This window comes from Delphinapterus leucas, chromosome 11 (assembly GCF_059928025.1).
Source record: "Delphinapterus leucas isolate spDelLeu-1000000601 "Yukka" chromosome 11, BTC_Dleu_Yukka2, whole genome shotgun sequence".
NCBI classification, from domain to species: Eukaryota; Metazoa; Chordata; class Mammalia; order Artiodactyla; family Monodontidae; genus Delphinapterus; species Delphinapterus leucas.
In genome coordinates this window covers 101,597,912-101,669,031 of record NC_143139.1, presented here as the reverse complement: position 1 = coordinate 101,669,031, position 71,120 = coordinate 101,597,912, and positions in this window count along the sequence as shown.

The following is a 71,120-nucleotide window of genomic DNA, read 5'->3' as shown; positions in this document are numbered from 1 at the left end:
ACCCAGATCCCCAACAGGCACACAGCCGCGCCAGCCGCCCTGGGCTTGGGGTGGGTCACTTCCCTGTGACGCCCTCAGAACATCAGCACGCCCCCCAAGTTCTGGGTTCCTCACTGTCGAGGTTTCAGGAAAATAACTGCATCAGTCTAGGCCTTGTGGTTCCTCATGGGGGGTTTCCTTCAACACGGATCACTGAGTTGGACCCAGACATCCACCTGCCCGTGGCCTCGTTACAGACCAGGCCGGGAACAGCTGGTCCAGGGGACAGCGTTCCCCCTCGCCTCTTGTGGGTCAGCAGAACTGGGTTTTGAGCTGTTCCTTGGCCAGTTGAGGGGCTGAATGATTTGAGCCCACACTGGGAATTCCCACCAGGCTCAGGGCCCCCTGATGGACTTGGAGCCCACGTGCATCTGTGAACTTTGGGCACAGCTGCACCTCCCTCTCCAGGGAGCCAGGCGGGCAGAGCCTGCAGGAGGCCACTGTGACAGGTCACAGCTGGGACCAGGGGTCTGGGAAGTGATGCTTGTTTCTAATTCTTTCCCACTTATAAATAGTTCTCTGTATAAGGTGGTTTCCACTTCTTTTTTTAAAGGAATGTGGTCTTAAGATGTGATGGCAAGACAAGGTTTCTTGATATATCTTGGAAAATTGCTTTCCGAAAAGATGGGTTTTATCCCCTAGGGTTCTGTATTGTGGAGCTTGTGGTTATGATTTAAAAAACGACAACCCTGGGGACTTCCCTGATGGTTAAGACTCTGTGCTTCCATTGCAGGTGACGTGGGTTTGATCCCTGGTCAGGGAACTAAGATCCCACAAGTTGTGCAGCGTGGCCAAAGAATAAATAAGTAAATAAAAATAGTTATAACATAAAAAACAACAGGGACTTCCCTGGTGGCGTAGTGGTTAAGAATCTGCCCTGCTGGGCTTCCCTGGTGGCGCAGTGGTTAAGAATCCGCCTGCCAATGCAGGGGACACGGGTTTGAGCCCTGGTCCGGGAAGATCCCACATGCCGTGGAGCAGCAAGCACGTGCACCACAACTACTGAGCCTGTACTCTAGAGCCCGTGAGCCACAACTACTGAGCCCACGTGCCACAACTACTGAAGCCCGCACGCCTAGAGCCCGTGCTCTGCAACAAGAGAAGCCACTGCAATGAGAAGCCCGTGCACTGCCACGAAGAGTAGCCCCCGTTCACCGCAACTAGAGAAAGCCCGTGCACAGCAACGAAGACCCAACACAGCCAAAAATAAATAAATAAAATAAATACATTTATATAAAAAAAAGAGTCTGCCTGCCAATGCAAAAGACACGGGTTTGATCCCTGGTCTGGGAAGATTCCACGTGCCGTGGGGCAACTAAGCCCACGTGACACAACTACTGAGCTGATGTGCTATAACTACTGAAGCCCCAGCGCCTAGAGCCCATGCTCTGCAACAAGATAAGCCACTGCAATGAGAAGCCCGCACACCGCAATGAAGAGTAGCCCCCACTCACCACAGCTAGAGAAAGCCCACAAGCAGTGACGAGGACCCAACGCAGCCAAAAAAACAAACCACCCCCAAAACAACAATAACCCTGTATCATTTGCATTTTAATATGCCTTGTCTGATTATTAGTGAGCTGTGACAAAGCGAGAGAGAGGCATGGACATATATACACTAACAAACGTAAGGTAGATAGCTAGTGGGAAGCAGCCGCATAGCACAGGGAGGTCAGCTCGGTGCTTTGTGACCACCTAGAGGGGCGGGATAGGGAGGGTGGGAGGGAGGGAGATGCAAGAGGGAAGAGATATGGGAACATATGTATATGTATAACTGATTCACTTTGTTATAAAGCAGAAACTAACACACCATTGTAAAGCAATTATACTCCAATAAAGATGTTAAAAAAAAATTAAAAACTCAGAGAAGGAAATGTGCAGAAGGTAGCATGCTTCCTATTTGCTTAAGGTCCCCTTCCCACCCTTTTTCAGGAAACGTATATTACAGACCGCGGGTTCCTTTTGGAACCAGGCCCCGCTCCCATTCGGGGTGTCCAGGACCACAACTCTGGTTTCCACCCACACCATACATACCGCCAAAATGCTGTGTCCTCCTTGCACGTACGCTATTTTAATATTTATGACATGCGGTCACAACCTGCTGTTTTGTGTTTTGCAGAAGCGTTTTTCTTTGGTTTGTGTAGGCTTGGTTCATCCATTGAACTACAGCTTCTCTTTCCATAAATGAGCGCCTGGCATTCATTTTTTTTTTTTTTTTTTTTTGCACTGGACATTGAGGAGTTTTCAATTTTTCTCGATTACAAACAAAATCGAAATAAATGTCATGAGACTCACATGCAGGGTCCCTGGGCTTTTGAGCCGTCACACACACACACACACACACACACACACACACACACACGAGTGGCTGGGGGGGTTCTGTTAAAATGCAGATTCTGCTGCAGCAGGTCTGGGGTGGGGCCCGAGACCCTGCATTTCCCCAGCAATGCTGATGCCGGTCCAAGACTACACTCTGTCCGGCAAAGCTCCAGGACATCTGTCTGTCCAGGAGCAACGTGACCGGGCTGGAGGCTGCACTTCCCACCAGTGTTGACAGTTACCCAGGAGATCTAGCAGAGTTTCCCAGTTAATGAGTGTTGAACATTGTTTATGCCCTTTTTAAAAAAAAAACTGTTGACAAGACGGTTCAGACCCTCTCTTTCAGTCTATAAATGTGGTGAATTAGACAGATTTTCTGATGTGGCACCATTCCATACTTCTTGGGACAAAGCTTCCGTGGTTGTGATGAATAGATTGAAAGAAATACTAACTTTCAGTATTTACATATGCTTATATTTGTGAATTATTCAATTTGCTAATAATTTATTTATTAAATAAATTATTCCCCAGTTTTGGGTTTCCTTCATTCCTGATGAGAACCTCCTGTTAGTTTTTTCGTTGTTTGTTGTATTTCACATGTTTTTCTCTGGCTTCCTTCAGGACTGTCTTTTTACCTTTGACTTTTAGAACTTTGCCGCCCGTGATGTGTCTAAGGCCGGTTGTATTTTTGTTTATCCCGTTTGGGGTTTTTGGAACTTCTTGCATCTGTGAGTTAACGTTTTCCACCAAGTTTCTGGCCATTATGTGTATTTGGCAAACGTCTGTTATTTTCCCCTTTTTTCTTCTCTCTTCTCCTGGTATTCCAGTTATGCACGTGTCACTCGTCTCTGAGGTTCTGTTCAGCTTTCCTCGATCTCTTTCACTCTCTTGGATCAGACAGTTTCTGTTGTTGTGTCCTCAAGCTTACAATTCTTTCTTTGGCCACCTCGAAAGTGACGTCAAGGCTACCTAGTAAATTTATCTTTCAGTTATTGTAGTTACCTGTTCTAGAATTTCCATTTTCTACAGTGTCCGTTTGTCTATGGAGATTTCTCATCTGTTCACTCACTGATATAATATTTTCCTGTACTTCTTTATATACATTATTTTTATTCTTTGAATATATCTTTATTTTTTGAACACATTTATAACAGTGGCTTTGATGTCTTTTTCCGCTAAATCCAATATTTGGGTCCATTTGGATTCAATTTATATTGATGGCTTTTTTTCCTGACTGTGGGTCAAAAGGTCCTATTTTTTGTCCATCTAACAATAGGCTAAAAACTGGACATTGGAGGTAATACATTTTAGTGACTCTGGATTTCTTCGTATTCTTCTTAGATTATTTTTCCTCCTTGTCCCAGTAGGTGTGAGCTTTTCTGAGCAGACACTGCACACCTTGCTTCCCTGGCATTATGTTTCTGTTCTGTTTTCATGGTTTCCCACGATGGCTGTTTTCAGCCTGGCCCCTTGAGGGTCTCCCCACACCTTTCTAATTTGGTGATCAGCCTGGGGTTTGGGGCCTCCTTATTTCTAGAGATGCCCCCTCCCTGGAGCAGTGTAGCTGTGGCTCCGGGGCATCACGCACGCAGCGTTCAGCTTTCCGCTGAAACCTGCTCGGGACCTCCCGGCTGGGGATGCTCTCGGGGGCCTGTCTTTCGAGAGCAGACTTCTCTCTGGCGTCTGCCTGCTCTTCCTCCCCTGGAGTCTTCCCCGTGGTTCTGTGTTGCCACCGTCAGCCGCAGATTTGGACGGTTTATACTCAGAGTTCAGATCTTGCTGTTCCCCCAAGGGCCAGCGTTTCCCTGTTTCCAGCTTCTGACGGCCCTGTGTGCTGGTCCCCGGGACTTTCAACCAAGTAGGCTGTGCTTTTCCTCCTTCGCTTCCTGCAGACCGAGCCATGGTCCGGGAAGACACGAGTCCCGATTCTTACTCCTTCGAGTTACCGTTTTCCAAGACTGACCCACCAGTAACTTCTGTCTGCTTTGGGGAGCTTCCCAGTGTCTTTATGTAGTTTTGGGTCGTTTTACCAGTGTTTATGACCGTCATGTCCGAGAAGGGTCCTGCGTCCACGATACCTCCCTGCTGCTCTTTCGTGTGGTCCCAATGTCGTGTTTGATTTCGGCAGGGCAAGTCCTTTCCCATTAATCTTTTCCAAAGTGTTCTCAACTATTTTAATATTTCTTTCAGATTCAAATCCACCACTTTAGAGTGGAGACGTTAATGTCCACCTTACTATTCCCAGAAGTTTCCTTGTACAACAGGCTTACGGATTTCCCTTTGAATCCTGAGCAGAGCCGCTGGGTCTCTGAGGAGGGAGAGGAGTTGGTAGTGCTTTAAAGCAGCTCAGTAGGGAAAAGACGATTTGCATTGGGTTTTGTTTAATTTCCCCTGAGCCAAGAGTACCGAGTCCATTTCCCGTCACATTACCTAACACAGCTCGAAAGATCCTCATTCCAGGATCAATTCTATCCCGGAGTGACATCCACTTAACGCCCAGAGCCCTGTGCTTTCAGCTGAATAAAGGTCAGACAATCAGGCATCTGGGCGGCCGCCCATTATCGCGCTGGATGAGAGGCCGCCCGGGAGAGGTTAATGCATCTAAAGCACTGGATTTACCTCAGCAAGCAGGTAATGACGCCTTGGAGAAGACATTTCCGTTTCTATTCGATGTAGTGGATGGATATTTGTGACTTTCAGTTCTAACTGCTCCATTCAGGGAGTTCGCTTGGGAAACACTGTCTTGCAGCGGATAGAGGCTGGCCTTTGCCAGAAGTCTCTGCTCAGATTATCTGCAGCAATATGAACACTGCGCCCAGTGGAAGCAGAGATGATAAATGAATAGATCACAGGCCCCTTTCCAATGACTCCCCGGGAACCACGTGCCTTTTAATTAGTCCCCGTCTATGGAAGGTGGGGGGGTGACAAGGAACCCTCCCGGCAGCTCTCTCTGCGGGATGGAGGGCGTCTCTGGCTCTCCCTGGGGTAGGAGCCAACCTAACTCATCTGGTTAGTTGTACGTCCTGAGGGAGTAGCTGGTGGTCCAGGACTGTGGCCGCCTGGGCTGGGAGCAGGCTACTGCACCTGCTGAGCTGATGGGGGGGGGCAGGTTTCTGGGCATGGGAGGGGCCGTCCAGCTGCAGGGTGGGCTCCGAGGGGGATGGCGCTGTGTCCAGAGTGAGGGGAGGCCGACCTCGTGCTGGTGGGTGTGCCCTTGCCCTGCAGGCCTGAGCCCACGTGGAAGCCTGTTGCCCCACGAGGGGGCCAACCCCACAGACTCCTGGTTGTTGGCAGGACCCTCCCCTACCCCAGGAGTGCCTGGGGCAGTGAGCCCCTTTTGGATGACACAAGCCAGGGGTCTTCTGAGACTCTCCAGGATGGAGCCCGGAGAGGACCTTGCTTTGCTGCCCCAAGTTCCCAATCTGGAAAATAGCCTTGGCCTTCAAATGGTCAGTGGCCACTCCTGGCACGGGGGGCCATCCAGGACCACTGGAGTCAGCAGTCAGGGCTGGGGCCAGGGCAGGCTTTCGGGGTGTACGGCTGAGTGAGCAGGGCCCGCCGAGGAAGCAGGCCCTGGAAGAGGCCTCTGAGTTGACCAGGAGGCCCCTGGGGCCGAGCGCGCTTGTGACGATGACCCCGGCAGCCAAGGCCGGCAGCTGGCTCACTCCGAGCCGCCGATGAGGGCATGTGGATGAGCCAGCAGATGCCACCGCTGTGCATCCCACCCCATCTTCTCTTGATGCTGGGGACCAAATGAAATCATTTCCATTTCTCTGGTTTTTCTTTTCCTTTTTTTTAAAGAAAGAAAAACTAGATTAATTACTAGTTTTATTGGATATTGAATAAATATCAAACAGATGTTAGCAGCATGTGGAAGACAAACAGCTCTTGTGTAGAAAATAAATTTATTCTCGTTATCATGGTGACTATTGAAGTTTTATAAACACACTGATAAGATGAGCCTCAAATGCACAGTGTGTCTGGAGCTTCTCTGGGAACCTGGCATGGCTGAGCTCTCTGCAGACACTGACTGCACTGGCTTCATCCTCTCCATCCACAGACGAGTGTCATTCTGATCCACCCACAGTCGGCTGTTCCAGGCGGTGGCCAGGCTCAGAATCTCCACAGACTTGCTCAGGCTGCAGGCCCTGTCCAGAGCTCTGCCCCAGCGTCCAGGGCTGTGCGTGGTGTTTCTGTGTTTTGCATGTGACTGTGTGTCCTTAGGAGGGCTGAGAGAGACCCCTCTGCAGGTGCTGCATTTTCCTTCCCGGAGTTCATTCCTGAGCTGACTTCCCTTTTCTGCACTGACTGTAACGTGGGCTACTGTCTCTCAGGATGTCTTCTAACTTGTGACCATCTGTAATGAAATTATTTTCATGTATTTTCTTTACTTTCATGTTTTAATTCTATACCCTGACCACGTACTTGGTGATTTTCATGGTGGTTTTTCTCATTAGATTCTCGTGGGTTTCCCAGAAGCAGGAGGATGTCAACATACATCACACATCGCCATAGTTTCCCTCCTTCTTCCCAGTTTTAACCCTTTAATTCTTCCTCGCAGACAGTTGAACAGGGCGATACCTCCAGTGAGATGTTAATAGTCGAGTGACAGTGGCACAGGCTCAAGACCGCAGGGCCTCCTGGGCAGATCCCTGAGGAGGTGGCACCTGCCCCTTGTCTCCTGGGAGAGTGTGTATCTAAGGCAGAAATGTCCACAGAGATGGTGACGTGAGTTTTTTCTCCTTATGTTTACTGGATTGATGAATTAAAAAAAATTTTTTTAATACGATTTTTAAAGGTTCCACTTCATTTACAGTTATTACAAAATACTGGCTATATTCCCCGTGTTGTACGATACGTCCTTGTGCCTAACTTGCACCCAATAGTTTGTACCTCCCACTCCCCCCACCCCTATATAGCCCTTCCCCCACTCCTGGTAACCACTGGTTTGTTCTCTATATCTGTGAGTCTTCTTCTTTTTTTTGCTATATTCATTAGTGTGTTGTATTTTTTACATTCCACATATAAGTGAGATCATACAGTATTTGTCTTTCTCCGTCTGACTTATTTCACTTAGCATAGCGTGCTGCAAGTCCATCCACGTTGCTGCGAATGGCATTATCTCGTTCTTTTATATGGCTGAGTAATATTCCATTGTATATATGTACCACATCTTATTTATTTATTTATATTTGGCTGCGTTGGGTCTTTTGTTGCTGCGCGCGGACTTTCTCTAGCTGCGGCGAGCGGGGGCTACTCTGTTGTGGTGCGTCGGGCTTCTCATTGCGGTGGCTTCTCTTGTTGTGGAGCACGGGCTCTAGGCACACAGGCTTCAGTAGTTGCAGCACGCAGGCTCAGTAGTTGTGGCTCGTGGGCCCTAGAGTGCGTGGGCTTCAGTAGTTGCTGTACCACATCTTTTTTTTTTTTTTTTGTGGTACGCAGGCCTCTCACTGTTGTGGCCTCTCCCATTGCGGAGCACAGGCTCCGCATGCGCAGGCTCAGCGGCCATGGCTCACGGGCCCAGCCGCTCTGTGGCATGTGGGATCTTCCCGGACCAGGGCACAAACCCGCGTCCCCTGCATCGGCAGGTGGGCTCTCAACCACTGCGCCACCAGGGAAGCCCTGTACCACATCTTCTTTATCCACTCATCTGCTGATGGCCATTTAGGTTACCTCCATGTGTTGGCTATTGTAAATAGTGCTGCTAGGAACACTGAGGTGCATGTAGGTTTTTGAATTAGTGTTTTTGTTGGATATACGCCCAAGAGTGGAATTGCTGGGTCGTGTGGTAGTTCTGTTTTTAGTTTCTTGAGGAACCTGCATACTGTTCTCCATAGTGGCTGCACCAATTTACCTTCCCACTGGCAGTGTACAGGCATTCCCTTTTCTTTTGCCGTACACGGGCCTCTCACTGTTGTGGCCTCGCCCGTTGCGGAGCACAGGCTCCGGATGCACAGGCTCAGAGGCCATGGCTCACGGGCCCAGCCGCTCCGCAGCATGTGGGATCTTCCCGGACCGGGGCACGAACCCGTGTCCCCTGCATCGGCAGGCGGACTCTCAACCACTGTGTCACCAGGGAAGCCCAAGCATTCTCTTTTCTTCATATCCTCACCAATATTTGTTATCTGTGGTCTTTTCTGATGATGGCCATTCTGACAGGTGTGAGGTGACATCTCATTGTGGTTTTGATTTACATTTCCCTAATAATTAGTAATACTGAACATCTTTTCATGTACCTGTTGGCCATCTGTATGTCTTCTTTGGAGAAATGTCTATTTAGGTCTTCTGCCCATTTATCGATTGGGTCGTTTGTGTTTTGTTACTGAGTTGTACGAGCTGTTTGTGTATTTTGGAAATGAAGCCCTTATCGGTCGCATAATTTGCCAATATTCTCCCAGTGCACAGCTTGTCTTTCCTCTTGTTGGTGGTTTCCCTTGTTATGCAAAAGCTTATAAGTTTGATTCGGTCCCATCTGTTTCTTTTTGCTTTTATTTCTATTGCCTTGGGAGGCTGACCTAAGAAGACATTGATATGATTTGTGTCAGAGGATGTTCTGCCTATGTTCTCTTCTAGGAGTTTTACGGCGTCATGTCTTATATTTCAGTCTTTAAGCCATTTTGAGTTTATTTTTGAGTATGGTGTGAGGGTGTGTTCTAAGTTCACTGATTTACGTGTTCGAGCCACATTTTGTATGTGTGAATTTTCGTCGTCTCCGGGCCCTTTGCCGCTATTTTTCGCAGTCTTTCTGATGGTGTTTTGTGTGGACGCTTCTCCTCTTCCTGTGCCGCTCTCCTGTTTGGATGCGTCTGATTTCCCTGACCTCCGTGGCGGGTGGTTCTGGGCAGGTGGGGAGGGCGCACTGGGGTTTCTAGGTCTCTCCGTCCTGCAGGGATGGACTGGTCCTTAAGATGCTTCTGGCAGCCGGGAGTCGCTCCTACGGACAAGCTGCACCACCCCCTTGGGAAGCCGTCTTGCTCTGTCCCGACCTGCAGACTGTAAACCCAGCTGGCCGGGCACCTCCTAAGGCTGTGACTGTTCCATCCTCAAGGGAAAAAATGTGTGGGTTCTTTTTCCCGAAAAAATTCCCTTTTGCTCATTGAGTTTCTCCTGTTATTGAGAAATGTCATGATTTCTTTTTCCTTTAACTGGAAGACTACCTGTTGGGTAAAGTTTACCGTAAGCGCATTTATCTGGTCTCCAGACCTGGCTCAGCTCCGTCTCCACCCCGTCCCTGTCCCCTGGGTTGGAAGGCAGCCCTCTCCGCCACGCAGAGCGGTATTTACTGCGTGCTGCATGCAGCCGGCACCTGTGTTCCCTCTGTTTGCTCTGATGAGCTCAACTGCTGGGGTCGGGGAGGGGCGGGAATCCACTGCCTTCTTGGGGCCGTGACTGTCACAGCCCCACCTTGGGGGCACTGGGACTGGAGCCTGGGCGTTTCCAAGAGAGACCCTAGTCCTACTCAGGCTCCACTGGTGTCTCCCTCGGGCCTGGGCCAGCAGGAGGCGGTGACCCGGCCCTGCTGGCCGGAGGGTGTGGCTGGACCAGAGCCTTGCTCCCTACCCCATTCGGGGCAGGAGATGCGACGTGTGGCCACGTGACCAGCGCTGGCCGAGGCCCCAAGGGCACAGGCGTCGTCCCCCCAGAGAAGGGCACGTGGTTCTGTCCAGTCTAACCTCGGTTGGTCCCTTCCCTGTCCGAGTTTTCTTGGTTCATCTAAAGCTCCTCTTGCTGCTCTGGTGCTTGTTTCCATGGCTTGTCTCTGTGCCGAGCTGGCTTCCGCCCGCCCCCTGGGGTCCTTGCTGCCTCAGGAGGAAACGCCCTGTGGTTGCACCTGCCATGCCCACGCCTCACTTCTGTAGGAGCTGGACGGCGGCGGGGCTCTCCAAAGCCACGCCAGACGTTCCACCTGCGATTAGAGTCCGTGTCTTTGCAGAAGCCACGTTTTTCAGACACCAGGACACACTTGATCGGATGTTCTCTGCGCAGCTGGCAGGAAGTTTCTCGAGCTGGAGGCGGGCTTCTGGGGGCCAGGAGCAGCCTCTCCTGGGCCGGACGCTGGCCTTGCGGAGGCCCGGCCCACCCAGCTGTGGGCTGGATCCTTCCTTTCTCAAGCCATCCTCTGGACGCAGTGTAGAACTCTGGGCGCTCGGGTCCCAGCGCGGTGTCTGGGGGTTGGTGAAGATCAAGGCCATCCTTGGAACCGGCCTCTGAGAATGTCAGGGAGAGTTTGGGGAAGGAGTCTGTCATTCTCAGGTAAAGTGTCAAATCTGGTTAGCCAGCGCTCGACATTAGGGTGCTGTCACAGCAGCCAGCATGTGCGATGGGGCTGTCCTGTCCCCGAGGAAGCGGGCGGCCCCGGGGCTTGGAGGGACCCGGCAGTGAGGACATGGTAACCTAGGAATCTGGCCTGAGGCCAGGATGGGGGTCCACTCTCAGGGTCTCCTGTCCAGTCGCTCCAGGTCATGGAGGGGAGCCTGGCAAGGTGCTGACTGTCCAGCAGTGGGCCATGGGCACCCGAGGGGCCTCAGGCAGAGCCGGGGTCCTGCTCCCTCTGGGAGGGACCCAGAGAGTCAGCTCAGCAGCTTGCTCCCAGCTCTGATGCTCTGGGGCAGGAAACCGGGTTTTCTCTCATGTTGCCGGGTGAACCCTCCATCTGAGGTCTCTGTGAGGGTTCTGGACCACGTGTGGGGCACGGCACCCTGGACAGTGTCCTCCCTGGGTCCATCGTGTCCTCCCTGGGTCCATCGTGTCCTCCCTGGGTCCATCACACCCTCCCTGGGCCCACAGCATCGTTCCTGGGTCCAGAGCATCCTCTGGGGAGACTGCTTCTTTCAGTTCCCCTGTTTCTCTCATCAGAGTCAGAGCGCGTACAGTTTTCTTGGTCAATAGGGTTGCATTGAAGGTGTCAGGGATGAATAGATGGGGATTTAGTGTATAATCAATAGTGCATTTTGAATGAGGGGACACAGTGGATTGTTTAATACACGGTTCGGGTCTGTTGGACCTGTGATTAGAGAATAAACGTCAAGTCTCGGGTCTTAGCCCAGCCCACCTTGAAAGGTGTGCTTTCCAGAGCCGGCCAGGGCGGGGGTCTGTGCTGCTCGCAGGAGAAAGAGAGAATATTTGTATGGTGTGAAGTGGAGGCCTTCCAGGGCAGGACTCGATTCCTGGAGCCCTGAGTGGGGAAAAAGGAACAGACCTGAATGCATGGATATGAAACAAGCAACCGAAAGCCTGTGTGAAAACTGGCAGTGTAACCAACATGAAAAGAAGCTGAGGGGTGAGGAGATTTACAGAACACAGAATGAAAGCTGAACCTCCGTAGTTCAGGAAGCCATCCCACTAATTTCCAAAATCATAACAGTAACAACAGCAACAATAACTTGATAGAAATACGAGGAAGGGGTAGGATTAGACGAATCATGGAAGAACTAGAAATGGGGAAAACACTTGAAAATATGCTCAAATATACTGAGATTCAGGGAAAGAGAAATAAAAAATGTGGTTATTCGCCACCAGGTTGTCAATTATGTGAAAAGTCAGGAATAAAGAATACTTTTCTTTGGGGTTGGGGGAGCAGGAGAGCAAAAAGGAAGAGTGTACATAGCGCAGGTTAGCTGAGAATGTGACGTTTTACCTGCGATATTACCATTAATGCGTTGAAGTCTGATGAACATGGACAAAAACTGGAAGAATTGTAAGTAAAAAAACCACAAAACACCAAAAGTAGAATCTGTCGATGTTGAAATCGGATAGCTACATGTGCACGTGTGTGTAGGCGTGTGGATGCATGTGTACACGTGTGGGTACGTGTGTGCATCCACTCCGGGGGAGCCCCTCTCCTGACTACACACACCCTGTGATCTGGCAGCTCCTCCGCTGGGCTGACGTCCGATCAGAGTGGGGACACGGGAGCGTCAGGTCCGCAGGGACTGACCCATTGCTGCGAGGCGTCCGCACAAAATGCCGAGCAGAGTGGGAAGGGGCGGAAGCCCGCACAGCACGAAGGTGTTCAGAGCCTTTAGGAACATGCAGACCTCGGGGGCTGTTTCGGGGGCATGAACATGTGGGCCCAGTATTTCTGGCTTTAATCTCGGGGCAGCACGTGCGCGGCTCGGGGGTCTCCCTCGGGGGGCTGCCTGCCCCGCCCCCGCTGCCTCCTGAAGGTCTCCTTGCCCTCCTGCTTTCAGCCCAGTCCCGAGGCCTCTGGGCTGGGTGTCGCCTCTTATGCACGTCTCTGAGCAGGGAGAGGCCTGCGCGGGGACCCTGCCCCCACTCCGCCTGCTTTCTCTTCCCCTCAGTCACCCCTGTGTTTAGAATGGGGACCACAGGGGCTGGTGCCCAGGACGGCTGTAGAAGGAAAGAAAAAAACAGTACAGTTTACAATACAGTGTAATTTAAGACACTAGAAACATTGAGAATTGAAGTGATTCCTACTCCAATAAACTCACCAGGTGTGGCTTGTGCAGGGCTGCCCTCCCCACCCGTAACCTGGGCGCAGGGCCCCCTTGGAGAGCCGTCCTCTCCTCTCTCAGTTGGGATCAGCTCCCAATGTTTCATTGGTGGCTCTTCCAGTGTTAGGAAGTATCTCCGAGTTCCTCTGAGGTGAAGGGTTCTGCTGGTGTCACTTCCTCTGGGGCGTGCCCTTCTTATCACGCCCTTCCTCACTGGTCAAGTCACCTCTCACCCCTGCGGCTGCACATCTCTCCGGCGGCCGTGTCCGCAGCCCCACAATCAGCCATCTCCTCTGTGGCTCCACGTACGTTTATCTGGTCTTCGTGTCACTTCCAGCGCCTTTGTTTCTCTCTCTTTGCTGCGCTCCCATCGTGCATGGCCAATTCCTCTTCTCATTATCAGTTTTGTAAAATGTCACAGGAGTCTATCACTGAGAGGCCAGGAGGAGACACGACCACACGCTTTGTCGTCTGTGCCGGGCCGGACAGCAGATTCTCAGGGACAGACCAGGGTCAGGCTTTGAAAGGAGTCGGGGGTCACGGTCACCATGCGTGTCTGGCACTCGCACGGGACTTGCGGGTAGCGAGCAGCTGCAAAGTCTGCGCTTCGTGTCCCCTGGTTATAGGATCTGACCCGTGTTGCTGCCATCTGTGTTGTTTAACTAAACTCACCCCTGCCCCTCCCTTTCTTTCCATTGTTACCCAGGGAACTTATGAGAGCTTTGAAATTGTAAATGTGCATCTGACTCCCCAGAGGAGATCATGATCAGTATTTTCTAAGTATGTTTCTGGGGCATTCATGTCACTTAGCTGCCCAGACACGTGGTGGGCGGGTTAGGGCTGCACTGTCTGGCCTGCTGGTCACCTTTGCAGGTCTTGACGAGGTCCTTTGGGAACATGTGACTTTCAGTCCCTGAGCCTCCCCAGATCCTGCCAGGAGGGCAGTTCACCACCCCAGGTGCAACAGAGGCTCCTCTGAGAACCTCTCCCCACCTTGCAGGTGACCCCCTGGGCTGGGGCAGAGCACTGCGCCCGGGAGCCCTCGTCTACCAGCTGGCGGGATGCCATGCATCCAGCTTCTGTAATCTTTTGCTGTTCAGTTGGCTGGTTTCTCTCTCACTAAGGAACTGTGCCCTTAAAGAAAATATTCTCAGTGCAGCCCCTCTGATGAGGTGCTCGGCTCTGCGGCTGCAGGAAGCCAGGCTGTGGGCAGGCCAGGCACCCAGCCTGCATGTCGGGGTGCCCACAAAAGTTCCCTGTGCTCCCCAGGGCGACTTGGACCAGGACCCTCGTCCCTGGTCTCCCATCTCCTCCCCTCCTCCTGAAGGAGGACTGTCTGCCCGCCCTGCCCCGCCCGCTGCAGCCCCATTGCTCCCGAAACCCCGAACTGAGTGGAAGCTCCCCAAACAGCCGAGCGCCCCATCTAATCTTGCTGGGAATACAGCTCAATTTGCGCAAAGCCATTGGCAAGGAATTCATACTTTCCCCGTAAACCACCGGCCCTGTCAGACGTCAGTACAGCTGGGATGGAGGTGCCATTCAGACGTCTATTTAGATGAAAATGTCTAATCGGAGAAACATTAGGGGCTTAGACGAGATGGACCACACAATTCCAAACCAGTTTATCCTGGAAATTAATTCTGAGGAAAAGTCTACCCAGGGAGCTGAAGCTTAAACTTTTGCTTTCAATTTATTACAATCCCAAAGCATTGTTTCCTGCGGGCGCTGGGCAGACCCTCTGTCTCTGGCCGTCCCAGGCGGGGCCTTCCCTTCCCGCACGTCCCGGGCACTGGCATCCCTCCAAGTCTCCTGTCACCAATTCTGTGGCTCTCAGAGCTCTCAGATCCTCTTCCCCTGGGCCTCCAGGTGCTTCCGGGCTTGTCCTCAGTTTCTCCCCTGCTTGGAGCTGACACTTGGTCCCCATCTTACGTGACTCACGCACGCCTCAGCCCTGCTGCACCTCCTGCCCTTGTCAGCTCTGTGCCCCAATCCTCGGGTGGCCCTCAGCATGTGCTGTGATATCCCCGCCTTCATTCTTCGCTGGAGCTCGCCCAGCGGCTGCACATCCTGGGGCAGTTCAGGGGATGGTCAAAAGGCTAGTTCTGGAGTCAGACTGCTGCTGAAGAGCTGTGTGGCCTTGGGCAAGTCGTTGGCCCTCTCTGTGCTCCATTTGTGTTAATTAGAGAACGGAGGTAACAATCTGCTCACGAGCCGTGGGAGAAAAGGATGCTTAGCATTCAGTGCAGACTCTTTGGAACACGGGAGACACAGGGGTGAACGCACATCTGCTGACCCCCAGCCAGACACCCGACAGGGCTCATGCCTAGGCCGGGGAGGGGTGCAGGGGGTCGGAGGTGGGGACGGTCCTGGAGCCCAGACAGCTCTGCCCACTCACCTAGGGGTGGGGGTCCTGGGGGCACCCCATCCCCAGATGGCACAGAGATCCCACAGAGGCTCCTGACTCCGGGCTGGGGGGCCGGGGGAGTCTGGGTGCTCCCCCTTCCCATAGGCCCAGCAGTGAATTATGAAGAGAAAATACAAGCTTGGCCTGTGAGCTCTGAGCCACTCCGGTTGGGATTGTCTTTCTTAATAAACGGGGAAATGAAAAAAGTTTCAAACCACTAGATATTCCAATAAACTCTCAGTAGGTACTAAATGGAGCCATTAGGAACATTTAAAGTGAATTTGCTCCCCGAGGCCAGTGTCGCCTGCCTTAAACTTAGTGTTCATTTTCTCCTTTCCTGGTGTCTGAGCCCAGGGTGCCCAGGATGGGGGCAGGGCTGCTGGACCGGGGGACCCCCGCAGGGTGGGGTTGCAGGGAAGGAAAGAGGCTGGAATCCTGCAGGGACACAGACTAGAGTCACGGACACTGTGAAACGTGAGGGGGCTTCCCGCCTGGACGTGGCGGCTCTAGGTGTCCTGGGGTCTCGCTGAAGCTCCCCTCCCCCGCTCCAAGCGGCTCATCGCTCAGAGCCCCTGAAGGGCGGGGGCCACGGAGCCCCGGCCTGGCTCTGGGTGGATTCATCAGGGTTCGCTTTTCCTCCTGGGGTCAGTCAGGGTGCGGGTCTCCAAGGGACCCGCCCGAGAGGTCCGGACGCGGAAGCCCTCGGGCAGAGACTGGGCTGGACCCTGGAGCGGGTCGGCAGCGTTGGGGGTGGAGGATGACGCAGGCTGGGGCAGGGGCTGCTGTGGGCACAGGCGTGTCCTCCAGGGACGGTGGATGCAAGGCCTGGTCCCCTGACACCCTCTGCTTCCTGTGGGGACAGCCCCTTCACCCCAGTCCCCCCTTCCTCCCGCAAGTGGGTGCAGGGCGCCCGCCTGCTGGCTCTTGGGGGTGAGGGCTCCTGGGGGCATGGGGTGGCCTGAGCACTGCCCCTGAGCTTTCCCCACATACATGCAAGTGGCACACGGGACGGAGCCCACCCTGGTTCCGCGGAGGCCAGTGCGGAGTGATGTGGACACAAAGCTCCCCAGAACAGAAGCTGGTGGAGGGGAGCAGGCAGCCAATCTGGACCAGCTTCATCGCTGGCCTCGGCTCAGCCAGGACCCCCTCATTTAGGGGAGCATCGCACCGGGCACAGCCTGCGCACTGTGCAGAGGGCAGGGAGCCTCGTCTGTCTGGTGGCCTGCGTAGGTGGGGGTCCCCACGGGACTCCCCGTCTCCCCCAGGCCTGGCCGGCCTCCCCTCTGTGTAGCTCAGTGACTGGACCGGTCTTCCCGGCCCCCAGGGTGGGACATGGACAAAAGCCAACACCCTGCCCTCCAGGCGGGCCTGGGCACCGTCAGGGCCACCCCTGCTGGCCTGTCCAGCAAAGAGAAAAGGACTGAAACGCCATTTGGTGGCCTTGGGGCTTCACTGCAAATTGTGGAAGATCAGGCCAAATGCTTAAAAGTGGGGAACCTGGAGAGGGTAGAAGCCGATTGCTCCCAGGGGGGCTCCTGGCCAGGATGGAGCAGAGCAGGGCAGGGCCCCCAGCCCTTGGGGTCGCACCTCAGCCATCCCCAGGCCCGTCATGGGCTCCAGGCAGGGTATTTTTTCTTTTGCTGTCTGCACTTTTGGTGTCATGTCCAAGAAATCATTGCAAATCCAATGTCAAGAAAATTTCCCTTTATGTTTTCTTAATAGTTTTATATTTCGAGCTCTTATATGTAGGTCTTCGATCCATTGGAGTTAATTCTTGTATATGGTATCAAATGAAGGAGATTTTGAGGAAAACAATCACAGAAGGAAAAGCAGCAGTCTTACGTCCTGGCACCTCATCGTGGAAAGAAAGCCCATCGGGGGCGGTGTATGTCTGAGCTCCTGGGGCCGCTCAGAGGATGACGCTGTTTCCCTTGAAGCCAAGGTGACCCCATGGTCCCGAGAGCTCACCGGGAGGCACCCTAGAGGCTCCAAGGGACCTCTGGCTGCTGGCACAGCTCCCAGAGCCCCTGTCAGCTCCACGTGGGACCCGGGCCTGGAATCCTCCCGTAAAAACTTTGATGCCGCAGGAGAAACATCCCCAAAGACATGGACGACTCAGGGCAACATACTTTCTCCTGAAGCGAACGTCTGGGCCGCCCATAGATGCGGCTCTTTCCTTGTGAATTCGGGCCTCTGGGCTGTCAGTCAGGGGCTTGTGGAGGCCTGGAGCCACTCCACCAAGCTCAGGTCCTCCTGGGGCTGGAAGCCCAGCTAGAGACCCGGCCAGGTGCCTGGGGCCAGTGGGCAGCCCCCTTCTCCCCCTCCCTCCCTCTCTCTCCACCCCTCCCGCCCTCGCCTGCCAACCCTCTCCAGTCCCACCAGCAAGCAGACCCAGCTTGGGCATTGATGCTACTGATTCGTTCATTCATTCACTCATCCAGAAAGCCAGCAAACTGACTCCAGACTCCAGACTGGGCCCTGGAGCCCAAGAGAGACAAGGCAAGTGGACAGAGAAAGTCATGATATGAGCAAGTTTGTAAGTGGCCCTTTCTGAAGGCTGACTCCCCATCACCTGAGGGATTCAGGGAGCTGACCCAGGTCATGAGGTCAAGGGGGCCGCCAGCCCTCATGCTCTCAAGGGCATCATCGTGGGCCTTCCGCAGCTGGTCTCCTGGGTGGACGAGGTGTGGTCTGAGCTGCCCCGAAGGCGAGGCCAGCCTCCAGGCAGATAGCAGCCCCGCTGGCTGCGTGACTTCGCGCGAATTAGAGACCCCGTGGACCCAAATCCCAGTTCTTCTGCTTCCAGACTGGGCGGCACGGGAGCGTGACGCGACCGCCCACCTGGGATGCTGAAGCCGCGAGGGCGATGGCACAGCCCGTCAGGTTGTGAGGGCAGAGGAGGGGGCAGCGGCGGGGCTACACTGTGTTGCGCCCTCCTCTTGGGGCGCTGGGTGGCTCTGCAAGCGCGTCTGCTGCTGCTTCCTGAAGCTGGCACTGCCCGGGGGAGGTTGTTACCCACCTGCTAATGAGAAGGGAGCAGGTGGACCCGTCGCAGGAAGGAACGGGTTCTGAGCGCTCCGGGGTGTCTGCAGGAGAGCGGGTGGCAGGTGCTCTCCGGCGACGGGGCCCTGTGTCCCAGCCCTGCACCCTGCCCTCCGCAGCTCGGCAGCGTCCCACGCTGAGGCCAGACTCTGTTCAAACAATCAGAAAGCTCACACTGCCTTAAGCAGAGGCTACGTCTGGGTTGGGGGCAGGATCTGGGAACTCTATCTTCCAGGCCCATCTCAGCCCCCGTCTGCTGCCCACTCACTAGCAAGGGGACTCAGGGTGGCCCTGTTCATGGCCCTCACGTGTGAACGGGGACAGTGCCCACAGCCCCCCGGCTGTCCTCCCCCTTATGGTGGAGCTTGCAGTCGCCTGTGACGGGTGGGGGGGGGCGGTTACAGAGGGCAGAGATACCTTCCAAGTGGCGCATTCAAGCTGAGCGTTGGAACGGGCAAGACCCTGCGTCCCCGCGTCGTTCAGCCACACTCACTGTCCTTTCCTTTGTAGGCCAGAGAAGTACGACCGGGAAGGGGGTGCAGAGACGGGGAGCCAGCCGAGGAGATGACTGCATACCTGTGCACATGACCCACTTGCGGACGCCCCTACCTTCCACGCCCAGCCCTGCACCGTCTCCTGAACCCTCTTGGTGATGCTGGGAAGTCGATCTGGGCATTGTCCCCATTTAGAGATGTGGGCATTGGGGCTCTGAGAAGTTGGTCATCTGCTGTGGCCACCCCTTTAATAGCCAAGGAGGTTTGAACTAGGATCTGTCTGGCTACAGGCCCTGAGCTTCCAACCACACTTCAGTAAGGCCACAAACATAGGATAGCCATGAGTCCCATTTGTCGCTCCAAACTCACACCCTGCCTGCTTTTCCATGGTAAGTGCTCAATTTTTGTTTTTTAAAATAATCAATGTGTGAATAAGTATAAGGATAGTTGGATGTTTAAATGGGTGGATGGATGGATGGATAATGGTGGATGGATGGGTGGATGGATGGATGGATAATGGTGGATGGATGGATGGATAATGGTGGATGGATGGGTGGATGGATGGATGGATAATGGTGGATGGTTGGGTGGATGGATGGATGGATAATGGTGGATGGATGGGTGGATGGATGGATGGATAATGGTGGATGGATGGGTGGATGGATGGATGGATAATGGTGGATGGATGGATGGATAATGGTGGATGGATGGGTGGATGGATGGATGGATAATGGTGGATGGATGGGTGGATGGATGGATGGATAATGGTGGATGGATGGGTGGATGGATGGATGGATAATGGTGGATGGATGGGTGGATGGATGGATGGATAATGGTGGATGGATGGGTAGATGGATGGATGGATAATGGTGGATGGATGGATGGATGCATGGATAATGGTGGATGGATGCGTGGAAGGATGGTGGAGGGATGGATGGGTACATGCGTGGATGGGGAAAATCCAGAATCATCTCCAGTACATCTGACTCATCCTTGGAAACCCCACAGAGCATTCTCTTTAGGAAGCTGTGTTCTCTCTATACCCGCTGTGATTTCATACAAGGAAACTAAGAGTCATTTGCTGAAACAAAAGAGAAAAGAAGAGTTGCCATTGAATTTTGACAAATTAACATGGGAAGGAATAGATTCCAGTCATTGATTGTCTCTCCTTTTCTCAAATCTCAAGAAGTCCTTGGTATGTCTTCACAGACCCTGTGTTCAGACCTCACCACAGAATCTGAGGGTAACAGCCCCATCTCCATAAGAGTCATTCCTCTCTGTCTCCCCAAAGGCCCTTGCTCGGCCCCCTGTGTGTATTTGAGGCTTAGAGGATGTTTGGTGAAAAGGATCTAGCAGGAGAAGGGAGAAAATAAGGGAGGTGAGACCCCAGGGCCAGAAGGAGAGACCCCTGCCCCCCACTGCCCTATTTGAGGTGTCTCCTGTCCCAGCCCCGGCCGCGGCAGGGCCAAGTGATGCTGGTCTGTGCGTGCGGTGGGCAGCACAGCAGGTCGGGGATGTTACAGCTGAGAAAGCAGAGCCAGGGTGGCTTCCTCCTCTGTGGCTGGAAGCAGCTGCACATCTGGGCCCCGGGGCCTTGGGGACACCTCCAGGCTGTGACGCCCCCAGGCCAGTGGGGAAGCTCACATCTGACCCTGCAAACGTCCGTCAGCTGAGCATCTCTTCAAAGGAAGTTGAAACCAAGTTCTGCTAAATAAAAGCACTTATTCAGATGAAGAGTTTTCTCCTTAAAAATAATTCCCATTAATTCCATACATTTCATGCAAGTTTCCTGATTATGGCGGCCCCTCTGCTCTTCTGTTCCAGCAGAGGCTCTGGCGCCGTCTGGAACCGCAGGTGCCGGCGGAGGAGGGCTGTACCCGCCTGCAGGTGGCGCTGCACCCCCGCCGTTGCCCGCGGAGCCCTGTCCCGACTTTGATCTTCCTCTTATGTAACAGTTGACAGAGCCCACTGCTGATTCAGGGATCTGGGGACCCTAAGTTAAAGCCGGGTAAATACAGGAGCCAGGAGTCTCTGCCTTTCGCTGTGACTGTGTCTGTGACCGGTTCCCTGCGTGACACCAGATTTGCTGTTTCTCATCGACGGTCCTTTGACCGCATCTCGGAAGAGAAGACCCTCCTGGCCTTTGCACAGGGCAGAGGGGGCTGCGGCTGAGGTTTTGCCCCGGCTGGTCCAGAGGAGCCTCCGGCCTGCACGCGCATCTGCAGGAGTGTGAGCTGCTCTGGGGGGGTTTTGGGGGAAGGGATGGAAGGCTCTGGAAGGCCTGCAGCCGAGCACTTGGTGCAGGAGAGGCCGGCGGGGTCCTCGAGGTGCACGGGCAGAGGACGCCAGCTCCAGCTGGGCCCTCCCCGACACCGGCCTGCGACCCCATCTGTGCTGGCACCGTGTGGAAGGGAGGCCCGACCCCCAGCTTTCGGCTTGGACACGGCGACTCGAACCTCTTATCTGGGGGCAAAGACTCAGGCCCTGCTCTGGAACCACACCTGTTTGTCTGCAGGACGGGAAGCATGCCTGGCCCCCGACAAATGGCATATTTCTGTGTATTTATGTTCCAAGGTGGCTAATTCCGAGGACATTGGGTGCAGGGAGCAAAGTGATGACTTATCCTTCCCCAGAGCTGCTCCCCGGATCCAACCTCTCCTCCTGGGGCCTGTGCTGCTACTAGACGTTCAGACCGAGGTGAGCAGTTGCCTCATTCCAGATCTTCAGGGAAACAGAGAGGAACTGCGTGCCTTCTCCCCAGACCGGTCCCTTGCTGGGGTGGGGGGCGGTGGCCCCAGGAGACTAGGCAGGGATCTTGGGGAGAGCTAGCCAGGCCCTACCCAGTTCAGGAGCTCCAGCGGGCTCTGCGGGGATGCCGAGGGGGCCGTGAGCTCAGGGACCTCCTCTCCCAGGGGCTGCAGGGGTGGGTCTCCAGGAGGAAGTGCGGGTGGGACTCACGTCCTGCCTCCCGGGCTTCTGCCCAGACGGGCTTGGCGGATTCAGACCTGCGTGTTTACAGTGTTTGCTGATATGGGGGCTGGGGGCCTCCCATCCGCCACATTCCTTACTGTTTGTGACTCACTGCCCTTGGTCTTGGTTTCTTTTGGGGTCTTCCTTCCTCTTTCTGCCTTCTCTGCTTTTAACTGAGCATTTCACATGACTCCGTTTTCTCTCCTCTTTTAATACACCGAATACACTCTTTCTTGTTTTTAAACTTTTTTAGTGGCTGCCGCAGCGTTTGCAATATCCATTCACCAGGAACGCCGGTCCACTTTGCCCAGCGCTACCCACTTCCGGGAAATGCAGGTGCCTTGTAGCGGACGGTCCCCAGCCCCGCCCTCTGCCCCTTACATCCTGCACCCTCCGCCTCACTTATCCCAACGCTATAACCACCAAATACACGGCTGGCTGCTGTTGTGTTATTGAACAAACTCTTATGTGTTAGATCAGTTGAGGATAAGAAGAAGAAAAGATTTTATTTTACTTTTATTCATTGTCTAACGTGTCTCCCCATCGTAACTGAGGTCTGGGGCTCGCCGTCCTTTCAGGGGGGGCCCCTGACTGCCCAGGACTGCAGCTGAGGTGTGGGGAGGGATCCCCAGCAGTCCTGGTCCCTGGGGAGCCCATGACCCGAGCCGTGACCTTCACCTGTGCATCCTGGCTGTTTCTCCCCTGAGCTGGGACAGATGCCCGTAGGGGGCTAGAGCTGGGCCTTTCCCTCCCAGCAGGTCAGGCTCTGGGAGCCAGGCTCCCCCCGCGGAGGACAGGCCTTGCTCAGAACAGTGTTTCTCCCCCTTCTCCTGCAGGCAGCACCAGGGGCTTCCCTCCAATCTTCACCAGGTGAGAACCTGGCAGGGCAGCTGGAGGTAGAATGCATGAAAGTGGGGGCCTAAGACCGGGCCCCCCGAGTGTCTGGCTTTCAGGCTCGTCCACACGGACCTCGCGAGGGTCATCACGGCTCATGTTTTCCCACTGGACGCTGTTCCCGTGGAGACTCTGCTCCCGAGAGGTTGTGATTCTCCGCGTTTGCCCGCCTGTCTCTGCAATCTGGAGCGGCGGTTTGCCGGTGACCTCCCTGCTCTGGCGGGTCTAGGAAGACTTGTGGACTTTCAGCTGGTTCAGCTTTTTCCTCGTCCTTACGCGCCGGCTGCAAACGGGAAGTTGGGAGTTGGGCAGGATTTTAAGCAAGGGCGGGGGGGCGTGATGGACTTCAATTCGGAAAGGCTGCGAGCCCCCCATGCCCATGGGGATTCGGTCGACCTCAGTGAGGGCCTTTCTGATCCGTGGGGGAGAAGACGGGCTGGTCCGCGGCTGGACCGCGTGAGAGCAATTAGCTGGGCCCGTCCCCATGGCACAGACACAGAGAAAACCCAGAGAGGCAGCAGTGGTACTGAGATGATTAAAGAACGAGAATAGACTTAATAAAAGCCGGGGGTAGGGAGTGGAGTCCAGAAGTTACAGAGGAAAAGACCGTCAGGCCGAACTGCTAACCAGCATCAGAGGTGGAGAGCAGGGTCCTTCCCTGGGGCCCAAGGTGGCCGCCACCGCCTGCCCGGCCGGCAGCCTCTGAGGGGTCTCTGCTCCGAGCGAGGCCAGTGCAGCCCAGACCTCTGCGCCCCGAGAGCCTTGGGTTCTAGGGTCTCCCCAGGAAACCGTCGGGGGAGGGGCACCCCCCAACGAGGAGGCCTCGGCCCCGGGAGGGGGAGGGATGGGCATAGCTTTGCCAGTTGCCCTCCGCCTGGGGTGGGCGGAGAGCACGCCTCACCACAGCGTTCCCACGGCCCCAAGACACCTGGGCACTGTTCGGTGCTCGCGCGGAGCTGGGGACTGTGGCCGGCCGGGCAGCTTCCCCGCCCACCGTAGGAGGGTGTCCTGTGGCAGGCGCCACGCACCAGGCTGATGCCACTGAGGCCAGGCGCTTGGTGCAGTGGGAGCTGGCGGTGTGGACCCCACGGCCAGAGAGCAGGCCCCCGAGGTGCAGCCAGGGCTTCGCTGGGCCCAGAGCTCGACCCGGGGCTGGGGTGGGGTCAGCACCTGCCTGGCCAGGGACGGTGGCCGCCGGCTGCCGGGCTGCAGCTCCAGGATGCGGTTCTCCTCCGACCGCTGGGTGGAGCCAGCCAGTCTGTCCAGGCCACCGGTGCCCTGCGTGGGCGGAGGCAGCTCAGAGAGGTGGAGGGGCCTGGGTGGGCCTGGGTTAGCCAGGAGGGGGCGCCCTGGAGAGTGGGAGACAGAGGCTCGGGTTGGGAGGGAGTGAGTGGCCTGTGCTCCGGGCCGAGTCCCCAGGTGCCCAGCGTGGTGTGAAGTAGCGGAGCTGTGGGCGCCGGTTTGGGACCAGGGGCAGCCAAGATAGATGACGGGGACACACCTGCCCCGGGAGGCATCAGTGCAGCGAGGCTCTTGCTGAGCTGACCTTGGTGACCTCCCCATGCCCGCGGGCTCCAGCCGCCCGCTTCTCTGTGACCCGCCCTCAGAAAGGCCAGCGTATCCCATGCCTCGGGCTGCAGCCAGGAATGGCCGAGGCTACACCCACGGACAAAGCCCCTGACCCAGCCCGAGCGTCTCCCCAGACGAGTGACTCGGGGCGGGGGCGGGGGGATGCGTGTGCCGTGGTTGTCCTTGATGCCTCTGCTTTCAGTCCCCAGAATCGCGCTGACAACACCTGTGTGCAGGCAAGGGGGGCCCAGCAGGGGAAACACGGAAAGCGCGGGACAGGGACCTCCCCGCTAAAGACCAGTGATCAGAGCGGGGTCCCTGGAAGAGGCCAGGCAGAGGGTCAGGTGGGCAGAGGTCAGGTGGGCAGAGGTCTGGTGAGCAGAGGCCAGGTGAGCAGAGGTCAGGAGGGCAGAGGTCAGGTGGGCAGAGATCAGGTGGGCAGAGGCCAGGTGAGCAGAGGTCAGGAGGGCAGAGATCAGCTGAGCAGAGGTGAGGTGAGCAAAGGAATGGAAAAGAGAGGGAAGTTGGAGGAGGTGAGGGCCTTGGACACCCGGGCAACCCCTGGCTCCTAAGAGAACAGGGTTCTATGAGGGGACCTGTGGGCACCCCGGGGGCATGGACACTGGGCCGGAGCAGGTCTTCCTCAGGTGTGGACCTGCCCCGGGAAGCTGGGGGCTAGACCCTCCGGAAGGCCCTGGCTCTTGGTAGCAGCCCCATGCCCGGGGCCTAGCAGGTGCGGGAGCTCTAGGTGGGTCTCGGTCCAGCGTCCAAGGTGCAAGTCGGCTGAGTGATGGAGGATGTGTGGGGCTGTCTGGGACGTGGAGGCTGAGCCGCGAGCCCTGTCCTGGGGGTCCTTGCAACCAGAGGCAGGTTTCAGGGGGGAGAGACAGCTTGCCTTGGCCTCCTGTTTTGAGTCGCGGCAAATTACCCTGAGCGTAGGTCAGGCATGGAGACAGCGAATCTGGGTTCCAGGAGGCACGCTGAGGGACACAGGCACCAGAGGTTCGTGGGCAACAAGTCCAGAGGGTGGGGCAGATCGGGCAGAGGAGGGGTCACAGCAGAGCCGGGGGGGTCCAAGCTGGGGTGGCCCCTAGGGGACAGCCCACATTCCTCAGGTCACTGATGCAGGGCCGCTGGGCTCCTGGGACGTTCTGCTTGCGGCGGCAGGGGTGAGAGAGGGGTGGAGGTGGTCTACCGTCCCCCCCGGGACACGGTTCTGCTTCTGTCTCTGTATCTCTCTATCTCTTTTTGTCTCTCTGTCTCTATCTCTTTCTATCTCTGCCTCTGTCTCTCATTCTGTCTCTCCATCTCTTTGTCTCTGTGTCCCTGTCTCTCTCTCCATCTCTGTCTCTCTCCCGGCTGTGTGGGGGAGGGCAGGACGTCCCACCTGGTCCTCCCCACAAGTCAGGCACCAGAGAGGGTCCTGCCAGCGATCACGTGTGTCCTCTGATACCTGCCGAGTGGAGGCAGAGCCCAGCCCATTCCTCAGGCTGGCTCTTCAGGGAGCAGGTAGTGGGGTCGTCTACACCCCAGCTGCGCTCCGCGCTCGGAACCCGTTGGGGCATGAACGCGGTCAGCTTGTCCGCCCCAGTGTCCGCGGGAGAATGCTCAGGAACGCACACAGCTGCCTTTGGGGGCCAGCCTGCCCTGCAGGGGCCCGTGACCTTCTCCCTAGGAAACAGCCAGACGCCATCTGGGCTCGGTGCGCTGGCAGTGGCTGTGGCATCGTGGGCCCCTCTGGGACTGGGAACTGGACCCAGCGGCAGACACTGGGCAGGGACGGGGCCTCCCAGCCTCACCCTTGATCTCCTCTCTAGGGAGGAGTGAGAGACGCCTGTCGGCACCCACCCCTCCCGCCCGGGGCTGCGGGTCCCGGGCCGTGTCCCTAGTGTCCGCGGGTCAGGAGTGGACGGCACGCCCTCCTGCTGCCCCGTCCACGACGGCCCCGTCTTACTTCCCACTGTTCTCTTGGCGAGCCCGGTGGTGACAGCGTCGGCCACCAGCCCTGCCCTCCCATCACTGTGGTCACTGCAGAGCCTTCTGACCACCCCTGAGAACACGGTCAGAGGGCGGTGTGTCCAGCCAGCACGGCCCCCCCTCTGAGCCCGTCTGTGTCTCGGGCACGGAGGCGGGTACTCTGTTCTGAGCAGAGCCTGGTCTGCCCCGCGGCCCTGCGCCCTCTCCTGGAGCAGGTGGACGCTTCTGCGGACAGTGTGCGGTGACTTGCCCTCCTCCTGGGCACCAGGTGGGCCCACCCAGGGGTGAGACCCAGGTCTTGCCGGGCATGGTGCCCCAGCCTGGAAGGTCCCGAGGAGTCTGAGCCTTGCAGTTCCAAGGGCATCTGCCCCGTCCCCGTTCCTTCCGGCCCCGGGCTCCCTGCCCGCAGACCACTTAGCCAAATGCTTCCTTCTCCTTCCAGGTCACGTTTACAACTTGAGCATCGAGCCACAGCATGAGCGACGTCTTCCAAGAACAGGGCGATGGCTGTCGGGCGGGGACTCTGACCAGGAGGCATAGACCGTAACTTCTATAAACTCCCACAGTGGCCCCGAGACATCACAGCACCCCTTCACCTCCCGGTTTTCCTAGAATGCGGAGCTCTCACAACCTTTCTGACCCATCAAACGAGAGTTGAGATGCAATTACTTACTCAGGAATGAAATTAGAGGTGGCGTATTAATAGATTATGTGAATCCATTTTTCTAAAAATATGATGGAAGAATTAATTGACATATTAGAAATGCTGTGTTTTTTATATTGTGATTACTTGTTCTTTTAAAGCAGAATGCATTTTCAATAGCTCAAAAAATTGTCTAATTAGCCACTTTGTTTACATAAAGAGGTTGCCTTGAAAATGCGGGGGGTCAGGATTAATGGGAACAGTGGAAAAGTTCTTGAGGAGATACCTGTCAAGGAGGTAATTTCCGCTTAATGATAAACGGGCACTGCAAGCCGTGAGTTTGAAGCAGGCTCAGTGGGAGCGTCTACACCGCATGCTCGGGGCAGGGACTCGGATATGCTCCCGGGACAATGTTAGTCTTTGGGGGAAATTCCAGACACCCCCCCACCCCGCAAAACGCTCCGAGGGGCCTCTCCTGGCTTCTTGGGGCTTTTCCGGGCTCAGAGAACACAGTCTCTGGTTGTGGACGTGAAGAGTTGTCCGTCCGGGGGTCAGGACACCACTCCCCCTGCCCCTGCCTCGCAAGTGCCGGCCAGTTCTGGTGGTGGCGGCTCTGTGCCCGCCCGCTCTGGTCCCGAGCACATCTGTCTGGGGCTGCCCCTCACTTGCCTCCGTCCCGGCCCCCCCGCCAGGTGGAGAACAAAGATGCTGAGAAGGGGCCTCCCTGGCCTCGGTCGTCTCGGGTGCCAGCCGCTCAATACTGGCTGTGGGGATGTGGCTTAGCCCTGCCTGCCCCCCCAAACCCTGCCCCATCTCAGACCTTTCCTCCCCCTCCCTGCCCCCCCACCCTGTTCCCTGGAGCAGACTGTCTTCGTCCTGCCCTCGGGTCCTAAACCCCGTCACCACCTGTGAGGGCAGAACCGTGTCCCCAGATTCAAATAGTGAGGCCCCAGGACCTCAGATGGGGCTGTGCTTGGACAGAGGGTCTCTAAAGAGGTGCTCAAGGTAAGATGAGGTCCCGGGTGGGTCCCAGTCCCCCAAGACGGGGGTCCTTACGAGAGGAGGGATGCGGACAGACACACAGACTGTGCGGGGACACGGGGAGGAGGTGGCGTCTGCACCCGGAGCAGGGCAGCCCTGTCTGTTGAGCTGACCCACACGACCCCTCACGGCCTGCCTGTCGGGGTCTCTGGTCCCCGGGTGTCGCGAGGGACCGGCCTGCGTCTGGGGGAGCAGAGGGCCCCGGGACACAGTGGTTTTGCAGGAGTCTGGCCTCCGCTCCCTCTTCTGCTTCGGGGTCGTTACCCCCTCCCCCCAGCCGGGGGGCACAGCCTCTTCTGCTCAGAAGGATCCGGAATCTTCTCCGAGGACCGGTCTCAGACTGGAGGCACTCTCTGATGCCCAGCCCGGGAGCTCACGGCCAGGCTGGTGCCTGTGTCGGGGATGTTTCTACTCACGCCGGGGAGGCCAGGGCTGGAGGACCGGGGGAGGACGGCGTGCAGGGCACTGGCCTGGCTCTCAGGTCAGTGTGCTGGGCCCCGCGAGGCCTGGAGCGACGCCCACCACCTCCGGGGCATCACAGAGCCGCGGCCGGAGCACAGCAGAAGCTGCAGAGAAGCTGGGCGCCCTCCAACGGCAAGAGAGCCGACTAGATTCCTTTGGACCCGATGATTTGAACTTTAACTTGCAACGGGATTTGATATTTAAACTTGAATTTCTCTTTAAAACCTTTGTAAAGGGAGAGGCTCATATTCAGGCTTGGGACGTGTCTGGGCTGTGGTTTGTCCCTGGAGTGTCTCACGAGTTTTTATCAGTGGTTTTCCTGCTGAGTCTCTGCAGGACCCGCTGGCCACGGTGCTGAGCACGTGGGTGGGAGAACCAGGGGGCTGGTCACCATCTGCTGATGGCCTGGAGCCGCCGCTGGCCATGGAGCGGGATGCCCACCCTTCCCGCCAGTGGACATGGGACCCCAGAGAGACAGGGGTGGGGCAGGCCAGCCGCTCCCTCAGAGCCCAATGACCACCTTCCGTGGGCGCGCCCCGCATGCCCACTTTGTTATAAAGCAGAAACTAACACACCATTGTAGAGCAATTATACTCCAATAAAGACGTTAAATTAAAAAAAAAATCTGCCTACCAATGCAGGGGACATGGGTTCGAGCCCTGGTCTGGGAAGATCCCACATGCCACGGAGCAACTAAGCCCGTGTGCCACAAGTACTGAGCCTGCGCTCTAGAGCCCACGAGCCACAACTACTGAAGCCCGTGTGCCAAGAGCCCGTGCTCCACAACAAGCGAAGCCACCACAATGAGAAGCCCGCGCACCGCAACAAAGAGTAGGCCCCGCTTGCCACAACTAGAGAAAGCCCACGTGCATCAACAAAGACCCAACGCAGCCAAAAATCAATCAATCAACCAGAACTTAGTTGCCCAGAGACAATTTCTGTTCATTTTTTTGGATGTATTTCTTACCAAAGTTATATCTTTTTAAGATTGTTATGTAGAGACACAGGAATCATGTCCCATGCCTACTCCTGCCCAGAAAATAGAATAGTTGGTTCCTAATTAAGAGCTTTTTATCATTTTCATAAGTAAGAAATTTTAAACACAGTTGCATGTGTGGATTGTGTATTCTCTTATTTTCTTCTCTTTTTGTATTAAATGATTGATGCCACGAACACAGATGAATTCCTTTCACTCTTCTATCGTCTTCCAATTAAAACAAACACAAAGACAGCTGAACATGTTGTGTGTCGCTGGGTCGGCAAGTTGAACTTTGAAGGACGAGAGGGAGGGGCCCGCAAGCCCCTTGGGAAGATGAGGTGGTCAGAGTGCACCAGGAGAGGCCTTTGGAAGAGCCGGACTAGTTATTAAGTGAGGGTCCAGCTGAGCTGGACATTGGAGTGGCCCAGCTGGCACGTCGATTCTGAGACGACTCTCCGGCCCCTTCCTCACTCTCTCCTGAGACTCAGAGAACCCAGGCCTCCCCGAGCGGCTGGACTCAGGCTGCCTGGGCGCGAGTGTGCGGCCACGCACGGCCCGCCCACACTGCCCCCGATCTCAGGTCTGATGGACCCAGGCCGCCCGACGAGGCCGCAGGGACACGACAACCTCCACCTTCTGGGACTGAGTTCCACGGACTGACCCATCACCAGTGCGTTCAGATTTGCTGACTTACAAAAACACAGAGAAGGGACCAGTGCAGAAGGCAAGGTGGAAGCTGCAGGTTGGGACCCCTTCCTGAGGGAGAGTCTGCTCCCCAGCTCGGGCCCACGGGAGGCTGGCTCACACGGACCGTGGGAGGTATTTAGACAAATGCTCTCCCGTCCATGACCACAACTGCCCAAGAGACGGCCCCACGAAGCACAGGTTACCTCGCCCCACACCTGAACCCACCTGAATGGGCAGGGCCTATAGATGCTCTGAGCCCTGGTTGGGGGAGCAGTGAGCACCTGGCCATTGACCCTCACAGAGGCTGTGTCCCTGGAGGTGACAAGCCTGGTGGGTGGGGCCTGAGTCCCAGTCCTGCAGGGAGCTGGGGAGGGCAGTGGGCGGGGCCGTTTCTGGGGGCAGGGTCCATCCCCCGCCCCTCCAGGACCCTACACTGGAGGTGAACTGAGGATGGAGCCGGCCTGGCGGTTCCCGGGTGTGAATGAGCTGCTCAGGGCCGCTGTGCCCAGCAAACCCCAGATGCTTTTATTTTCACAAAAGGAGCAGATAAAGAACCAGGTAGTGACTCTTTTCAGCTTTCTGCCCGAGCTCTGCCACTGCAGCCCTGAAGCAGCCAGGGATGATAAATGAATGGTGCAGCTGAGTCCAAGAAAGCTTTATTCTCCAAAGCAGCAGGCTTTGACCGCGGTGTAGTTTGCTCACCCTGCTCTAGACCTGTGCATCAGTCTGCACGGCCAGGCCTTGCTGTATAACAAGTAGCCCCCCGTCCCAGTGCGGGCCTGGCCGGTCTCCAGGCAGCCCCTGACCTGGGAGGGGCTCCATCCTCCTGAGAGCCCAGGGGGAGGGAAGCCCGAGGAGCAGCATGGTGTCTGCATCAGGAGCCCTGTGGTCCTGAGGGTGAGTTGGTTCACGGTCCAGCGGGACTTGCTGAGCACAGATGGATGCGAGCGAGGCCGCCCCAGGAGCGGCCTGCGAGGGAGCTGCGTGTAATGTTGTGGGCATCCACTGAGGATGGACTGTGACCGAGCAGGGGGTGGGGGTGACCTGGCACCGCCCGCAGAGTGGACGGGCACCTCCTGGGGTCACAGGACATGCTCACACTACATGTCCCCTTGTTGTCCATTCCTGTGGAAGGTTCCTTGGCAAGGGCATCTGTCACCCGTGGCGAGGAAGGGGCCACAGGGTGCAGAGAGTCCAGGGCCCTGGGAACCAGCCCAGAATCACCAGCGGGCATCGGGCGGCACTTAGGACTCGCTGACGTCATGAGCCCAAGTCTGTATTAGCTTCACACCTTGAAGACATGGGTAGTTCCCCCACATGGTTTATGAAACATGCATTTAGTAATGTTGAGAAGAGCTCCTGTTTATAGACGTTCGTATCATCTATTTATTTACATCTTGTTTTGCTCATGTGAAGAGTGTTGTGAATCTGTCTCTCTGGAACCAGGGAATAGCGTCCCTTTTCAGGCTCAGTTATTAACGTGTCGTCGATAAAAACATGGCTGGCAGTAAAGCGGGGTGCTGCCTGGAAGGGGCTCAGCGTCGCTGTTGCTGTCGGGGGAGCCTGGCGGGAGGCTGCCTGTGCACGGGGTCCGCTTGGTCCTACCTCTGTTCAGCTGGTTTCCCGACGCCCAGCTGCCCCCTGTCCTGCCTTCCCTGTGCCCCTCCCCTGAGCAGGTGCATCTTTCAAAACGACTTTAATAGAACTGGCCGCTGTCGTTGCTGAGAAGACAGCTCTGTGGTTACTTACACACTTCGTCCCCTGGAAGGAAGGTGCGTCTGAGCACACGCCCACCAAGAACTGCGTGGACAGGGCAGGCGTGGTGTGGGTGACACATGGTTACAGAGCCCTGGAGCTGCTGGTGGAAGGTGCGCCCTGACCCCCCACCCCAGGGCAACACCAGCAGCCCCCCCCCGCCCACCTTACGGCACCTTCTCGCGATGACTGCCAGTTTCCGCCTGTTCGGGGCACAAGGTGAGAGTGTCAGAGGCTCCCGCTGTGGCTGGGACACCTGGGCCCATCAGGTACACCTGGCTCCTCCTGGCCAACTGCGCCAGCTCCCCGTGGACAGCAGCTCCTGTCTCCAAGACCTTGGTGCCAAGGCAGGCGGGGAGAGTGCTTGGCATGGGCCTGGCACCTGCCACTGTGCTGGGTGGGGAGGAGGGGCAGGCGGACCCACAGTGAAGGCTGCAGCCACGATGAAGCTGAGGTTAGATTGCACACCCTCGGGGCCCTTGTCACTGGGTGTGTGCATGACCGAAAGGATCAGTGACAATGGAAGGAGGCCCAGCAAATTCCTGCGGGTTCCCAGCTTGCCTCGCTCCCCGGCCCCTCCTCCATGCTGGCTCCACTCCCTCTGCTCCAAGCCTACTTCCGGGACCCCTGAGCATCCTTCGGGGAGGGGTACCAGCATCACCCGGTCCAGAAGGTGGACGCAGGTCCTCGTGAACTGACGCCGTGTGACCCAGAAAAGACCCCGCGCTGGGAAGGCTGTGCTGAAGGTCTGTGCGTTTTAAATCCCGATCCGGTTCCCAGGTCACCTCCCAAATTGACTCCCTCCTGACACGGGAAGTTTGCTTCTCCAGGCCCTGCCGACCAGATGCCGAGGCCGGACAAGCACCCGTATCTGTCATCTCTGTGGCCACGAGCGAGCCTTGCGTCTCTCATGCTGTCAGCCACTTGGAGTGGAATATCTCATTGTCACTTGAAAACCTTGGCTGTGTGTCTTTTCCTTTTTCATTGGTTTCCTGCTGGGGACACGGACCCCCTTCTGTCCTGAGTGTGTCACACATTTTCTGTTTGGTTTTTGATGTTAGGCTGCCTTTTCTCTTGTCACTAAAGAACTATTTAAATATATGTATATTTCCTTGGGGGCATTCGATTCTCCTTCTTTGTTTAAGACGCGTCTGTAAATATTCTCTTAAATTTGGGTCAGTGATGCTAGTTTGCTGCTTCCAAATGTTAAGTCCTGTGTGACTTACTTTGCTCTAAAGTGTGAGCTTCACCAGTGCCCTCGGGCGCAGGGAAGGGCACCGCTGTCCCCTCCGCTGCGCACACCTCTCTCCTCCGAGCCACTCAGTCGCCACGGCCTGCAGTTTCCTCCCAGGTGGCTCAGGCCGCTGGCCTCTCCCTGGCCCCCCGCTCGCCCTGGTTCAGCAGCCCACAGCCTCCTCCAGGCCAGGGTCCCTGTGAGGCCCCAGGAGGCCCCCTACAGGGTGCGGGTGCACATCCCGGCCCCCCATCACGTGGCTGTGGTTCACAAACCTGTTTCTCCCTCTAGTGGGAGAAGGCTCAGTCCCCACATTCTCTATTCCTTCCGGCTGCAGGGTGCTTCTCTCCCAGGTTGCGCTCTGCCGCCCAAGGCAGAAGGACCCTGCTCAGCCTCGGGGGAGGCACGCGGACTCTGTCCTGGAGAAACTGCTTCGATCTGGAGGGAGGAACTGGCCAGCACATTTTGGCGGGGGGGCACAGTGTGGGAAGACAGCCTTTCGCAGATCTGTCCACGGTGATGGAGAGTGAAATTCCCTGGTCTGGAAGGTGCTTCCTGCTTCTCATTTGCTGCCCAGAACTTTCTGCACCGTTTTTTTTTTTTTTAACATCTTTATTGGAGTATAATTTATTGGAGTATAACTTTATTGGAGTACAATGGTGTGTTAGTTTCTGCTTTATGACAAAGTGAATCAGCCATACATATACATATATCCCCATTTTCCCTCCCTCTTGCATCTCCCTCCTACCCTCCCTATCCCACCCCTCCAGGTGGTCACAAAGCACCGAGCTGATCTCCCTGTGCTATGCGGCTGCTCCCCACTAGCTATCTATTTTACGTTTGGTAGTGTATATGTGTCCATGCCTCTCTCTCGCTTTGTCACAGCTTACCCTTCCCCCTCCCCATATCCTCAAGTCCATGCTCTAGTATGTCTGTGTCTTTATTCCCGTCCTACCCCTAGGCTCTTCATGACCTTTTTCTTTTCTTAGATTCCATCTATATGTGTTAGCATACCGTTTTAAGGGTTTCTCTCCGGAGCCCACTCAGGATGCCGAGAGAGCCTGCAGCTCGGGATTTCTGACCTGAAGACAAAGGGTCCCACGTGTCAAGAGCCGGGGGCCGCCAAGGCCTCTGAAGAAATTAGAGTGTTTACATTTCACGGATTTCAACAAGGCCGCCTTTGTGTCACTCGGGCCGGTTCACTTGACACTTCCAGGCAGAAATACTTCTCAGAATGAGAAGCACTTCCTCAAACAAGCAGCCCTGGGTGTCTTGCCACCGATGCCCAGTCAGCTACAGGGAACCAGCACCAAGAGGCTTCTCTGGCCGGTGGCCGGGTGTCCAACACAGCAGGTTGTGAGACTCACGCGCGTGGAAACGAACGTGAGGTCCCCGCGGGTCAGGTTCTACAGAACCAGAACCAACAGGTTTACTGTAGGAGGTGGCTCCCGCTAGGATGAGGGCCGAGGGTCCCAGGACCCTCTGTCGGCCGGCGGGGACCCAGGTGCGCAGGTGGCGCCATCCAGCCCGTGTCCCAGTGCCGGAGGCGACTGGGTCCCGGCTCAGGACAGGCAGGTGGAGAACACCCCCCTTCTGTTCTGCTCAGGCCTCCAGTGGATGCACGAGGCCCCTCAACTGGGGAGGACGGCCTTCCTTACGCGGTCCACCGACTCACATGTGTCTCTCATCCATGAACCCCCCCCCACAGACACGCCCAGATCACCTTCGCCAGGCGCGGCCAGTCGGGCTGACCTACCGCTGGCCGTCTCGGGTCCATTCGCAAGGGCAGTGGGGTTTCCCGCAAGCCCTTCCCCCAGTCAGGCTGCTGGCCTCCGCTCCCAGAATCACGGCCGCAGCTGTGGGCAAATCCCCACTATTGCCTTCTAGGACTCCGGACACAGAGTTCGAGAATGGCCCTGGGGACCTGTAACCCCATCCGGCCGACCACGAGCTCCTGACCCATGGAAAGTCGAAAGGCTGAGTGGCTTGGACCCAAGGCTCCACCCTGCACGTAACTCAGGCATGTGCAGACCAGCCACTGCCAGCAGGAGGGAGTTGAGGGAGCATTGCTGGGGCCAGTGAAAGACGTGGGTCCCAAGGACGTTCACTTTCCCTCATTAACTACTGGAAGGAGATTTGAATCCTAAGTTTCCTTCTCCTCCGCATTTGCTGTAACACACGAGCCCCTGGACCTAGTCCTGCAGAGGGCAAAGGATGGGGTGAACCAGGGCGTAGGTCTTGCCTGATGGACGGCTAGTGCCCTGTCACACGTGCCCATGATTCATTCAAAATTAAGACAACAGTGTAGTAAGTGGGCAGGGTTGCCGTTACTTCTTTCCTAAGGCAGCAGAGCTGGACGTGTTGGTCTAACCTGGCCATGAGCCCTGACCCGTCTTGGACCTTCCCTTTCTCTGGAATAAAGAGGAAAGAGCCCATATTGACTGCCTTGTCCTCAGGTGCTCCCCACACCCCCAGACTCTGTTTTGCCTCCAAGATCCAGGATCCCTGCAAAAGAGTCTCTTGGTTTCTCGGTTCTGCTTGAGTTTCTTTTCTCTTTTGCTTCTGCTAAGCTCTGTGCTCGTGGGACACCCAGCGCTGCCTGGCGCTGCTCAGCCAGCGAGGACACGTCAGTCAGTGAGTGCATCCCAGACAAAGAAACGGGCTGCAAAAATGAAACTCGTCCGCACGTGCCAGCTTCGGGAGGGCTTTCTTCTGCAGGCCCGATCGTTAGCGTTTTGTGCTGCCGACAGGCTGGGTGTCCAGGGCACCTGGGGGTCCTGCTTCCGAAGGCGCCTACGGGCCCCGGGGAACTAATTTATTTGAAAGCAGTTGTGTAATAAAGTATTTAAATGGCTGTAGCATTCTTCATATTTTATCTTTTCTTCTTGGAGCTTATGACAAATAACTCGGATTTCACGAAATATACATTTTAAATGTCTTTACCCACCAAAAAGGCAATTCCCCAGCATGTTAATTAGGTTGGAGAGATGAAATTTGAGGCGCAAAAGCATATTTATAGCATGCCTTATTAATCATTGGCTGTTGCCAAGAAAATAATCGTGTTGGAAAAATGATAATATTTTGCGCCTATAACTGCGTCTTTACATTTATTCAAAACTCTCAGAGCCTCTCATTTGGCATTCAATTAATTATTCTTAGAAAGACTGATTGTTTTCCTTTTTTTGGTGGACATTTTTGCTACTTGTGCTCCTGGGAAACTCTGCAGAAGCCCTGGACCCATCAGCCAGGAGGACACCCTGACGCCTCACGTCACCTCTCGGTGGAGGCGAAGCCCGGGTGGCCGTCTCGTCAAAGGGCTGGGGTCGGAAGGTGCGGCTTTGGTGAGAAGGCCAGGCCTGGGGTCAGCCAGCTGCATGAGAAGTTGGGGTCTCGGGGGTCCCTTGGCCTCTGTGTGGAAAGTGGGTGGCAGCCTGTTTCCAGGCTTGGGGACCTTCCCGGCTGTCCTGACCGGGCCCCTGTCCTCAGCATCCGTGGGCCACTATGCCGGGGTCACCCTCACTCCCTGCCCCTGGGGCTCCCATCCACCTGCCCGTCACCCTCAGGTCTCAGTGCAGATGTGGGTTCCTCCAAGAACCCTGCCCCAGGCAAGGACAGCAGGCGCCACTGCCTCCCTGGCCACACTCGGGTAACCTCGTCGTGAGCGTGGAGCCACTGACCCTCTTCCTCCGCCCGCCGTCCGTCCAGGAGAAGCCACGCTCTGCTCATCAGGCAGCCCATGGGGGCAGGGGAGGCCCACCCGGCCCGGCTTTCCTTTCTCCCCGTGGATTCCCTCCTGCCCTAGAAGGACGGGGAATGTGCGGCCTGGTGGTCACAGGCTGTGTGGCAGCCCCAGCAGATATAACCAGCCTGGGAGCCTCGTTCCTAAATCAGCTTCCGGAGACCCCGGGCAGCTCTGCTCTGTGGCACAGCAAATGGAAATTTCAGAGCTGTCAATTAAGAATGACGCTCAGGAGGCCCAGGCTTCAGAGCACAGGTGTGGCTGGGGCCGGGCAGCTGGGGTTGGGGGGCAGCTAGGCCGGGACTCCAAGTGGCCGGGCTCAGGCACGATTCTGATGCCCCTGCCCTCCTGGGGCATCTGGGCCCCTCCCTGGCACTCTGGCCGCTCCCCGCCCCCCTTCTGCGTGCCCAGGGGACAAACAACAAGCTGTCTGGACGGGCTTTTGGAACTGGAAGCTGACCCCCTACATCCCACCGTCACCTGCACTGATCAGGCCGCCTCCATCACTGCCTGGACCCGACATGCCCGGACACCCCGCCCCGACCTCGCAGCACCTGGGCTGCCCACCTGAGCCCTGGCCAGCCCCTCACCTGCCCGCTGGATGGGTACAAACCCGGGGGCTAAATGGGAGACTCCAAGGTGCCCACCCACCCTGGTCCTCCGGCTTGCGCTGCCTCCACTAGACCCTGGGGAAGCCGAGTGGAGACTCTGCTCTATGGCAGTTATGCTCTTCGTGTTTACATCAGCCAGTACACAGACTACACACAGCAGCACAAACACGGAACACGGCATCTCCTGCTCACGCGGAAACATCGCGCATAATTACAACGTTTCGGGATGATTATATGCTAATCACTGAATAAACATGGACAAATAACACGGTTCTCTGGGCACTGAAAACCCGTGTTGGCGGGGTCTGGGAAGCCCACTGCCTGTCTCGCGCATGGGGTCCTGGGGTTCGGGGTTAGACCTCCTCCCGCCCCCGCTCCGATGGCCATCGGGGCAAGGTCCCCTTGCTCGGTTGTGCCGAGTCCATCAGGGATGAAGGCGGGAAACTTCCTGCTGAAAGATTCCTGGAAACACGATCAGGGGCTCCGAGGAGAGCGGGGGGCTCAGGGCACTCGTTTATTCCTGCAGAGCTTCCTCTGAGCAGCAGCTCTGAAGGCTGGGACCGGGGAGGATGCAGGGCCTGAAGCGTGGGGCTGGGAGGTTGCTTTCACCCCGCCCTTCTTGGAGAGTCCGAGCCTTCTAGGGTTACCTGGATAACAGAAGAGCTTGGGGCTGCCTTTATCATCCCGCTTGGTGCCTTCTGTTAGGGCTCCCATTTCTTTTCTCTCTCTCACTTCACTCGCTAGAGCAGCCTCCGCCTCTTTGCGTTTTTGTAACTTAAGCAGTTGTCGTATTTGTCATTTGTTATCTTCAGTTAAAACCCGCTTGTGTCAAGTAGGGACCGTGATCTGTGCTCTGAGGGTTTCCTCGGCTCCAAACACTTTGCGGGGCTCGAGGACACACAAAATACAAGCACGTCACCAAACCTCCACAGCAAACCACAGACAGAGGCAGGATAAGTGTTTCCAGGGGCCTCGGAACGGGCACCCTACAGGGGGTGAGGGCAGCCTCTCCACCGCCTCAAGCCAGAGGCCAGCCGGAGCATCGCCACTTCCAAGGAGCCTGAGCAGTGACCAGACGGCCTCTCGTCTGGGCACCTGCTTCCCTCAGTCTGCACCTGGGGCAGCCACCGTGTGTGCAACCACCTGGGCCGTGAGTCCCACCTCTGCCAGGGACCCCAGACTTCGAGGGTCCCAGCACCCCCAGACCCCCAGACCAGAGAGAGAACAGGAGAGTGGGGAGGACGGGGCTGCCCAACCTCACTCAAGAGGACTCCGCAGAGCACATTCCAAGGAGCACGAGGGACAAAGATGCTGAGACGGAAAAGCAATAACGCCAGGCTCGGGAGGCGAATCCACTCCAGAGACGACAGAAGTAATAGAGCTGCTGGGAAAGGAGTTTAAAATAATTGTCTCTGTCTGTAGGTAGAAATGAGCAGGAACCAGTTAGGAAGGCTGAAAATAAACCTGCCGTCCTCAAAATAAGAAATCCACCGCTTCCACTGAGGGGATGCAACTGACAACCTGCACAGCGAGAGGGAGACCTGCACAGCGAGAGGGAGACCTTGTCAGGAATCTGCCCCAGCGCAGAGCTGAGTGATTACAAACACGAAAAGCTTCATTTCAGTTAACAGAGAAAAAGAAAGAGCTGAATTATTTGATGCTAGTATTATATTTGCATCAAACATAGATCAGTAAAAGGTATCTGTTGAAATAAGGCTTTTCCTTTACTTGTATCTTGTTTTTTTTAGACCCAGGAAAGTTTCAGAAAGGAGGTGGCAACACGCTGAGGCTCTGAGTGGGGATGGATCGGGACGAGGGGCCCCTGTGGACAATGGCCTGGACAGGGGACGTGTCGTCCACTTCTGGGGACTCATTGTGGCCTGTGGTGATGGGGGTAAAAGACGAGGTGGGAGGAAGGGGCAGAAGTGGGGATCACAGCTCGAGTCAGATGCTGGGACCCTGGGTTCCAAGCTTTGAGATTTACATTTTATTTGCTGGGCAGCTGAACATTCTGGTCTGTGCGGAGTGAGGGTGGGTTTAGGAGGGTCGTGTCCCCGCCCCCAGCTTTACTGAGATGTAAATGATGTATATAGCATCGTGTAAGCTCTCAGTGCACACGTATGTTGCAAAATGCTTACCAGATAGGGTTAGACCTCCATCATCTCCCATAATTATGATTTCTTTTGTACGTGTGGTGAGAACATTTAAGGTTTACTTTCTTAGCAACCTTGGAATATATAGTGCAGTATTATTAACTTTCTTCCCTGCACTGTTAGGTCCCCAGAACTTAGCTCTGAAGTTCCCTGGAGTCTGTTCATGGGCTACATGTCCTGCCCCACCTCCCACCATGCCCAGGACCTGGCCCAGGGTGAGCAGAGGCAGTAAGTCACCTGCCCACTCACGCGGCAGCTGGCCCCTGGCCACCTGGGCGTCATGGTCCCCGAGGCCTACGGAGTGCTTAATAAATCAGGGACCCCAGAGTGGATTCATGCATTAACTGAGCTACCCCGCAGCCCATCCTGGTGACGTAACAGAAATAGGATCAGGGAATTAGCACCCGCTGTGTGGCCGCCCTGCCCCAAGAGTGCAGATGGGCGGGAGCTGGGGTCTGTTATGTCCAAGTGTAGCTGTCTGGGGGAGGAACACCCCACTAATCAGCTGTCGTCCTCCCTTTGGCTTCAAGAACCACAGGCTGGGAGGTCGCTGTGAGCCGCTGGCAGGCTGTCCTCCAGGCTCCGTCCCCCTCGTGACTGGCCGTGCACACTGGGCCCTCCCGCCTGCCCATTCTCTCCTCTGTTTGCCCTTCCCAGCTCCCAGACCTACCTCCCTAATTGTTGCCTCGAGGTGGGGCAGCCGGGCAGACTGTGCCTGGCTCTCCTGTCTGCTTCTTCCCAGAGTTCTCAGCATCAGGTGGTGACAGTGCAGGTTCCAGGATCAATGAACAGGGCCAGGGGCACGCATCTCACCAGCTGGATGGCGGGGTAAGGTTGTACCAACGTGCACACACACTCTCGTATCAGAGAGAGAGGCCAATTGCTTTTTCCCTCTGGAAGAGAACTTCCCAGGAGAGAAGTGTCCCCCGGAAGTGGAGTCCTCACCGGCCACTTTGTCTCAGCATCGCTTGCTGTGTGGACGTTGTGTCAGTGGTGTGGTTCTGGACATCAAGGCATCAGCTCACTTTATGACCCCAGAAGTGCCCTCGACCCCTGAAAAGACAAGGGTGATTTTAAGTGAACTCCTGCTTGCTGTGGAAGGAGTCTCCTGTTTGCTCTTTTCTGTCGCTATGGATACACCCAGAAATCTCCGACGATCCCATGCCTCTGCGTCCAACTCCATTAATAAAAGAATTGCTGAAAATTCCCAGGTTGGTGTGCTCACCTGGGACACAGCTCCCCCAGGACAGCAGCATCTGACTGCCTAGTTCCCCCTGCTTTTCTGAACGAAGGTCGCTTGGAGGAATGTGTTTGCACAGGGGGTTGTGTTCAAACCCAGACAGGAATCTGGACAGTCACCTGATTTATACTGAATCTACCCAGGAGTGAGGCCCAGGAGGTACCTCCGCTGCCAGGTACCCATATCATCCTTCCTGGCTTCACCCCAGAAACTCTGCATACACTTGATGGATGGATGGATGGATGGAAGGATGGAGGAATGAATGAATGTATGAATGAGTGAAACGGGGAGGAGCCTAACCCTAAAGGGACTTAGGTTGTCAGCAGCTGTCATCGTGCAGGGCAGGCATCGTGCAGCCCGTGTTGAGAGACCCATGAAGTTTCCCTTCTGGGAGTCCTTTGCACCCCCTCCTGACCCTCTCCAGAAGGTGACTTTCCTGAGATGGGTGTGTTTCCTGTGCAAACACTGTCTCCGAGGAAGGAAGTGGAGAGCAGGGTCACCTGGATGTCAGAAGTCAGCCCTGATTTCAAATGCAAGGTTTTCACGTCAAAGCAGGGATGACAGCCTGAGAGCTGAGGTGCTTTGATTTGTCAGAGGTTTTCTTTTTCTGAGCTAAAAGGACTTTTGCTTGGGAAGTCAGAACTGGGGTGAGAAAATGTTGTAAAAGCAGTTTTTCTACCCCCATCCCAACAGGTGGGGCTTCTGAGTTGGTGGGAAAGGGAGAGTCAGAGAGAGAGAGGAAGTGAAGGTAAACCCACTTGGGAGGCCCACCCCCCTTGCTCTGGGGTGTGGAGGTATGTGTGTGTGCACGTATGTGGTGTGTGTGTGTGATCTCCCAGATAGAACTGAGGATCGGGGGGCATTGTATAAGGGATGATGCATCACTGTGACGAAGAGGGGTTTATCCAGGAATTCAAGGCTGGCTCAACATGAAATAACCAACCAATGTAACTCACCACACCAAAGAACGTCCGGTCACCAGAAGTGATGCAGAAGAGCGTGTGATGAAATTCAATATCCATTCATTAAAAAAAAATCTCAGTGAAACAGGAATAGAAGGAAACTTGGTTAAATGGATAAAAGACATTATATTAGCCTGCTCAAGCTGCCGTTACAAAATACCACAGGCTGAGTGGATTAAACCACAGGAGTTAATTTCCTCACAGTTCTGGAGGCCAGACGTCTGGGATTAAGGTGACTGCACGGTTGATTCCTGGTGAAGCATCTCTTCCTGGCTGGCAGATGGTGTCTTCTTGCTGTGTCCTCACGTGGCCCTTTCTCTCTCTCTCTCTCTCTCTCTCTGTGTGTGTGTGTGTGTGTTGTGTAGAGAGAGAAGAGAGAGAGAGAGAGAGAGAGAGAGAGAGAGAGAGAGAGAACTAGGTCTCTGGTGTTTCTTCCTCTCCTGAGAAGGACACCTGTCCTACTGCATCAGGGCCCCACTGTTCAACCTTAATTTTCTCCTTAGAGGCCCCGGATCCAAATATAGTCACATTGGGGGTTAGAGCTTCAACATATGACTTTTGGGGGAACACAATTCAGTCCATAACAGGTCTTTATAAAATATCTCCAGTTAATACTGTCTAATGGTGAAAGAATAAACATTTCCTCTAAAACATGGAAACAAGTCAGGAACATTCCTTATCGCCACACCTATTTAACACCCTGCCGGAAGTCTCAGCCAGTGCAACACTGTCATAAAAAGAGATAAAAATATGCAAGTTAGAAAGGAAGAAATAAGATTGTCTCTATTCTCAGACGTGATTGGCCCTAGACAAATAAGTGAGTTAAGAAAGATTGCAGGATGTAAGGTCAATTTACAAAAAACACTTGTACTTCTATATACTAGCAATACGTAATTGGAAATCAAAAATTTTAAAATATGCTACTTACAACAGCATAAAAAAGAGATACCTACAGATAAATCTAACAAAATATGTGCAGGATCTGCTAGATGAATATTCTACAAAAGACATAAATAAAAATAAAATAAATAAATAAAAAGGCACACCATGTTAATTCATTAGCAAGACTCAATTTTTTTAAAATGTCAGTCTCCTGGAATTTATCTATATATTCAACACAATCTCAATCAAAATCCCAGTTATTATAGAAATCAACAAGTTGATTCTAAAATATGGAAAGACAAGGGAACTAAAAAGTCCAAACAATTTTGGATAGGAAGAATTATGTAGAGAGAGTCAAATAATCTGTTCTCAAGATCTGCTCTAAAATCACAATAATAAATATTGTGATACTGGTGAAAGAATAGATACACAGATCAACTGATTAGAACAGAGAGTCTGTTTATACGGCTAAACATATAAGGTCAATCGATCATTTGTAAAAGTACAAAGGCAATTCAAAGGAAAAAGATAATGTTTTTCAACAAATGATGCTTACAAGGTTGAATGTCCATATGCAAAATAATCGACCTCAACCCATATCTTGCACCATATACAAAAATTAACAAAATAGTTCATTTCCTTAAATGTAAAACCTTAAATTATAAAACTCTAATTAAAATGGAGCAGAAAATTTTGTGACCTGAGGGTAGGCAAATATTTCTTCGATATGACACTGAAAGCGTGATTCATAAAAAGAAAAAAAAAATGATAAAATGGACTTCATCAAGATTAAGAACTTCTGTCTTGAGAAGTCACCCTTGAGGAAGTGAAAGGATGAGCACAGAACCCGGCAAGTGTGGGAAAGTCACACACAGGGCGAAGTGCTTGTGTTCAGAATATAGAGATAATTCTCAAAACTCAACAATAAGGAAACGAGCAACCAGATGAAAAATCTGGCAAAAGATCTGAACAGAAACCTCACCAAAGAAGATATATAGATGGGAAATAAGCTCCTGAAAAGATGCTTGATTAGGGAATGCAGATTACAATTACAATGTGTCCCTACCATTGCACACATTGAGAATGGTTAAAATTAAAAATACTAACTATAGCACGTGCAAGCAAAAATACAGAGCAACTGGAGATTGTATATACTGCTGATGGGAGTACAAAATGATACAGCCGTTTTGGAAGAGTTTGGCTGAATGAATGAATAAATAAATAAATAGTAACTGGATGAAATATGGATGAATAAAAAAATAAGGAATGGAAAGAAGATATGAAACCATCGTTATTATCAGACAGCATGTAGAAAATTTAAATTTTGTACTTAAAATTATTTTATGCAATTAGCATATTATTTTAAATGTCAGTTAATACAATAGTTAAGTGTCTGTTTTTATGATCTCTGAGATGTAAGTTCTCTGGGGATAAGGACAAGATCTGTTAGGTGATTTTGTTCATGGTACTTTGATAATAAACATTTGGTATTTGATCATTTTAATAATAAAGTCAACTCTTTTCTCCAAAACAAACAAAAAACAAAAAAAACCCTCTAATAAGAGAATTTAACAAGTTTGTTAGATACAGGGTCAATAGTGAAAATTTAATTATATTTTTATATACGAGCAACAATAAAAGGAGAAAATGAAAATTTGGCAGTGACATCATTTACAGTAACATCCTAAAAGTTCAAGTAACAATAAATCTCATGAAATACATACAAGAGCTTTACAATGAAAACTCTCAAATATCATTGCAAGAAGTTGAGAGACTAAATACTGTGCATAGATCTATAGATCTATAAGCAAATTGATGTACAGGTTCAAAAAAAATTCCAGGTAAAATTCCACTACAATATTTTTGTGGAAATTAACAACTGATTACAAAATTTATTTGAAATGTAAATGACTAAGAACATACAGAGAGCTTTGAAGATTAAGAACAAAGTTGGAGGTTATAAGCTATCAACACGTACTTTAAAGTTGCAGTCATCAGAACAGTGGTGAAAGGACAGCCAACTAGCCTATTAAGTGCCCAGAAATGGATGAACATGTATGTGGACACTTGATCTAGGAAAAAAAAAGGGCACCACAGATCACTGGAGAAAGAGCGGGCATTTTAGACAAACGGTGCTGGAGAAAATGTATGTCCTAATCCATGTTCTTCCCAACGGGAAACATTTGTATGTTGAGCCTATTTTATAGCATTTATAAAAGTCACTTTATGGATGGCAAATTGATACAGCTTTTAGGATATAAAATAGGAAAATAGCGTCGTAAATCTGGGGCAAGCAAGGACTTCTTAAGCACTTCTTAAACATACAGTAATAGATTGAGGAATTGGTCTTCAATAAGATTAAGAACTTCTGTTCAGCAAAAGACAACTTCGAGAGGGGGACAGAGTCACAAAGCAGGAAATGATGTGTGCACGGATGAAACTAACAAAGGACTGGCTTCTAGAAGATTTTAAGAACTTTTTCAAATCAATGAGAGGAAATCAATTTACTGAATAATAAACAAGGGCAAAGCATGAATAGGCATCGTAAGTTGATTTCCATATTCAAAATGGTCAATAGAGTGCGAACAACGTTCAATCCCGTAAGTCACCTGGGACATGCAAATTAAAATCACATAGGACACCCACGCCCTTGCCAGAATGGTCCAAGTTAAAAAGAGTCACAATACGAAATGTTGGTGACTATTTGGAGCGAGTAGAACTCTTACACGTTGCTGGCAGTAGAATTAATAGATATCACCATTTTGGAAAATTGCTTGGCAATGCCAACTAAAGCTGTGGACATACATACGTATGACCCTTGGTTCTATCCTAGGCATAGACCCAATAGAAAAGCACCAAAAACACATACAAAGACATTATCAACAGCATCATTTGTAATAGACCCAAACTGGACCCAGTCCAATGTCCATCAATGGATGGTAGAGTGGATAAACAGGTTTCTCCATATTCCTACAATGAGTTACTATTAAAAAGTAAAAATAAATGTAATAGTGCAATAAGCAATCTCAAAATCTCAGTTAATCTGGAGCTTAAAATGCTAGAAAAGGAAAAATTACTTTATGGGAATGGGATCACGATAGTGGGGACCTCTGGGGAGAGATGGTCCTGAGGTTAGAAGCAGGGACGGCAGGTATTTCCCTGACGCTCTGCACCTGAGTGATGGTTCTTTGGGTGTGTTCACTCTGAAATAGTCCACCACATTGTACACTTAGGAGTTTTCCACTTTTGTGCATGCATGAGACATTTCAATTAAAATAAAAGTTTACTGAAAAATGAGACCCTCTTAAAGGAATGTCTCAAAGATGCACTTAGGAAGGGGAAAAATTAGCTCTGGAAGAAAAGCCTGAGATGCGAGAAGGACACATTAACAAAGCAAATTGTAAACAAACATTTACTTCATAGCACAGTAAGATAATATCTGACCCACAGAATCTGAAAAAGAGACAGACCTAAATACAAAACAAAAATAAAATTAAGTCCCTAAGGTGGTACTTGGAATCCAGCCATTCTAAGATCTTGCTTGGTTCAGGAATGTGATAAAGATGCTAATTAAAATTATAGTTTGTTATACGTGCATGTTAACGTTTATAAAATCACTATTAAAAAAGTAGAAAGAGTGTAAGTTCAAATTCAAAGCATGGAAAAAATGTAATGGGGAAAAAGTTCGATCAATCAAAATACGGCAAGAAAGGAGAAGAAAACACTAAACATAGAAAAAGCCAGAAATTTGAAACACAGCATGAGGCAAAGGAAATGAATCCTCTTATTCCACTTCTACAGAACAGAGGGGATAGACCAAGGATTCAGTAAGTGGTTCTGAGATCACTGATTATAAGGAAAGAAATCCAATTTGACCCCTACCTCACACCATACACCAAATAAGCTCCAGGAGGTTTATGAAATTAACTGAAAATAAAAACTATAAAAATAAAATATAGCAGAAAAGCTGTATGTCTTTGAAGTGGTGATGAATTTTTCAATCAGAACACAAATAACATAAGAAACCAATAAGGAAAAATACTGATAAATACTGACGCCATTAGACGTGAGAGATGGGCTTCATCAGAAAACAGCACCAGGGACGTAACATGAAAAGTCAGAAACCAGGGAAGATATTTGCCGCATGCGTGAGCCACGGAAGTTCAGTCTCTGATTTGGTTGTATGTCGGTGTGTAACAAAGCAGTGGCATCTTGGTAGCTTAAAAACAGCAACCTATTCCCGCTTCTGTTGTCCAGCGAGCTGGTGGGAATCAAGGAGAGGCTCTCATTTGGGGTTTCTGATGCGGTGACAGCATGGGGGGCTGGACTCAGTCTCACACGCTGGCCCCCGGGGCTCCCCACGCCCTGCTGGTCACCGGCCAGCCTGGGCTTGAGGGGAGAGGGTGAAGGTGGGTGTCTTTGGAGAGAAGTCAGCACAGTCTCTGAAATATACGAAGATCTAAGAATTAATAAGAGAAAGACAAGTAGCCCAGAGAAAAACTGTCAGAAAGGTGCGAAGAGGGGCTTCCTGGCCCAGAAGGAACACAGGGGGATGGATGGACGAAGGGACCCTACTCCTGCATCCACGGGGAACGGCCGGCAGCCGCATGGGGCGGACATGAGTGCGGGAACATGTTGTAGCTGGCACCTCACACTTAACAACTGGTGTAAATACTGTCCTTCGAGGGGCCTCTGCCCCAGTCCCCGCTGGGCTCTGCTGGTGACTCCCAACCTGGGCTCCTGGTCAAGCGGGTGAGAGCCGCCCCTGTCCCCCATCACCCGGACCGTCCCCGGGCAGGAAGGCCACTGGCTCTTTCGTCCTGGTGGGGAAACATGTGTTTTCCGGACCTTCAGCTGGAAAAGCTTAGAGCCAGGCAGGTTGTGACGAAGGAGCAGAGGCCTCCTGACCCCGTGTGTGAACAGCTACGCTTCTCCAAGGACCGTGAGGTGGGACTTTTTATCGTTCTTACGGGCGAGATGAAACCAACTCCAAATTTCACTTTGGTTTCAAGCTCTAAGGAAATTATACATACGAAAATACAGCTGTAGTTTACCAAAACACTGGGCTCTGCTGTGCTCCTGGGGCAGGTGAGGCTGCAGGGGGACCCTGGGCGGTGCCGCTGTCCTGGGAGCTGTCCCAGGAGCACGGCCCTGGATGGGCTGGTATGGGGCAGCAGTGCCTCCGGGAGGGATGGTGCGGCCCCCAGAGGGAGGTGGACACGGCAGGGGGTGCAGACGCCCAGAGACGGTGGGAGCGGTGTCTGGGGGCCCACGGGCACTTGGGTAGCTTCCTCCGGTCACAGTGTCCCAACCGGGCTGCTCCCTGGGAAGAGGCGGGGGCGGGCACCAGGACAAACCCCACAGGGCAGACCCCGCGGAGGTGGTCCTAACCAGGAAGTGACCAGTTAAACTCCAGGGAAGCTCACATTGTTTCCCTCTTACACTGTGGCCTGGAGCCTCCAGCAAGCTGAGTTCAGCTGCTGAGAGCAGGTCCTGGGCTCCTGGGAGGCTGGCGCCAGGCCCTTCCTGGGCCGGCGGGTGATCCGGGGTGTCGCGGGTGGGTGCACCCCCAGCCCTGCCCCCATCACACTGAGGCCCCCGGGGACGTCTGTGCCCAGGGTGGGAGCTCGGTGCTGGGGGCAGTGTTGGCGGGTCCTGGTGCACTTTTTCCTGCTGTGGATTCTGGGGCAATCTTGGGGGCTACTGAGGCTCCATCTGTGACTTTCTTCTCGCAAGTGACCTCTTGGCCCTTGTGGCCCCGTCTGTGATCACGGTCAGCAGGTGTCCTCTTTGCCCCCTGGAGCAGAGAAGAAACGAGCCTGCAGAGGCATGTGAGGGCGTTCCCTTCCTGCTCAGGCGGAAGGTGCAAGGGTGCAGCCCTGGCACTTTCTGTGGCCTGGAGAGCCTCGTCCGTCCCCAAAGCTCCAGGCCACACAGCCTCACGGATCCCGACGGGACACCTGCCCGAAGAGTCCTCTCGGTCACATCCAGGGATCACCTTGCTGATTCTGCCGCTCTGGTGAAAACGGCTGCTAAATGCGGATGCCCTGTCACTAATTATAGTACAGATTGCGAGGGGAATTTGGCCGCCTGCACGGTGGCAATCCAGATTAAACAATTAACCTTGATGTCACTATAATTATTAAGATACTTTAGCAAAATGAACTAATTTCCCCACAGGATGTTGAACCAAAATCAACTTCCACCCTCCTGAAGATGCCAAACTAAGAAATGTTAATGGAAAATTACGCTGGGATGCTTAATAAGCCTCCCGGGCGGTGGCTCCCCGTCAATCCTGGGCTGTGGGCGCATCGGACGTACAGGCCCCTTAAAGTGACACGGTCGGTGTGCCCTGGGCGAGCCCCGTGCTTAAGGAAGGGCTTGCACCTCTGTGGCGCCCGTGTCCCCTCCAGAGACACCCTCCCCAGGTCCAGGAGCTCCGGGAGAGGGGCCTTGCCGAGCAGCGCGGCTCCCACCGTGCCGTGTCTGGCTCTGCGCCCCTGCCAGCTCCTCGCACCCCGTCCGGACCGTCTCTCGTCTGCCCCCACCCCTCCCTGCAGTCCTGGGATCCTCAAACCTCCGGGCTCTCCTGGATCCCTGGAGTGCACAGGTCACACAGGAGCCCGCCTGCCCCAGCTCTCTTTGCAAAGGTTTGTGATGACACGCATCTGACTCTAGAAAGGGCTGTTCCTTTACAAAATATTTTGTGTGTCTCCTTCATGTCTGAAAAAGACGGACCGGAACGATCTGCTGGCTTTTCTCTTTTTCCAAAACCAAGAGCACATTTTCTAAAGCCACCTTTTGACACGATTTCCCCACTAGGCCCTGGGGTCCCTCCTGGCTGCTGTGACGGCCCCACCTGGGTGGCCCTCCCCTGCCCCCCCGGAGCTCTGGGCTGCCTTCCCCCCTGGCAGCCAGCGGCTCCCTGCTCACCTGTTTCTGTACATCGATGACTTTCCTCTGCACTCGCAATGGGGCCCAGTTTCTCCCTCTGGCCCTTGGGACCCTTGTGGGCGGATTCCTAGTGTTTGGCTCTCTCCTCTCTTCCTTCTACCTCAACCCATACCAGGGGAGACGGGGTTCTCCAGGATGGATGGGGCTCCCCAGGGGAGATGGGTTGTTCCAGGATGGATGGGGTTCCCCAGGGGAGATGGGGTGTCCCAGTGGAGATGGGTGTCCCAGAGGAGATGGGGTGTCCCAGGGGAGTTGTGTGTGCCTCATGGGTCTTCAGAACCCCAGAATCCCTCCTGTGAGGTTGGAAAGTTCCCCAGCATCTGCTAACGGACAGATTCTGGGAGCCCTGCACCTGCCAAGGCACAGCCATCACCAGGGCAGGGCCTCGCGGGCTGTTCGTCCAAGTACACTTGCTGGAGCCGTGGCTCAGGGGTGGAAGCCGGTTCCCAGGGGCTGTGGACTCCCTGCCCACACCCTGCTCTGGCATCCAAATCCTCCAGGCCCAGGCTCACGGTTCCCTCCGCTGACTCCGTCCTGGCACTGGCCCTCCGGGGACAAGATCCTGGGGTAAACCGAGGCTGGTGGGTCCCCAGCACCACAGCTTCCACCGGCTGTGAGCGACTCTCTGTGCCTTTAGGTCCACCATTAATTCATCCTTGAAATCGCCATTAATTAAAAAACTGTGAAATAAAAAGACATATTTTCATTAATTTTAATGGAAAAATAGAATGTGTTTCATTTCAACACCTGCTCAGCCCTGTGCTCTGTCCAGGCTGCCCTTGTGGGAAAGGTGGGTTTTGAACTTTTGCACCAGGGCAAACAAGTTGCCCGGCATCTGCTGTGCGAGGGGACCCTCCTCCACAAGAGCACCGTTTGCATTTCAAAGTCCTTCCTGCTTGGGTCTCAGCCATCGGCTCTGGGGCAGCACTGGCTGGTGGGCTGCTCCGTGCGAGTTGCGGCCCAGGCCCCGTGGAGGTGGCACTCGGAGCCCCTCCCTCTGCCAACAGCCGCGGAAACAAAGCCGTTTAGGTCTGTGAGGATGACACGTCTGTTTGAAAGGGTTAACAATTTCAAACAATGTGTTTTAAACCGTCATTATCTTTGCAGTTACGAGATGATCTGCAAAGATATTATGGCTAATTAAGCACTTAGTGGGCCCAGCCTTCCAGCCGGAGGGAAGGGACCAGGCGGCTTGTGAAATAACTGGGTTGCGCACGTCGGCTTAGACGGGACACGTCTGGGTGGGCGGCGGATGGAGAGTGGGGGCATAGGGGCAGGTGAGGGGCGTGGGCTGGATGAAGAAGGACAGCGGGGAGGAGACGGCCTCTGCTTTGGCCCATCCCTACGGGAACCCTCACCTGGCCACGGGCTTGTCCCCTGGAGGCTGACGCTGCTGGCGGAGGGCTGGACCAAGGGGAGTGCAGCCCTCCTGGACCTAATGCCCTTGGTTCCCGGTTTTCAAAGGCATGGTTCTGATGCTGCAGCTCCCCCTTACTGGGGTTCACAGAAGCGGGTAGGATGGGCCACAGTCACTGCCCCACACACAGGCCAACGCAGGCAAACCTGCATGCCCTGGCCTGCTTGGCTGAGCTCCGCTGGAGCCTCTGCAGGGACACAGCTCTTCCTGTAGCCTCCAGAGGAGAGGGTCACTCCATCTTGCCCCCAGGCCCGGGCGCTGCCTCACTGGACCCCCAGCGTCAAGGGTGACACCGTGCAGGGGCCTAGGGAGAGCAGCCCTGGAGCCTGCAGGAGGGGCTCCGCTGGACACTCAGCCTCCCAGCTCCCAGGGCCACCCTGTTCCTTGGCTCAGGGACCCCCGAGCCGTCGCTCACCCTCTGCTCCCATCACCACGTCCTCTCTGTCACTGACCCCCTGCCTTCCTCGTGAGGACCCCTGGGATGACCTGCTAACCCAGGGGGGTCTCGCATCACATATGTCTCCCTTGATCCCCCCTGCAAAGCCCCCTCGCCAGGTCAGGTGACACACCTGTCCACCTGGGCTCCGGAGTGGGCACCGCTGGGAGCTGCTGTCCGTTTGTCCAGGCTCTCATTGTGGATCCCCATTTATCCCCAAGTTGTCACTGAACGAGGCCATGGGCCCAGCGTTGAGGGGCTTGCCTGGGACCACCAGCTGGCGAATGGCTGAGCATCACCCCTCAAGAGAGGGGCTGCATGTGGGGCGTCTGGAGACGTGGACCCCCTCACCTGGCTGCCGTCGCAGGAGACAGTCCTGAGGGCCTGGCCCAATCGGGAGAAAGCTCGTGTGGGGCAGAACTGCCCAACGGCCTCTAGCCACCCAGGGCCTCAGTCCCCCAGCCGCAAGGCCTGAAAGATTGGAAGGAGGACCCCCCAGAAGGGCTTACATGAGACCCCAGCCAGGCCACCACCTGGTTTCAGGCTGGGGACACCTGAGCAGAGAGCCCGGCCATGCTAGACTCCGGGCCCACAGAAACTGGGAAACTGTAACAGGGGCTGTTATAAGTCTGTGTTAACTTGTCACAAAAAGTAGAAGGTCAGTGCGGGTCTCTTCTGCTGTCTCACCAAGAGACTGCAGGGGTCAGGACCCTGGGATAGAAGAGCATGTGCAGAGGCTCACAGACCAGGCAGGCGTGGAGGGGGTGTGGGTGCGAAGTCACTCAGGGTCACACGGGGTCACACAGGGTCGGGGCTGCCCTGCGTCCCGTCCAGAGGCAGCGATGTGTGTGCATGTCCAGTTGGGGGCCTCCCTGGGGTCTGGGCAGGTCTTGAGGGCAGGGACAGTGCCATCACTTCTGTACCCCCGAGCTTTGCACAAACACAAAGCATCCTCACGCCGTGTGGAATCATCCCTCAAATACATGAAGATGAGCTACTGCCTGGTCACTGCCCACCGGGAGCCGCACAGTCACAGACACACATTATCTCTGACAAGTCCGCGGACGCAGAGCGCAGGTGCTGGTCGCCTTACTGGGATCCTGCACCCACAAAAAAGCCGGTGCTGACCACTGCGTCCAGGATGCCGCCGGGTGGGACACAGGTGCGAGATTGCATTTTTGTTTCTGCACAACCTGTTCCACTGTCATTTAGCCCCCAGACAGCGTTCAGAAGCCTCACAGCCGGGTTGGGTGTGTCTGCCTGACGCACACGGTGACTTGAGTGGGGTCGCTGTCTGCAGGTGACAGTACGACATGGGGGTGGGTGCCCCTTGCAGGACCAAGTTAGCTTTGAGGGAGGGGATGGTATGCAGGCAGCCCCCGCGGGCGCTACTCACACCGCCGTCTGCCATCGAGCGAGTCCTGCCGTATGGACCCAGGCCCTCTGAGAATGGCTTTCCTCCCTGGTCTGGCTGGGGGTCCTCCTTGGAGCCTGGCCGGGTGCAAGGGATGCGGGTGAACCAAGGCCGGCCCCGCCCTGCCGCTTCCGTCTGCCGACACACGAGCTCTCCCGTCTGTCCGTCTGCCCTGCAGCCGCCGCCCTTTTGCGCCCACGTTTCTCTGCAGAGGGAGCTGCCAGCAGCCTCCCGTGTCCACTTCACTGGCTCTTCGTGCCTCACTTTTTACCTCAGGAGCCTTTTTTAAAAAAAATTGAGACTTTACATAATTTCTTAGTGCTTAAATCAAATGGAAATGTGGTCCATAAAATTTAAGAAGGAAACGTGTTTATTAACTCACGTGGGCCACTTCCACCTGGAGGCTCGTTCACACGCCCCTGGGGCCTGGTGGCCACACGAGAAGGAAAACCCGTCCAGTGAATTTAATGACTGCTTCCTGCCTGTGGGGTCCCCGACCTCTCCCTCCACCCCCAGACTCTGCTCCAGAGGCAGAGGGACGGTCGGGCCCTCTGCACAAGGTTTAGCTCTGCCCGCCCCACCCGGGGCTCCTGGACTCTCAGGCCCTGCCCTGCAGCTCCAGGTCCAGGGCCTTTGGCCGCACCTGGTACACAGTGGGTGCCTAATGGGTGCCTGTGGGACTAGACTCAGGGGAACGTGATGGGGGATGAGACCCTGCCTGCCTGGACTGCCGCTCCCCACACTGATGGGTATTTCAAGCTCAGAAACTCCTCTGGTCCCAGGGACCCCAGCTCCCCAGAGAAGTGGCGGGCCGATGCTCAAGGGGTGTCGGGCAGCAGGCTTGTGGCTCACGGCCTTGAGTCTCGGGCAGGTGCCCGATTCAGACGTGCCCCTGGGCCCTGGACGGAGGGCTTGGCCTGGGCCTTCCTGGGGGTTCCCTGGCAGTGAGGCCGCAGGTGCATGGGTAGCAGTACTACTGACCACAGGGACTGAAGAAAAACAGGGCCCAGGTCGGAGGGGGTTAATCGGAAGCTTATACGGAAGTGGGGCCCACAAACACTGCCCACCCTGGCAGGGTCCACGCCTCGGCCGGCTTCTCTCCTGCTCGTCTCTTGTGGTCTTTACATTTTCATGCAGTTGTCTTGTTTCACAAACGGAATTATAAAACCCTGGGCCAGGACTGCCTGTGTGTCTCCCCGCTCTCTCTCTCACAGGACCTGCCATGCAGGTTGCTCTCAGGGGGCTCCGTGAATCTGCAGGTGGAGTTGAAGAGGTGACAGCTGGAGATGTGCTGGCACGGTTCTGAGGCCCCAAGGGACCCTACAAGGTGGTGCTTTGGAGCCGGGGTGAGGACCCACAGGGGTTGGTTAGTCGTGTGTGCAGGACCTGACTCTTCCCCAAACTGCCCGGGTCCTGAGTTCCCAGAACACAGGCCCCTGTGCTCTGGCTTTGACATGATGAATTGGAGAGCTGAGCTCTAAAAGGTCTCCAGCTTGGACACTCTTGCTTGAGGAGCTCCTGGCTGGGGTGGACGGAGGCACGGGGTTGAGAGTGTTTAGATGGTCCTTGGCGCTTGGCAACACCTCAACTGTTTGGTGAATAAATTAGTGGGCGGCCAAGGGAACGACGAGTGCTTTACCTAAAGGGGAAACTGGCAGAAAGAACACTTGGTTTCTTTCATAATTTTAGCTTCCGAGGACCCCCCCCCCTCCACCAGACATGACACGACACAGCTTCCATAGCTGAGCCTACTGAGTGCCAGGTTCCGCATTAATACTGCATTACCCCGCGAATCCTCATTCTCACCGTCATCACTATGCCCTGTGTGCAGGTCAAGTGGCGTCATGTGAGAAAGCGCCCAGCGAGATCTCCTGTGAGGTGAGCCGTGGCTGCTGCGACTGCCACGTGATGGTGATGGCGAGGGCGGCGCTGAGGGCATTGTTGGTGGTGATGGAGGTGATGGTGGAGGTGATGGTGGAGATCATGGTGACAGGCAGTGATTGTGGTGATGGTGATGGTCGTGACAGCAAAGATGACTCTGCTGTTGGAGACGACGGTGATGGTGGTGATGGTGGTGAAGATGGTGATGACGTAATGATGACAGCTATGCTGGGAGCATGTATTTTGGGCAGCAGAAAACAGACAGCTCTCCTTGAGGAACCTGGGACCTATAGGAGCCACGGAAGAGAGACACAAATACTCCTCAAAACTACCAACAATAATGGGCCCCTAATTCCACACTGAGGAGACCCAATACATGTCAAAATCCATGTGTAATTGGATTAAAGTCATTTGCAGCTTGTTCGGTTTGTCAAGAAGCTCTTCTTTCCACTTGTGGGTCCAGGCACACATTTCAACGGCTCACCTCCTCATTACAGACATGTCATCCCCGAGACGTCTGGCTTCCTCATCACAGAAGCACTGCCCTCAGCACAGCTGGATGCCAAAAGCAGGGAGTGATCAATGCTGGGTCGGAGCACCCCGGCCTGACCTGCCAGCGACCGGCCCTCGGTGCCTGTACCCTGATGTCTGCGATGTATCTTCGGCAGCTGAAAGCGTGAACGTTTGCATGGGAACTGGCTTTATGAGACACATAAACATTTATTTAAAGAGAAATGAAAATAGCAACATAGAAAATGACTGCTTCCTGACTTTAAAACGCCTTCCCTTCAGGTCTCTGGGAGCATAATTGTGCTTGTACAGATTTTGTGGCTACTGTCAAGTACGTCTATGAGAAACATGATTTTTTAAGACTTTATTATGCAGTGATAAAATTTCTGCTCCAGAATAAAATAGCATGGATCAAGGTGCCAGCCCAGGAGCTAATAATGTTATAACCTCTCAATTCATGTCTCTGGGTTTAAGCTGTAAATGGAGAATTAACATCAAGGTAGGCATTTTCAGTAACTGCAAATTTTTCTGTCTCCAAACTTGGTGTTACCCAAATTACGAGATTTCAACGGACGTCAAGTGTTACTTTCACCCCGATGTGCACATTTCTCCTGCAGATCCCATGCCCCGCTCACCTCTCCCAGTTCCACCTCGATGTCATTGGGTGCTGTTTTCATTCTTGCTGGCCCTGGACTGTCTTACAAGAAAAAAATAGAAAATTTAAATAATCCTATGTCAATGAAAGAAACAAACTGTAAAAATCGAAGAAGCAAAAAAATCTACCCACAAAGAAAAATCCAGCCCCATATGGCTTTGCTGGAGAATCCTATCAAATAGGCAAGGAACAAATAATGTAATAAAGTGAAGAAAGGGAACGATTCCCAGCTCATTCTATGAGGGCAAATAACACCGATACAGAACATGAGATGTGTGTAACAGGAACAGGGGATCAGAGGCCAGCATCTCTTATGAACACAGATGCAGAAATGTTTATAAAACGGTGGCTGCTCAGACCCAACTCCACAAGACACGAAACCTTCCACTGTGACCAGGAGGAGTTTATCTCAGGAAGGTGAGCCTGCTTCACATTCAAAATCAGTGTCACTCACCACTTTAACAAAATAAAGGAGAAAAAAATATGATGACCTCAATAGGTGTAGATAAAGGACTTGACACAATTTGACACCATTCATGATAAAAACTCTCAGAGCTGGAACAATAGAGCATTTTCTAAATCCAACAAAGGCATCTGTGCAAAGCCCGCAGCAACATCTTCGTTCATGTGAAAGACTGGACACGTTCCCTCTAAGACTGGGGTTAAAGCCAGGATTTCTGTGTCTACCACTTCTTTTTATTGTGTGTGTGTGTCTACCACTTCTGTTCAACATTCCACTGGAGGGTCTGGCCAGCGCACAAGGCAATAAAAAGACTTAAAATATATCAAGTTGGTTGGTTGGATGGAGGGAGAGAGAGGTAGGCCACTGCAGCCATGCGGGGCTGTGTGGGGTCTTGGGGCAGATGGTGGGGGTCCTCATCAGCTTTCCAGGGTGATGGTGGCAGTTGGGTGCTTGGTCTTCTCACAGGTCGGCCAGTCAGCTTCACCTGAAAGGGACACGCAGCAAAACAAATGGATGCGTCTATGGTTAGCTCAGGGTGTGACCTGAAGGATGCTCACCCAGCGTCCTCCATGGGCTGCCCCTTCTGGGGTGCTTTGCCTGGCGGCCAGGATGACCTCATCTTCCTAATGACTCCTGCAACATCCTTGTTTCCAAATATGGCCTCATTCTGTGGTCCTGGGTTAGGACTTCAACACAGGAATCTTTGGGGACACAATTCAACCTGTAACAGGGCTGGCGGTGCTGTCCCTCCACATCAAGGGGTGGACACGGGGTCACCGTCCCCACTCGTCAGGCCCCCCAGGCACTGGCTCGCTGCAGAGTCGGAACAGGGCCCTGGCCCTACACCCGTCCACCTGGATGTGCCCGTTTGTGTGCTGGGGAGAGCCGTGAGGGGCATGGAGAAGCAGGTCCGGGTCCCTGCAGGATCCGTGTGCTTTGGGCGGAGAGGAGAGGGGGACTCAGCGTGGGAAGCAGGTGGCCACGCCCCACCTGGCTAGCACGGGCCTTTTGCTTCCACTCTGGCCCGAGATCATAGTTGCTTTATTGAGATGTCATTCACATACTGTGCTATTCACCCTTTAAAGTGTGCAAGTCAGTGGTTTCAGCATATCCACAGATGTGCAGAAACATCACCACAGTCAATTTAGGGCACTTCCATCCCCCCAGACCCTTTAGCTGTCACCCCCTTCCCCTTTCCCCCAATCCCCAGTTTCCCTGCTTCCTACTTCTACAAATGTTCCTGTTCTGGACGTTTCCTATAAATGGATCACATACTACGTGGCCTTCTGCGTCTGGTTTCTTTCACTGAGCGTGGTGTTTTCGAGGTTCATCCGCGTCGTGCTGTGAATCCGACCTTCAGTCCCTCCGAAGGCTAAGTGATGTGCTGTGTGTGGATGGACCACGTCTGTTTTCTGATGGGCGCTCGGTGGCTTCCTCCCTTCGGCTGCTGTGAACATCCACCTGCCAGTGTCTGGGTGGACGTGTTTTCAGGTCTTTGTTGATCTGGATCCATTCTGATGCCGGTAGGGCCAGGTACAGCACATCCCCCAAGTTTGTGAACCCCAGAATCTGAAAATAAAGCTCATTGGTCGCATTATGTGAATTTGCTCTCTTGTTAACATGAAGGTCACCTTCTGTGGTGGCTGAGGTCTCACCTTCAGATTCAGAGCTGTGGCTGCCTTGGTGCCGGGTCTCCAGCATGCAGTGATTCGGGCCAAAGCAGCACCGGCCTCCATGCTGCAAATCACGTCACCCCGTTGTCTGACTGTGGCTGGGGAGACAATTAGCTCAGCTTCAATCACAGGTGATCCTGGACTGCAGGCTGGCGCCCGGGCGCTGCCTTGGAGCTGCAGACGGGTGGGACTTTCAGAGTAAATTAAGTTCTACAGCTCTTGAAGCTAAATGGGGATCTTTGCAGGAAAACCAGAACTTTTCTCTCTCGGATACGTGTGGCACTTGTGTGTCAGATTACGATGCCTGTCAGATTCTAGCCGTCCTGACAGACCTTAACGTGGGCCTGGACAGCGGGCAGCCTGAGCGTAGGCGTGACCTTGACCGTGAGGGATTACAGAACCTTCCCTTGGAGGCTCTGCCCTCCTGCTGGGTTTCCTTCCCACCCTCCCCCACAGTGGACCTGGCTTTCTCCAGCAATCCAGCCCCTCCCTTGCTGCTGCGATGGGCCTGCAGGTCCAGGGGCTCTGTTTCCCATCTCTAGGGAGTGGGGGAGATGTGAGGGAGGAGGGGATGAGGGGCCTTTCCCACTTCCTAGGACGAAACTGTAACAGGAGATGACCCTCCTGAATCTCTGGGTGCTGATGTGATGTCTGGAACGGCTGCAGCCATCTTCCCACCAGGCTGAGGGTGAAACTCACCTGGAGGGTGAAGGGTAGAGAGAAGGAAGGGGCCAGAGCCTGTGGGTGTCCTTGACCTACTGAGTCAGACGCGGACCAGAGCCCACTGACCTCTGACCGTCCTGTCCTGTGAGGGCTGAATTTCTTGGGAGAATAAATATGCTCACAAATCCTCTGCAGCTCCTCCCATCAAGAACTTAGCAGCCTTGGGGCTTCCCTGGTGGCACAGTTGTTGGGGATCTGCCTGCTGATGCAGGGGACATGGGTTCGTGCCCCGGTCTGGGAAGATCCCACATGCTGCGGAGTGACTGGGCCCGTGTGCCACAGCTACTGGGCTTGCATTCTGGAGCCGGCAAGCCACAACTACTGAGCCCACGTGCCACAACTACGGAAGGCTGTGCACCACAATGAAGAGTGGCCTCCACTCGCCACAACTGGAGAGGGCCCGCGTGCAGCAACTAAGACCCAAAACAACCAAAATAAATTAAAAAGAAAGATATGACTTCTTCTTAAAAAAAAAAAAGGAATTTAGCAACCTAAATATCCATCAGCAGATGAGTGGATAAGAAGATGTGGGATATATATATATATATATGTATTACACACACACACACAATGGAAGATTAGCCATCAAAAGAACAAAATCTCACCATTTGTGACAACATGGATGGACCTAGAGGGCATTATGTTCAGTGAAATAAGTCAGACAGAAAAAGACAAATACTGTATAGTTTCACTTAAATTCGAATCTAAAAAAATCAAACAGATGAACAAACATAACAAAACAAAAAGAGTTATAGACAGAGAGAATAAACAGGTGTTTGCCAGAGGGAAGGGACTGGGGGACGAGAGAAATAGGTGAGGGAGACCAAGAAGAGCAAACACCCCGTTGTGAAATAAATGAGTCACAGCGATGAAATGTACAGTGTGGGGAATACAGTCAAAAATATTGTATTAACTTCGCAAGGTGACAGATGACAACTAGACTCATGGTGATCACTTTGAAATGTATAGAAATATCAAATCACCATGTTGTGTAATAGGAACTAACAGTGTTGTAAGTCAATTACAAACAAACAAACAAGCTCATAGAAAAAGAGATCAGATTTGTGGTCACCGGAGGTGGGGTTTGGGGCAGGGGGAATTGGATGAAGGGAGTCAGAAGGTACAAACCTCCAGCTATAAGATTAATAAGTACTAGGGATGTAATGTACAACATGACACATGTAATGAACACAGACGGCTGTATGTTATATGTGAAAGGTGTTAAGAGAGTAATCCTGGGAGTTCCCATCACAAGGAGATAGTTTTTTCTCTTTCTTTGGTTTTGTATCCATATGAGAAGGTGGGTGGTCACTACACTTACCGTGGTCATTATTTCATGACGCATGTGGGTCAGATCATTATGCTGCGCACCTTAAATGTCTACAGTGCTGTCGTCAATTACACGTCCGTGAAACTGGAAGGAAAGATAAAGTCAGGTAGTGAAGAAAGAAAAAGAACTGGGGGGCTTCCCTGCTTCCCTGGTGGTGCAGTGGTTGAGAGTCCGCCTGCCGATGCAGGGGACACGGGTTCGTGCCCCGGTCCGGGAGGGTCCCACATGCCACAGAGCGGCTGGGCCCGTGAGCCATGGTCGCTGAGCCTGTGCGTCTGGAGCCTGTGCTCCGCAACGGGAGAGGCCACAACAGTGAGAGGCCCGCGTACGGCAAAAAAAAAAAAAAGAAAGAACTGGGGTCTTTTCCTCACTCTTCAATCCAATCTAGCTTATGACCTGCTTTGACCCCTAGGAAGTGGTGGAGTAATGTTGAACATTTCTCGGGGTCTTGGCCTTCAGAGGCATTATGGCTCCTGTCCTGCCCTCTCAGAGAAGCTGTCAGCAGAGATGCCTGCTCTTGAGGATTAAAGACCCACGGAGAAAGGTCCAGCTGGCCGAGCTCGCTGCAGATCCCAGCTGCATATGTGAATCCAGGAAAGATTGAAGAAGATCCAACCAGAAAACCCATAGATCCATGAGAAATAATAAACTGCAGTTACGTTGAGCCACTAGGTTTTGGGATGGTTTGTTACATGGCAGTTGCTAACTGATGCATTTCCCTTATTGTTTAGGCCAGAATGAGTCAGAGCTGTTTGTTTTCATGGCTGTAAGCATCCCTCCCATCCAGGCTGTTCTGAGGCAGGATTCCCCCAACAGAGCCCGTTTCGGCCAGTGTCTGCTGCTGATGGCGAGCGAGGCCTCTTCCAAGCAGACCGTGTCATTGCTAAGCTGCACGGTTTTCTCTTTAATCCCGTCCTCCCCAGGGGAGCTCGGCGTCCCTTTGGCAAATCAGCCGTAGTGAGTGGTCCCTCTGCCACCCTCTCAAAGCCCTGTTACAGGGGGCCTGCCCTCGTGACCCCAAATCTCAGAGTGTGAGGCCTGAGCATATCATTCTTATATCCAGTTAGATCCTTGAAAATTATTTTTAACAAAAATATTATATACTCTTCTTAAGGAAAGTGCAAACGGGGAAATTCTGGAGAAAAACGTCGAAGTGCAGATATACATAGAAAAGCCCTGTATTTATACGATCACTGCTAAACCAGCAGTGCCGGGCGCCTCTCTCTCAGATGCCACGTGGTTGGGGTGATGCCCCCGCCTGTCTTCTGCGAGGTCACCGCTCAACATGGTCTCCGTTTTTGGACATAGAAACAGAGATGCAGGTTCACATGTGTCATGTGTCTGTCACAGGCTGCGGGCCACGTTTGCTGAACCTAGCATTTTATAAGAAGCACTGTCCATAATCATTAAAAACGTGGAGAATAACTGTTTTTAGAGACTCCATCACATCCCATTTCTCACTTCATTGTCAGAGGTTTGAGCTCTTTCCTGCGATTCTCTGTCATAAACAGAGCGGGGTTCACTCACTCACTCAATCACGGACTGGCTGGTGACTCAGTGATGCACTGAGTCCTCATCTTCTGGAGCTGGAAGCCTGGTGAGGGAGGCCGATGCCAGTCTGGGTGTGCAGCTGGGTGTGACCGTCAGGGACTGTGGACCTGAGGGCTGTGTGGACGGGCCAGGGCTGCAGAGAGAGACTGGCCTGCGGCAGGGCCCCGTGGCCTTGATCTCCGTGCAGCCAGGAAAGCAGCAGCACGCGGAATTTCAGCCGCAGGTGGGAGAGCCGGGATGCTGGCCTCCACCTGGGGGGGAGGGCAAGTCCTGGAGGGGTGGTGGATACGGGCGCGTCACCATCCACGAGCTCTCCCGACTCCCCTACATCTGCTCGAAAAGGGAACACTGGACAGCCCTAGAGTCAGCGGGTCTGCGGGCCAGCCGAGCATCTCTGGACGTGCGAGACTGGTGTGTCCCAGGCCCCATGGGCTTCTTTCCAAGAACCTCCAGCTGCACCCACCCTCAGGTCTGAGCTTTCCCTGTGGGAGAGAGAGAAACGGAGACTCCACTGCTGGGCTGGCTTATGTCACTTCCAGTCCCATCTGTCACCCAGCAGACTCGCAGTCAATCTCCCTCGGCTGCTCCCTGCAGCCGTGAGCCTGGTTTGGCTCGGCTGTGAACTCGTGGGCAGCCTGGGGAGGGCAAGCTTTCTGCAGGACACAAGCTGGTGGCCTACGTGATCACAGACCATGTCCACACTCGGCGAGCGAGAACTCCTGGGGCAGGTCAGAGGCCTGTCAGGATCCCTGTTCTATCAGATGAAGCGTGGTTGCCCATAAACAGAACTGCAGGAGGAGACCCTGGGGGCCCGGGAGCGGCTTTGTTGGTCCTGCGTGGCTGTGCTCCCCTTGGCCCATCTCACCTGCAGCTGGGGGGACCGCAGGCCCACCATGACATCCCAAGAGAAAGACTCCGCCTGTCTGAGCTCACAGACACCGAGGGCAGGGCCAGGCCACCACAGCCCACAGGTGGGGGTCTCTTTCTCCTAGAGGAAGAGGAAGAAAACCTTCCCTTCACTACATAAATGACCCTGGTGTGCATGTCACTGCATTGCAAAAACCAAAGGCCTTCCTTTAGTGCCTGATTTGGGCAGACCGGCATCTCGGGAGGTCTTATTTTAGCAATATGGTGTTTTACCAGCATCGAGGCATAAAACTGACAAGAAAATTAACAATGGAAAGTTTGCTCCAGATGCATCCACCTCTGATGGCATCGAGAGGACGAAGGTCAGAGAGACTGTGGTGTTCAAGCGGGAGCCTGTCTGCAAGGAGCGCATGCATACCGTGCATCTGTGTCTTCAAGATCGTCCACTTCAGCCCCCGGGAGTTCCGTCTGCGTTTGTTCCCATCAGGTGGGGAATGGGGTCTGTTTCGAACTAGGGTTGACGTTTACAAAACACAGTTGGAAATTGCTGGCCAGGCTACTATTTAGAGGTCGACACTCTTCTGAGCTTCACACATTCCAGGCTGGTTTCCATTCCTTTTCTAAGCTCTATGTTGGGCAGATTGGATCCTCGTGTGCAAGGGTCCCAGGACTGTAGGACAGGGGTCGCTGGTGAGAGGGGTCGGGATTCCTTTGCAGGGATTAGGGGATGACAGGTGTGGGAAGCTTTCTAGGACTGGATTGTGTCCCCAGAGTCATATGTTGAAGCCCCGCCCCCAGTGGGACTCACCTGGAGATGGGCCTGTAGGGAGGTGATTAGGGTTAAATCAGGTCGGGGTGTGGGACTCTGACCCCATAGGACTGGAGTCCTTACAGGAGAGACACCAGGATGTGAGCTCAGAGGGTGACACATGGGGACACAGGGAGGAGACGGCCGTGTAGACGCCAGGGAGAGAGGCCTGGGAGACCAGCCCTGCCAACACCTGGATCTCAGATTCCAGCCTCCGGACGGTGACCCTAACCCTAACCCGGTGGTCAGGTCCTTCCCTGGCTGTGGCCTTTGGTGACCTCCACGCCTGTCTTCTGACACTTGCTGAACTCAGCTGGATCACTCGGGTCAAATCACCCCAAATTAAAAGGCTTAGCTGTCAATTTGCCTAAGGGTGTGTTTGACTAAAATCTATTTATGAAATTCACACCCTCGCCGGAGCAATTCCAGCTCCGTCCAAGGTGCTCACGGCTCAGCTCTTTCCTGCCTTTGCCTCTTCTCGAGGACGTCAGTGATTTCAGCTGGTCTGAGGATACGTCCATCTTATTTTAATCTTTCAGATAAGAATCCATCAAATTTCTATCACCTTTTACACTTCGGGGAAACCCCTTTGGTCTACTGTGTAGCTGATGGTGCAAACGACTGTCAACGCTTGTTTCCTGGGCCAGGTTCCCAACACCTGATGTTCGTGCCTGTTCTGTGCGTGTGAGCCGGGGGTCCCTAGAAGCAGAGTCTGAGACGGGAATTCTGGTTTGAAGACTTAGTGAATCCAAGGGTCTTCCTGGTCTCTATTTGCTCTCAAGGTGCAATTTCTCTTTTGTTTTCAGTGGTTTGATTATAATGGAATTAGATTGGTTCTCTTCATATTAATTTGGCTGGAGGTTTTCTGACCTTACTAAATCTGTGGGTTGATGTGTTTCATTATTTTATTGTTATCAAGTTCTTGACGGTTATTTTCTCCAATATTCTTTCATCCTGTTCTCTGTTCTCACCTTCTGAGTGATGGGGCAGCGGGAGGGGGGAGATGTGGTCACTTCTGATGACATTTAATTATAAATGACAGTGAATGGCCTGTCACTTGACAAATACCTTTGTCTGACGAAGTATATAACTAACTTTCTTATTAACAAGTTAAAAATGCTTATTAAATGAAATACTATAGAACCTAAACAAAAAACATGGGTGGGGAGAAGGGGCTCACTATCTAGGGAGGACTCTTATTAAGAACGTAGATTATTTTCTATATTTTGTCTATGGAGGGATTTGTAAATTGCCCTAAATTTTAATCACACCTTAAGACACATTTCTCCCCTGCTTCCCTTAGCATTTAGCACATCGTGAGAGGTTTTTATTGGAACGTCATGTTGCCAAGACTCTGCACCTGAAACAACCTGGATGCCCCTCCCTCACCCCTGCCCATCTCTTCTCTGTCTCAGCAGGAGGAACCCCAGACAGACCGGGAGCTGTGGCACAGGAAAGGTCAGCTCATCTGCCGTGGAGTCAGGTGCATACAGCAGGGCCCCGGGAGTGTTCGCTCAGTGCGGGTCCAGCCTGACCCCTGCCCTCGTCAGGGAGTCTCCCGGGTCATGATTTTATGCTTGTCTCCCATTTCCAGTGAGGGATGGGTTACCCATGGTTTCCTTAGCCACCAACCCACTGGGGACACAGAGTGTTGGTCACTCGAATATACAACGACCAGCTTTCTGCCAGGAAAGTCTTTTTCTGCATCCTCAGGAACAAGGGGCCCTGGAGGGCCCTTGGATAACTAGACCCTGGATAACTAGACCATTTCACTTTCCTTTGGTTTTTGTGGTGTGTTTGCTCATTTGCAAGCAGATGCAATCTTGTGAAAAGGAACCCATCACCCCTTTTGTGTTCCCCACCTGACCCACTGCCTCGGAACCCCTGAAGTTCTTCCCCTCCCAGGAGTCTGATGGTGACTCCATGGAGACCCTTTCCCTCCTTCCTTCCATCCCACAACGAGCCCCAAACCTCCAAGGGCTGTGGCCGTCCCCCCACATCTGCCTCCCTAGGCCTTTTTGCACCATCACATGGCTGCCGGGCTTCTGCCCCGACTCCTGGGGTTTCCCAACTCTCCTCCCATGGGGTTTGAAGACGGTCTAGTGTCTGAGCCAGTCTCTCCTAAGTCTTCGTCAAGAACTTTGTCATAAAGGGCCAAATGGTTTCCTTCCAAAGCCCGGAATTGAGTCTGATGAACCAGAGCTCTCCCAAGCGTCCCTGTCCTGCCCCCTCACACCTGGCAGAGCTGTCCTTTGGTGCTTAGGAACATCGATTGGGGATCAAAGTCTTACAGCAAACAAACAAACAAAACCCCAAAACAAACCAAAACAACAATAACAAAAATTTAACCCAAGGAGAGGTGAGCTTGCAAAGTCCCTGCCCCGCAGTCCCATGGTCCTGGTCCTGGCCCTGTCCTGCGGCTCCCCAGGGCGTGAAGGTCAGCCAGTGGATCCACCAGCACCGCTGCCCAGCCCAGTGCGAGGTTAATGCTGCTGTGCGTTGGGGGCTGTAATAAACATTTTCTTTTGAAGCCCGTTTGGTGCCTGTAATTTGGTAATAACGGCGCACGGGCCTGGAAAGGGGTCCCGAAGCCAAGCAGTTACCTGGCTTCTGTCCTGAAGACAGGTTGTGGATTATAGTGGCACGGGGTGGTGGGGGCTTCACCTTGGCGGTGTCCCGTGAACGGCAAATATCGTAAGCAAGTGGGACGCTCTGCCTCCAGGGCCACCGGCGGGGGCCGGCCGGTGGGGCTGGGAGGGGGTGAGCACTGACCCTGTTTGCTTGGGTGCATCAAGGTGACGCTGGAGCCCCTGGTGGGAGAGAGAGATAAAAAACAGAGGAAGAAAATCACATTAGTTCTTCCCACACACTCTGTGTTTAAAAAATAACAAAGCTTCCCTTACTGCGGAGGTGAAGAAATCAGCAGTCTCTGAATAACCACAGACACACTCACATCCCTTCCGGGCTCCCGAGCAAATCTGCTAACTGAATGGTCTTCCTTGCTTCCGTGGCTACAGAGACCCATCAGGCTGACGGCACAGAGGATTCTTTTGCGCACGTGAGTTTGTCGTTACTGCTCCAGGTTGAGTGAATTAATTCCCTCCCACCTAACCTGTTGACCGTACACGGCCTGTTCAACGTCAGGGTGAGCAGGCCAGACGGCAACGTGGCAGCCGGGGTCCCGAGGCCGTGCTGTGACCCCTCTGGGGACCGGCCAGCTATGCCCGGCCTCGGGGCCGCCAGCACGGGGTCCTGCTGGTACCTGGGTTCAGATGCTCCCGGGGGTCTGGGCACAGCGTGTGTCGGTTTCTCATAATCCCAGGTACCTGGAAAAGTGTTTGAATACAGCAATTCTTTTTCCTGGAGAAAATCATTAAGATTTTAAAGAAAAAAATATTAAAATAAGTAAGGTAATAACAACAGCTGGGATGTGTTGACTGTGGAGCATAATACAGAGAAATGTAAGACTCTATTTGCTAAGAATAAAACTGCAGAGGCACCGATTCTAAACGTAAGAAATTACGTGACATAAACTTTAAAGTACTGTATCTTTTGTGTCTGTGAAGAAATGACACGTTTTCAAGTTTCCGAGTGATCAGGAACAACTGACTTAACTACGTCAACGTTTTCACCTTCAGGCCAAAGACAAATCTCAGGCCCCAAATAAGTGGCTGATGGGGAGGCCACAGTCGCTGCTGGAGGAGAAGGGCCGAAGGGTGCGACCTGCGCAGGGCCGGTGGGGACAGGCTGGGGACATGCCCGGGACACATGCTGCCCGTCCGGACGCCAGGCCAGCCCCTCTTCCCCTCCCTCTGTCCTGGACCCACACATCTCTCTTTAGGGCTGAAGTTGACATGAGCTGGACCCTGAGCCTGGCCACCAATACTTCATGACCGATAAGCAGGATAAACGTGCAAAGACAAAAAAACCCCAGAAAACCAAACGACTTGTTGTGGCTGCAACTGTGGTGCTGGTGTCCGAGGGGTTCTGGCCCTGAGGCAGGAGGAGACTGCGAGCTGTTATCTGCCTCACTTCAGTTAGACAGGATTACCTGCGACTTAAAAAAAAAAAAAAAAAGGTCCTACTGTAGAGCACAGGGAACTATAGTCAATATCCTGCAGTAAACCATAATGGAAAAGAATCTATATCTATAACTGAGTCACTTTGCTGTACAGCAGAAATTAATACAGCATTATAAATCAACTATACTTCAATAAAATAAAAAACAGATTACCTACAACTGTGGGACCTACAAATGCGCAGAACGGAAGGGGAGGGCATTTGCGCCCCGGCCCTGGGGCTACTCCGATCCGAGAACGAGGCGCCATCATACTCACTGGCTGTAAGTCAGCCAGGCCCAGAAGCACCTGATCTGTCGCATCTCAGATGTTGAATCTGCGTAGAAGTCACATCTTGGGGAGCGGCTTCTGTGTGTCCACACCGGTGAATAGGCCTTGGCGGTGGATCCATAAGCCGCAGCGCTGAACCACGGATGTCCAGTTCTGAGACTCACGCTTGGGCTCGGTCTGGGGGCAGGAGGGAGCAGCTGTGCGTCCGGCCGGGCGCCTCCGAGGCCTCCAGCTCCAGGGTGGGGGGCACACGAACGCCCTCACCCCGGGCTCCCATTGTGCGAGCCTCCTGGGACTGTCGTAACAGGGTACAGGCGGGCGGCTCAAGTGGCAGAAGTGTGTTCTCTCCCGGCCTGGCGGCTGGGAGCCCGAGGGCAAGGAGCCCAGGCGTGGGCTCCTCTGAGGGCTCCGGGGTCCGCTCTGGCCCTGGCCTCTCTCCTCGTCTTGCCGGGGGGGTCCCCTGCCACCATGCCCACCCTCCCCGTGTCCTCACGTCACAGCACCTCCCCTTTGTATGCGTATCTGTGTCCCAGTTTCCTCTGGTTCCAGGGACACCAGTCCTATTGCACTCGGACCCGCCCTGAGGACCTCATTCTAACTTGGTCATCTGCAAAGGCCCCTTTTCCAGATAAGGCCACGCCCACAGGTCCAGCGGGCTAGGACTTCAGCGTCTTTGGGGGACTCACCTCAAGCCCTAACACCACCAGAGAGGCTCTCTGCGTCCTCACTGCCCCGGGGGCGGGGCTGTGAGGCAGATACTGGCAGAGGTGTTCCGAGGGGCACTCGGGGAGGGAGTGTGCGGGGGAGGGGAGGCCGCGCGGGCCGCGCAGACGCAGACCCTGTGGTGTCTGGGCACCAGCGCTGTCCGTCCCCAGGAGCCCACAGGCCTCCACTGTAGCCGAATTCCTACCAGCACTTTTCCTTCAAAGTCTGAGTCAGAGCAGAACACTAGTAAAAAAGTGCCTTTCTATAGCAAAGAGCCGTCTCCCGACTGGGGAGCAGAGGCCCTGGAGCAGTGCATCTCCTCCCACCTGCTCTGAGCCTCCAGCCCAAGCGGCCCTCAGGGAGGCTTCCTGGCTCTCAGGGACCCACGTGGCGGTGTCCTCCCTGCTCTCTGGCTGCTGTTTACTCCACGCTACTCTTAACGAGCTCCTAGGAGGTCCTCGGAGGATTTACCAGAAAGTCGTGCGCTCCGTCCGGGGGGAGCTTGTCTAGAGTAGCAGGGGCGTCTGTCCCCCGTCTCCTGTCCACAGTGTGAGCCACCCTCCCAGAGAAGGTCGGCCCATGGCAGCGAGGATGTGACCAGGGGCACCTGGATCTCGGAAAGACCGACTCGCAAGTTTGTCCTTCGCGCCATCACCTGTTCAGGGGCCCCAGGACTCTCCTGCCCCTTCTTCATTAACGTGGGATTGAGGCACCGGGGTCAGGACCCCTGTGTCCAGATACGGGGCAGGCCTCCACAGTGCAGCTGCTGGCATTGAGGGAGGGTCCTGCCAGGCCTGACCCCTCCCTGCTGGTGAAAAGCACCTAGAGTCACGAGAGATCAAAGCACCAGCTTTGTTTCCAGCAAAGCGGGATTGGGGTGAGCCGTGGCTCGAGCCAGGGCTCCCACCCCACTCCTCACACCGGGCTCATCTGCCCAGGGGTCGGCCCAGGTAGAGCTGCTGGGAGATCTCTGGCCTCCGGTCCTCCCTCAGAGACAGGCGTGGAGTGAAGGAGGGAGGCTGGGAGAGGCTGGGGAGTCGCCAGCATTGGTCCCCGAGGCAGGAGGGTGGTCTTCTCACTGCTGTGTTCGGGGGGGAGGGGAGGCCCCTTTCACAGGACAATGCTGCCCCGTGCTCCTGGAATCTTCCTGTTTTCCTTGACACTCAACGAAGATTCTTCCTTCCATGGTGGGCAAAGGCATTGTCTAACTCAGTGCTTACTGGACGCAGGGCGGTCCAGGTGAGAAAACCCTCATGGGGAGGGTGGGGTGGGTTTCCCAGCTTGGCCCATGGCCTTCTTGCTCCGGCTCCGGGGATGGTCCACCAGAAGTGGCGGGGGGGTGGTGGCCCGGGTTACCAACATTTCAGTGAGTTTCCGCAGAAAACCTCCCCGCATACAACACACAGAGCATCTGTGGATGAGATCTGGGCACAAAGTCCAGCAGGGCCCTTGCTGAGCTGCAGATTTGCACATGTCTGTGTGTGCGTGCACGCACAGGTTTCTGTATGTGTGTCTGTGCCTATGAATCTGCACACGTGTGCACGCTTGTGTGTCTGTGGGAACGTGCAACAGTGCATGTGTGCGTACCAGTGTCTCGGTCTCTGCATTTTAGCGTCATCACAGACCCTCCTGCATCCTTTTAGCCTTGAGTGCAGATGTCCCTGGAATCATTTCCTTATTTGACTGTTTCCCTTCTACTCAGCTCAACCCTAAGAAATGGTGAGAAACTGTCATTGGATTTCAATGCCGATGGCTATTCTTTAATATGTACCAAGCAATTCCGGAAAGAAAGAAAAAAGTCCTGTGTAAAGAAGGTAAATCTGATACCTATCAATCCGCTAAGAGGTGGTAAACATAAAGGCCCTTGCTTTGGGCATTTAGAGATGATTTGGTTCATTAGGATGAAGCGCGCTAACATTCCATGAGCCGTGCAGTGTCTCTCCAGAGTTGGGGGGCGGGAACAATGAGGTGGGTTTCAGGTTTGTGAGCGGATAGAGTTGCTCTCATTAGGACAGAAAATGCCAATTAAAACCAGAAAATTGAGCAGAATTGACTTAACTCCTCTCATCAAGTGTTACCTGTTTTGTGTGTCTGATGAGAGACGTCCAAAACTTGAATGTCATTTCAGCTCGATTGATGGAAAAACTGAATTCCCCAAAGTGAGGATGCCAGCGAGGTCTGCCTCTCCAGGGAGACAGCTCACTTCATGCATCACATGTCCATATACCTGCACACACCTGCACACACCTGCACAAATACATCTGCACACACATCCTGCCCATGCTCTACTCCCCTCACACCCTCACACTCCTCCCACTAAACCCAAAGTCTCCCACACGTGGTTTGTCTAAGCCTCACTCAGGAGCTGCCTTCCCCAGCCCTGATCACTTGGACAGAGAACCTTAACTGCAAATTCCCATGGGGTTAAACCTTTTTAGAACCATTTCTAAAAGCAATTCCAACAAAAGGATCTTCGGTCTGTGACTTCCGTCTGTGAACTCTGTCACGTCGGGTCAGCCCACTGCCCGCGTCCATCTCCACTCCTCTGACCTCAGTGCCCCATCCAGATGCTCTGCTGTCGGACAGACAGAAACTCAAACCCAGCTCCACGCTCATGTGCTGACAGCCCGGACCTCCCAGGGCTGCCGTCCGCCCTCCACGGGGAAGCCCGGTGCCTGCGGCCCAGAGGGCGCTGGGGTGAGGACCGGCCGCGATGGGGTGCAGCACGGTTCTGGGCAGCTCCGAGCCCCCTGACGCCGCCCCCCGTGGTCCTCCTGGGGCTGTGCAGCTCCCTCCAAGCAGCAGGGTCCCCATGGCTGCTGGGTTAGCCTTCT